At 36.2% G+C, this 72089-nt stretch overlaps 2 protein-coding genes across 2 annotated transcripts; one reads left to right on the forward strand and one right to left on the reverse strand.

The window, feature by feature from the left end:
- Positions 1 to 11842: 11842 nt before the first annotated feature.
- Positions 11843 to 27823, reverse strand: LOC111905441 (uncharacterized). The gene is made up of 22 exons (XM_052764915.1): positions 27798 to 27823; positions 27541 to 27677; positions 27362 to 27422; positions 27251 to 27261; positions 23084 to 23190; positions 19198 to 19316; positions 16650 to 16777; positions 16422 to 16537; positions 15887 to 15954; positions 15248 to 15299; positions 14151 to 14156; positions 13997 to 14044; positions 13373 to 13452; positions 13206 to 13245; positions 13026 to 13127; positions 12812 to 12930; positions 12573 to 12705; positions 12409 to 12500; positions 12252 to 12333; positions 12117 to 12181; positions 11993 to 12005; positions 11843 to 11908 (listed from the first exon to the last, which is right to left on the reverse strand). Exons 1-22 carry the CDS (start codon positions 27821 to 27823, stop codon positions 11843 to 11845), a joined length of 1671 nt encoding a protein of 556 aa, XP_052620875.1.
- A 12300-nt stretch (positions 27824 to 40123) lies between these two features.
- Positions 40124 to 41626, forward strand: LOC111905442 (uncharacterized). Its single transcript, XM_023901138.1, has one exon. The coding sequence runs from the start codon at positions 40124 to 40126 to the stop codon at positions 41624 to 41626; it is 1503 nt and encodes a 500-aa protein (XP_023756906.1).
- The last annotated feature ends 30463 nt before the right edge of the window (positions 41627 to 72089 follow it).

The raw sequence follows: 72089 nt of genomic DNA on the forward strand, positions 1-72089 counted from the left end.
ACATACATTAGATTTCTTTGGACGAGCCAGTTGATTAGACTATAGAACCCAAAAGGAAAGTTCATCTTCTATAATCGGACCCAAGACACAAACAAGAAACAAAACCAAGCAATCCTGGAAAAATAAACTCCAAATAGAATCGAGATCTCGATTTTGTTCTTTGGCCACGATGTGGGAATCAAAAGGCTACAATGTGGGAACGAAAATATGGGATTCTTTAGGGTTTGAGATTCCGAACTTTGGTAATTAAGAGGTATATTTCATAGGAATCAATTAAAACCGGATTTTGAGCAGTCTATTTATAGGGAGGTGATTTGAAACCTAGAGATAATTACCAAATATAATAATAATTATCTAAAAATTTCAAATAATTTTGGAATATTTCATATATCATTTATTTATTATTAATTAATTAACAAAACAAGTCCCTCAAATAAATATCTTGTCAGAGTTGCTTCATTTTGTTCTTGCGTGTAACCCAAAAAGACAGCGGCGATGGTGGTGGTGTTGGTAGACCTGGCAATTTGTGTATTCGCGTCATGAAAACATGTTAGCCATAAATTCGACATGATACAATTACACAATGAGAAATAATATTTATCGAAATTTTCAAGATGTTTTTGTGTAGTGTATTCATGTCGTGTATTCGTGTTGTGTCTCTTACAGATTCATGTATTCGTGTCAGGAATTGCCAGGTATAGGTGGTGGTGATAACAATGATGTTGGCGATGGTGATGGTGATGATGGCGATGATTGTCATAGTGGTGGGGTAGTAGTGGTGGCGGCGGCGGGGCGACGGTAGTGTCAGGGTGGTGGTGGTGATGGCGGCGGCGGTGGTGGTGGTGGTGGTGGTGATGGGGTGGTGTGGTGTGGTGGTGGTGGTGATGGTAGGTTAGTGATTACGATACTGGTGGTGGGGTTGGTGGGTGTGTGTTTGTGCCTTGTGGGGGTGGGGTAGGGGTGAAGTGGGGCTTGGGAGTGAATAGGAAAGGGTAGGTAAGGGTGTGGTGGGTTGGGCTGGGGTGTGTATGTTTATATTTTAGATTTTTTTGGGGATTACAAAAATATGGAAAAAAATTAATTACCGATTTTCTTAAAAAATTTAAGTTCTTTGTAATTTTGAAAAATGGAAAATTTTCATTTTCAGTGAATTTTGTTTTTTCAAAATTAATACAATTTAGTTATCATCATACAACGAATGAGAAGGAAAATGCGCGACAAGTTGCGCCGCTAAGCCTTTTTGTATGGTAAAACCAATTCTTTACAATATTACATTCATATATCTAGGGGATATAACATTGTTATACATTATCCGTTGTACTCTATTAAGAAGCTCCACCGCATCCGGCGTAAGAAAACCAAATGTATCAAATGCAAATGGTATGAACACGTGTTGATTTTCAATGTACGGTTTCTCATGTTTGGTGACCTTGCATGTAGCAGCTTTTAAGGCAGCCTGTCCCGCCGTGAAACCCCTGCCCCTCAAGCCTACGAGAGGGATATCCCTATAAGGTCCATACATGATTGTTTCCTTCTAACCCATCCAAAAATCAAAACATCAGCCGGTCTAAGGGTTGACCTTCCTACTGTCGGGTCTGTTAGGAAATTCATAGGACCCTCTATCATGGAAGAAGCCCCAACACGCTTAAATATGTCGACCAAAACATCCTTAACCATAGCGTTCCTGTATTTGAACCCCAGGAGTTCTTTCCAATAAACTGCATGCTCTCCACAAGAGTCCAAAAATGCCTTACGGCACACCAGACATATCTCGTCGGTTAGAAATATTGGAGTCATGAGTCGATATTTAAGGATGGTACGATACTCAAAAGGAGACATATGTTGTCCAAGCCCATCTATAGGGATAGCTAGAAGAAAATCTTAAGCATGTGGTGCACGTAAACATTGGAAAACTGCTTTCTGTCGAGCTGTCATGTGGAAATACACTTCCATGTATTGGACAATTTTACTAAAAATGACACTCGCCAGTGTATTTTGGGATTTAGGGGTTAGTAGTAAATTTGTTAAGGGCAATTTCCGGAAGCTTGTTACGAAGAGAAGCTAAGGCACAAGCATAATCAGAATTCATACCATAAATCCTTAGTAAAAAATTTGTTGAACTACACGAGTTTTCAAAATTCTCATTTTTCTTGGAAAATAAAAACGTCTCATTTTTCCGTAACTAAAAACCCACCTAAGCTCCATTACTCTTCTCTTTTCTCCTCATATTGTAAGTTTCTTTTGTATAAAGTTTATGCATGACTAAAAAAGTTGTGGCTAAAGTTATACCACCACAGTTTTGAGTGTCGTCTATGTGTTATTTTGCACTAGTGCACTAATTAATTATGTAACACCGAAATTTTTAAAACAAATTTTTCGTTTAAAATCGTTTATCTCATTAACACTTTTCATAAAAATCTCCCTTTTTGTTTAAATTACAACACATGACTCTTTTGTTCAATCAATTAATAGACCAGGATCCTCAAAACCAACGCTTCTTCTGGTGTGTACAATCGAGCCGGTGTCGTCTCGTGATCCTGAGAAACCTGAAACATATAACACAAAACATTGTAAGCACGAAGCTTAGTGAGTTACCCAAAATACCACTCTAACACATATTAGCCACTCAAGGCTATAACTCTGTTGACCCTATGGCCAGTGTGTCTCAGTGGGACCCTCCAGTCCCAACTCTCTGTGGACCCTCTGGCCCTAACTCTATGGACCCAAAGGTCCTAACTCTGATAACTCTGAATCATGCATATCACATATCACAATAAATCTCATAAAAATAAATAGCATACAAATACACTGGCACATAACCCTAAACCTAACTCTGTGGACCCTCTGGTCCTAGCTCTGTGGACCTTCCGGTCCTAACTCTGACATACACACAACATAAATCACATAGAAATAATGCAGTGCCACACATCGCATAGATAGCATATAATAACTCTATCACATAACTTTGTTACCACTCTAGATAAAGTATAATGAGAAGGCTCACCTCAGATGTCTCAGTAAATCTCTGACTCGGTAGAAATATGGTCTTGCCTCTGCCTAATCACATAAAGTAAATACTCTCATAAATATAACTCTCGAGACTAGACTCAACCCTCTCTTGGCACCCTCGGAAGGGTAAAAGACCATTTTACCCCTCTCTGAACTCAAAGGCTCCATTGTTGACCAAACCCTAAAAGTCAACAAAAGTCAACGGTCAAACTTTGACCCGACTCGTCGAGTGCACTAGGGCGACTCGGCGAGTCTACATGTGTCCACTATCCCTCTAGCCCCGCATGACACGTCGAGTCTTTCCCCTGCTCGACGAGTCCCACCTGGCATGAGTCACGGGGCCACCCCGACTCAACTCGCCGAGTCCCATTATGAACTTGGCGAGTTCCGCCTTGAACTCCAGTCCTCTAATTCCTTCTGACTCACTGAGTCATTCTCCCAACTCGGCAAGCACTCACTGAGTGAACTATGGGGAACCCCAACCCTACTCGCCGAGTCTGCTCTTGGTACTCGGCGAGTTCATGCCATGCTCGAGCTTAAATGAGCTCCTGAGGTCAGATCCGTTCCTCTAACTCATAGATCTGGCCTCCTTAAGCAATATAAACACGTAAAGTTTGGATCTTGATGCCCATGCAACGACCCAATGGCTCTATTTGGAGAAATGGCCTCAATATGCCACCCTCAGCTCATAATTCTCCATGACACCCATAAAAATCAAGAAGTTAAGGTCTCTGGACCTCTTTGGATCCAGATTCGAAGCCTCAACACAAGAAGGGACCAATTGCTTTACAAATCTTACTCAAAAAGGGGCTAGAAACCATAACTCTCAAAACTTACACCAAAACTGAAAGGGGATCGAATATATACCTCAAGATGAAGTCCCTAAGCTCTGAAATCCACAGATTAGCACTCTCTTCAGTTTCCTCTTGCCTTGGTCACCTTCTTCTTGCAAAATCACCCACACAAGGATAAAAAATGGCTTCCTTTCTCTCTCAAAACGCTCACACACTTTGGGGTCTCTCTCAATCAACTGGTAGCCGCAAATGAAGGCCATAAGGGCCTCTAAATAGGTCTCAAACCCTGAAAATTAGGGTTTCATTGAACAGCGTGGACTCGTCGAGTCCGTTCAATAACCGAATAAGAATTCGCGACCCTACTCGGCGAGTCTAAGCACCAACTCACCGAGTCCCTCGACAAACTCCAAAATAAATGAATAAATAATATACCTAGGAATCCGGATGTCACAAATTCGCCACTAGTGTCCTAAATTCGCCGCTAATGGAAAAAAGCAGTTATCTAAACATCGACGAAATATTTTGCAAGGGAGCAAATCCACTGTGAATTCATCGCAAAAGCCAGTTTTCTAATAGTGAAGACAAGGATTTTATTCGCTAGACCAGTTCACATGCATAGAAATGAAATTGCAAGTAGCATTTTTGGATTTTGCGTTCATAGTCATGGGTTATCCTCCGGTGCGGGGTTGTGTGGTCTCAATGCTTTAAGGAATGTCACTGCAGTTCCTCCTGTATCTTTGAAGTGTTTTCTCACATCCTTAGCTTCTTTGACCAGTTTCTAGGATGTATGATGGAAGTTCCTTGTGGGGACCAAGTTATATCTTTTTTATAAGTTTTAACAATCGTACTAATAAATTGTAGCTAAAATCCTTTGGAGTTTGTTTAAAATCTACATTTTAGCATATTTGATATTCGTTTATACTTAAATAAATAATGCATATTATTGATCCGGCCAGTCCTTATTTTAAGATTATTTGTCGTTCCAAAAATCAGTTAATTAATGTTCAAAATTTCATCTAGGAGTTCCAAATCGGAGTGTTTACCGTGCAAGGATTTTAGTTTATCAATTTGTGGATATAGATCCTATTTTGATTTATTTCCTCTGCAGACGACGCTGAAAGAGTTAGGGTGCTCGTGTGCCCAAGAATATACGCCATATATGTGACGATAGCGGAAAGGTATTATGAGGTAGGGATGAGCATATGACCCGTTGGACCGGACCGGACCGGAAAAAAACCGGGACCGGACCGGATATACAGATTAATGCGCCGGTTTTCGGGGTTTTTTTTTACCATTAATCGGGTTTCGGGTTTGAACCGGACCGTACCCGGAATACGGGATATAACCCGGACCGGACCGAAAAAAAATTTCTCCTTAAAATATATAGATAAGGATATTGAATTATTAGTTAATGTTATATATACCATTATGTATAAAACTTGATGTTTTTATTGTAACATTATTTATAAATCTTGATCAACATTTGTTCCTATCACTTTACAAGAAAAAATGTATCTAGCATGCTATTTTTTGTTCAAACATACAAATTTTTTTTATAAAAACATGCAAATTTTTTTATAAAAACATGCAATTTTTTATAAATAATGTTATTTTTTTGTTGTTTTTTATACAAAAAAGCTATTAAAATGCAATTTTTTGTTAACAATGTTGTTTTTTTTTGTTAAAACATGCATTTTTTTATATAAAGTATAGTTTTTATGCTAAATAGTGTAATTTTTATGTGTTCCAAATGTTAATAAGGTTTGTATTTTTTTTGTAGACACCTCATTTGCACGTGATCTAAGTAAAGTCTCGCATTGTACCAATTTCAAAGCCTAGTTCGATCCAAAACCTGAAACCCGGTTTAATACCCGAGACCGGACCGGACCGAACCCGAACCCGATACATCCAAAAACGGTCCGGTTTTCGGGTAAGAAAATTCACGATTTTCGGTCTTCGGGTTTTTGGTCTTCGGGCCGGTCTGGTCTGGGTTTGGCCCGTTGCTCATCCCTATTATGAGGCTTGTTACGGGTCAATGAAAGAGTTTTATATATATATATAATCAAGATCAAATAAGAAGGAAATTTTTGGTAGGAAGGTAAAAAAAAAAAAATTCTATATATTTTTTTCGCGAACAAACAAAATGAATCATTAGATGATTCATTTGTAAGATAATTCACAAAAAAAAAAATTCTCAAAAAAACATCTCGATGATTCATTTATATAATGATTTTGTTGTTATTCATTAAAATTGTCATAAAAATGAATTTGTTCTTAATTTACTTAAAAATGAATCATATAGATGTTTTTTTGAGAATTTTTTCTTGTGAATCATTTTACAAATGAATCATCTAGTGATTCATTTTTTTTATTCGTCAAAAAAATATGTAGAAAAAAAAAACTTCTTACCTTCCTACTAAAAAAAATTTCTTACCGAATATCTATCATATATATATATATATATATATATATATATATATATATATATATATATATATATATATATATATATATATATATATATATATATATATATATATATATATATATATATATATATATATATATATTACAAAACATTAAATGTTTAGACCCTTCTATATATCAAGTGGGTCCGACCATAAACAAACCTCTAAAAATTTCACTTTTTATTAAAACCCCTTCCTTGACGTAAACTTATACAGTCCACTTATACAGAAAATACTTTATTCATATATTTTTATTTTTTTTCTGAAAAAACCTTATTTTTTTTTTTTGAAAAGAACTCAAAAATACTTTTTAGAATTTTCCACTTTTTTACGTTTTCATTTGAGTTTGTTTCAATAGTGGAATGTATGAGAATTTGATATTTTTTTCTATTAATCGTTCAGGCTTCAATTAGTATAAACATAATTTTGAATTTCGAATGTTTCGTAGAATATGCCACAGATCACATGCTTCTCGTTATATATGCCTAGACGAATTATATATATATATATATATATATATATATATATATATATATATATATATATATATATATATATATATATATATATATATATATATATATATATATATACACTAACCGTTTGCCCGCGCAAAGCGGCGGCGGCGAATAGTTTCTTTCAAGTCATTAGTTCCATTCGGAGACATGTTATATATCTAATAACACTTGCATCATTATCGATCGGTTTCACAAAAAATAAAAAGTGCAATGCCAAAACCAAAAAATATTGTGGTGGTGGATTCCATGGAGGAAAAGGAGATCAAGATTTGAATTAGTCTCCAGTCAACTATATTTTATGCAAAAAATTAGGGAACTCCAATTTGAATGAGTTTTTAAATTTCAAACGATTTGTCGAAAAGAAGTGTTTCAGATTTCGAAGGCACCAGATATCAGAGAAGAGATATTTTAAGAGTATAAGTTGGGTCAAATTTGATGAATATGCTAATTCAATCCCTAAAAATAAGGAAACAATAATTTAAATGTGTTTTCAATACTTGTATCCCTACCATTATCATTTGTAAGATATATATTATAATATTATTATATTAATAGTTGGTTGTACTTTAAGCTTAAAGACTTGAACGTCTTAAAAAAATATTATTATTATATTGATTCTATTTATAGAAATAGTAAGATTTCTCTTATAAAGTAGTATATATATATATATATATATATATATATATATATATATATATATATATATATATATATATATATATATATATATATAGAAAAGTTCAATAGAGAACCATAATTATTGGTTCTTCAAGGAACCAAATCTTTTTTTCGATTTCTAAAGCTTATTCTTTATCGAAAAAAAAATCTAAAAATATCTAAATTCATATATTAACATTGTGAATGTGAAGAATATTTTTCGGATTTACCGTGTGAATCCGGATTCACATTGTGAATTTCACGTAAATATATATACATATGTATATATATATATATATATATATATATATATATATATATATATATATATATATATATATCGAATTTGATATCATTGGAAAAATGATAAAAAGTTATGAATTTCTATATTTTTAGTTGTTGTTTTTTTGATAAAAAATAAGTTCTAAAAGTTGAAAAAAAGATTGGTTTCTTGGTTAATTATGGTTCTCTATTAAACCTCACCCTATATATATATATATATATATATATATATATATATATATATATATATATATATATATATATATATATATGTATATATATACATATATATATATATATATATATGTATATATATATATATATATATATATATATACATATATATAGTAGTGTGAGAACGTAAACACTATGTTTATGTTATTATTCTGTAATGAATGTTGTATACATGTATTGTTGAAGGAATTCTAATATGAATATTAACGTTTAATTATTCATATATTCATTAGAATGTTATTATTCTATTACAAATTTATGTATGTGTATTTTTGTACTAAATTTTAATTTTAGTTTTAACTTGTGACTGCATTTATTCATTGATGAATAATGACATAAAGTTGTGGATACAAAATTCACTGCAGAATAATAACATAAATATAGTGTTTTTAGGTTCTCACACTATTTGTTGTTTTTATTTTGAACTATCCTATATATATATATATATATATATATATATATATATATATATATATATATATATATATATATATATATATATATATAACTATATATATAACTATGTTCAAATGAGAACATTTATGGATTTGAGAACATTTGAGAACATTTGAGAACAAAAATCAGCAATAGGAAAACTAATGCGTTACTTTTAATGAAGCAAGGATGTATATGTAACTTTCTTAAAGTTATTACATTCCCGTAACAAGCCACACATGGGAGATAAGAAGATAACATACTGAAGCAGCTATTCATCAAATTGAAGATGTAGATCTTCACCACTTCTCTGATCGCCGACCTCTCTACGATTTCCGATGCTACTTGGATTTCACGAAACTCCAGTACATATATTCATCTACCATCGGTCGAGTCTCTGATTCTGCGAACCTATTGCCCAAACACTCATCGTATTGAGTTCGTTAGAGATGGAGTCGGAGTTGTTTCTTTGTTTTTTTTTCATTCACTTGGAGAACGTCGATGAAGGAGCCAAGAGAGGCATTTTGCCCTGAATGACTAGTATCCTTCTTTATCCTTATCGTATGTAATTCCATTTCTAATTTTTTATACTTTTTATCAGATTGATGGTTTTGAAACACAATTTTATAATAAATTCATTAAGAAACATTTCATTTTATAATTTAGTTTGACCAATTTGGTATATCTATTTGAAATTGTATTTGTAGAGGAGTTTGTTGGAGGCCAATAACCAATTTCGCTGCTATTTCCATATGTAATGGTAACTTAGTTGTTTTCTATAGCTATGTAAGTTCATATTTTGGAAACTATTATCTTCTATTTGTTCATGTTGGTGGAATCTCTTAGGTTGCTTCTTGATTAATTTGTTTCATATGATAAATGAAAATAGTAAGCTCTAGGGGATGGATTGGAGTCTATTAGAGAGTTGATGATCACTGTAGGATTTCATGCACATAAGGTGTTTGTTATATTGTCTGAAAGAACCTAATAAGTGTAGAAGTGGGATTTTACGTGAAAATCCTTAACTTTGAACCCTCATTAAGCCAAGCATTAAGGTCCTTAGGTTAAATTGAATTTGACATCTCAATAGCCTAATAAGTAACCAAAAATCATGTTAAAAGTGATAAACTTAAGGCATAACCATAAAGTCCTTAATATAACACCAAAAGTGATTTAAAAGTTGTTATGATCAATTTTCCTAAATCTGTCCTCCAACTTCAAAAATCTGTGCAAGTCAACAACAACACCTAAAAATCATGATACTTAGTTTTCTGGAAATATTAGTGTGTCTAGTTTCTTCAAGCTTTGAATCACATTTCGAAATTCCAACTCCTTGAGGGGTAAAATTGGCAATCTTCTCAGGCTGGTTCATGTTGTCATAGATTTCGCTGTCATTTCCATATGTCATGCTAACTTAGTTGTTTCCTATAGCTATGTAAGTTCATATTTTGAAAACTATTATCTTCTATTTGTTCATGTTGGTGGAATCTCTTAGGTTGCTTCTTGATTAATTTGTTTCATATGATAAATGAAAATAGTAAGCTCTAGGGGTTGGATTGGAGTCTATTAGAGAGTTGATGATCACTATAGGATTTCATGCACATAAGTTGTTTGTCATATTGTCTGAAAGAACCTATTAAGTGTAAAAGTGGGATTTTATGTGAAAATCCTTAACCTTGAACCGTCATTAAGCCAAGCATTAAGGTCCTTAGGTTAAATTGAATTTCACATCTCAATAGCCTAATAAGTAACCAAAAATCATGTTAAAAGTGATAACATGAAGGCATAACCATAAAGTCCTTAATAGAACATCAAAAGTGATTTAAAAGTTGTTATGATCAATTTTCCTAAATTTGTCCTCCAACTTCAAAATTTTGTACAAGTCAACAACAACACCTAAAAATCATGAGACTTTGTTTCTGGAAATATTAGTGTGTCTAGTTTCTTCAAGCTTTGAATAACATTTCGAAATTTCAACTCCTTGAGGGGTAAAATTGGCAATCTTCTCAGGCTGGTCCATGATGTCATAGATTTCAGCATTGTCTTCAAAAAATCATAATAAATTCATAAAAACTCCAAATGCCAAAATTCTAAATTCTATAGTTAGATATGGATATATAGTTTCCCACATATAAAGGGTATGATGTAATTCATAGTATATTGGTACAGTTTATTCTAAGAGTGTTGAGTGGTCCAGAAAGTGATAGCTTAAAGTTACTAACTTGTAAATTTAATATAAAATCAACCAAAAATCATTAGAACGAGATCTTCATATTCCTTAAAAGATAAAATGGGGAACTTTACCAATGTTATTTTATCAAAGTTTAATAATAGGTTAAAAGGTAAGAAAACAGATCCCAAACAGAGCACTACAATCAAAGAGAAAATAAGGAAATATGTGCATAAGTTTTCTAAGAGTAATACAACAAAGCACAAGATAAATAATGTTATAATTGATGTTTAGGTTCTCAGAAAGGAAAGGATTCATCTATCTCAGGCTAGCTAATTTTCAGGTTCAAGGAGCTAAGTTACAGTCACTCGTATTATGTAAGTATTACTTGTTTTATGTTATTCACTACAAGAAAAACAGCCTTTTACGACGCTCATTGCGCATCGTAAAAGGCTCAGAGGACGCGCAAATGCGCGTCAAGGAAGGCCCTGTCATAAAGAGAGACGACGCACTTTTGCGCGTCGTCTATAGACGACGCACATTTACGATGCTCATTTATGACACGCAATTACGACGCACGTTTACGACACGCAATGCGTATCAAGGAAGGCCCTGTCATAAAGGAAGACGACACGCATTCGCGTGTCGTAACCTTACGACGCGCGTGTTAATGACAGGCAATGCATATCAAGAAAGCCCCCGTCAAGAAAGGCCATGTCATAAATGAAGACGACACACATTTTTGCGTATAATAATTTTAAATGTTTAAAAAAAATATTATTTATAGATTTACTTATTTTCAAATTAAATTTGTATTTAATGTTTCATAATAGAAAATAAAATATCATATACAAAAAATAGAATCCATTGCATAAATTTAATGTCATACAAATAATCGTTCCATGGAAAGATAAATCAAATCAATAGAAGTTGTAACAAAAATTTACAAACGAATTAGATACAAAAAATACAATCCATTGCCCCTTTGCTTATTCAAGATCAACCTGCAAGTAGCTAACAAATCTATAAAAATTCACCCTTGTTTCTAATCATTTTCTTAAATACTTTACTAATATAATTCATCCATAGTACCTGAACTATAGTTGTAGCCTTGTTTCTTCTTCTTCTGAACTCATCTCTTGCAACCATTGCTCTAAGCCTAGTCTGAATAGATACAACAGCTCCTTGTCAATTATGTGAAAAATACAACCGGAGAGTGGCCTACCTTCATAATAGCAATAACTAACGAAGCAGGAATGAAAGAGAAGGCAATACTCACAAATACAAACATTTCTTCTTTAGTTCTTCACATTCTTGCACTGCCTCATAAGCTTTACCAACCTGCATCAATGTAAAATAAAGGCATTAAATGTTAAATCTATTGTGAAAATATATAATATATAAGAAAGGAAATCAAATAATTACCTTACAGTGTGACCTTTCCAAATTAATTGAAATCAAATTAATTGATAAATCAAATTATACGATATAGTTTTCGAATGTGTATTAAATGGAATGTTCTTTAACAAATGAATAAATAAATACATACCGACAATCTTTTAGATGAAAGAAGGCATCAGAATTAGATGTTAGCAACACCAGGTATGTATCATCCTGTAACAATCACTAGTGAGTAGTGAAAAAATATCATAAGAAAAACTTAATTAAAGTTTCTCTCACTTACATCAAAATAATGAACATAAGCATGTAGAAAGGGCATGGCATTGTGTCTTGGTAAACATATGAGGGAGAATGACTCAGATGTCCTGCATCAAACATGTAACATTTCACACACACACAATTAATATGGAAAATAAAAAGTGATGGAATAATGAACTTGCCTAAAAGATTCAGATGCCATGACAAAATTAGCAAGAAGCAGCATGTCATCAGGATGGAGTTGTGCTTTCTGTGCACCTACAAGACTCACAACCTGCATTTGAAGAAAATAAAATACATAAAAGAAATCCATTTATGAGGTAAAAAGAAAAAAAAAGAAAAAAACCTTGTATTTACTCATGAGCATTGAATAGATGACGCCTGAATCAGAAACATCTTGCAAGATAGCAGCAACAGCTTGCCTTGTTTCACAAGGAAGGGGAAGATAGGTGTATGCATGAAGAAAAGAGGCAGGGTTCCTGAAAAAAAAAACAACAATGAAATGCATAATTTTTGGTTTTGTAATTTGATGGAATACTGACATTGTTATAATTTTGAAAATAAAATAAGATAAAACGAACCAACCTAAAAGAGTGGAAGAGGGAAGAGAAAACAACATCTGTTCCTCCAAGTAAAGGCATCATATCAAACTTTGGATTCTTCTCAAAATATCTACTTACAGACTCTGTGAGTATAAGCACCATCTGCATCCCATGTAAAATGATATATCTCAAAACTCAAATGTATAAAATCATATAATAATGATAATAAGAATGTAAAATAAAAAAAAGGTACCAACCTGGCCATAAAGAAGTTCCAGTTGACTACGTAATGACTCATAAGGCTCTTCTGTACAACTTATGCAAACTAAATAAATTGGTCCTTTTACAAGAAAAGCTACCTGTCTACCAAAAAAGAAAAAAAAAACCATATTTGGTTTTAGTATATTTTGTTAAAACTACAACATTTCTTATCTGACCTTGTGTTTTCCTGCCCTAATCAAATGAATTCGGTCGCCCCTGAAAAAAAAGAGATCAATGAACCAAACTATTAGAGTTAAGAGAAAATAAATATAGAAAAACAAGAGTAAATCCACCTGTATAAAAGATAATAATAATAAGCGATGGTGATATGTATATAATTTACCCATCTTCAACAAAGGAAATAATGGCTTGTAGAGTTGCTGAAAATCCTGCTAGCTTGTGTTCATTTCCATATCTTGTGAACTGAGCTCTTTCACATTTTAAATGCCTTCAGCTTTTGAGCTGAATCCTTATACCCTTCACCCGGAACCAATTCATCAAAAACTCAATCAACACAAGTCATTATATCATAAATCTACTGAATATTTGTTTCTTGTTATATACTGTTTTGAGTTTTGAGTGATTCCAGTGTTTACAAGACCAATGCCCTATGGTTTTTGAGTTTAATTTAATAAGATAATTGTGTTTCTTTAGTTAAATGTAGTTGAAGAGACAAGAATAACATAGCTCTCGCTCTGTAGTCTATATAAGAGCCATTTATTTTGACATCCCACCATCAAAAAAGAAAATAACCCAAGGACACAATACAAGAATTATAAGAAGCTTAACCTAAAACTTGGATTGCAAGTGTCGATTCATCACCATGGATGCATATAGATTGATAATAACCTCGTAAAGGGCTCAACTAATTAAGGTTATAATAAGCCTAAAAATCAAGGAGAAGATACCTTTAGTCCCTAGTCGTTAAGGTCTTTCAAAGTATAACGAGTTTTTCCACTGAACTCACCAAGTCAACATAATCCAAATCTGGAAATGTTTCTCGCCTTGAAAACACCTGGATATAAACAAAATGTATAGAATTTAACCGCATTATTACAGAGAACAGTGTCCCCACTCTTGTATTAAAGTTGCTTTCGGCTCATTAGTTGTCCATCACTTACACCATCCTTCCAAATAAAAAACAAAGTGAAGATTTAGTTTTTTTTTCTTTAATTGTACCACTTGAAATTATATTTATATATACCTATAGAATATGATCCCCAGTGGTTTTTTCCCTGTTGCCTTCTCAAAAGATAGTAAAAGCTCCCTGCATTTTCAAATATCTGAGTTACTACATTACCCAACTTCTTGACAAACATTCTCCCTATAAAACAATATCAAGACCAATTACAACATTAGTATATATAAAATAAACCAAAGGTAAACTCCCTCATGCACAAAGACAAAAAGTCAAAAGTCAACAAGATGCTAAAAGGTTTGAACCTGATATATGTTTTTGAACTCCATGTATGCCAAACTCATCTTTATCAATGATAATCAATATATTAAGAAGTGTTGTAATGCTATTGCTCACCAAGAACAACACAAGGAAAATTGAAGGATGTAATAACACCAACTACTCTAATAATAATTATTATAATTATAATAATGTTTTGAAGGTTTGTAAAGTTGTTGAGGCTCCAGCATATGATAAATTTCAGTACACTCATTTTGCACATAAAGTAAACAGTTTCAATAGATTGGTAGTTGTCAGTAATTAGTTAAAGTCAAGATATTGCTTGGTAGGCTAATTTTGCTTAAATTGTGCTTATTATAGATTGGTAATTGTTTATGGACAACTCTTCCTCATATCTGTCAACACAAATCTATTAAGGTTCCACTGGCTTTCGGAAGTTTGCTCCTGCATAAACTGCCTCTGAACCAAGCTCTTCTTCAATTCTCAAAAGCTGATAATATCATCCACCAATAATTTTCGTTAAAAACTGTCTTGAATAACATATTGTATAGACTCATTTTCTTGACTTATTGTTTTCTAACTTAATTTTTATAATAAAGTAAAAAAAATTATGAAAGAAGAAAGGGAGAAAAAGTCAACCTGGTTGTATTTTGCTAGACGCTCAGATCTGCAAGGAGCTCAAGTCTTGATTTGACCCTGGAAGGTTCCGTTGCATTGTTTGAATCAGTAACAAGAAATTTATAATTTTGAATTAATGAAAGAATAATAATGATATAATTTGTATAAAAATGTGATAATTACTGTAGCCAAACGGACAGAAAGATCAGCAATGAAGGTGTCCTCTGTTTCACCACTGCAAACATAATAAATTATTTCATATTTCAAGAAATATTATTATATATTTTTTATTTTTTTGGAAAAAGTAATTTATATATATTTTGAAAGGGATTTTTGTACCTTCGGTGACTGGCCATTACACCCCACCCAGCATGCTTGGACATCTTCACAGCTTCAATACACTCAGTTACGGATCCAACTTATGATATTGATCTGGCCATACGTATGATAATCATTAGGAAATGTAGCTTTCAGTTAGAGGAGGCAACACCAAATGATTTGATATTATTATTACCTTCACATGATCATGACTCTTCTGGTGATCATCATCAAACTTATGATATTGATCTGGTAATGACTGTCTTGGAGGGTTTTATCATACAATGGAGAAAATCATATTCTAGAGATGAAGAACAATCAATGATCTTGATTTCAAAAATTGCATAACTCATAGACTTTTATCTCCAAATTGTCTCCACAGATGCAAACATGTCATGATTTTCATAATCTACAAAATCCTAGAAAAAGGTTGTTACTACATAAGGAATAGGACAAAAGAAAAGATATAAGAGCAGTGGTCTGCACCTTGTTGTAAAAAGATACAAGTGCATAAGCTTCATATGACGATTATTGTCTGTTTTTACCCCTATCCATGTTTCCTTGAAGACCCCCTGCAGATTACAAGAAAATGTAACAAAAAGAAGTAACAAAAGGAAGTTACAAAATTAACGAAAAGAAATAATAAAAGCCTAGTTTTTCCATCAGCATGTTCCTCAAACTCATGAGCACGAAAAATATGAATGTATCAAGAACACCAGTTAGGCTTTCAATAATGCTCTTCCAATAATTAGTTGGATATATTTCTCATGGACCCTGTGAGGGTTGCATCTGGAGAAGGATTTGGAGAAACAATCCTTTCATCTTTGGGAGAAAGTGGTTGATTATACAGATAAAGAACTAATGAAAAACATATATGAAAGGGGAAATTAAGATGAATAGAATAGCCAACAAGTACCTTATCCATGCAGTTAGTGATTAGGGTTCGTAGTTATTGATCGACGCTACAATCAAGGGAGTTGTAGATGCCGAACCAGTTAGTGTGAGACTCGATGTGGAAGAAATTGGACTACGGATCTACTTGCTTCACCTTTGCGATTTCATAGATGTGTTTTAGGGTTACGGTTGATGCAACAACATGACCTGCACGCCCACTCCCGGAGTCAATTCCACCAACGTTTTTAAGAAATCGGGTCACTAAAGGGAAACGAACACTCAACTCAAAAGTTTGTCTTTGAAAACATCACAGTACCAGCGATCAGGTCTTCTGATTTGTATTTCTGGGTTCAATCGTTGACTTTGTACTGACCTACTACCACCGGTGGTCCAGGTATTCCTCCGGCAGCTGGGATGGTGAGATGGACTGTCGACACCATGGGCCGACGGCCCGACGCATTAGACTTTCCTTTAGGGATGCCATTTGAATCAAATCCAAACCTGAACAAAAAAATTGGAACAATAATATGAAAAAACCCTAAATCCTTAATTGCAAGAGTAAGAAATTAAAGGAGAATGATAAGAGAGTGATGTATGTACTTGTTCTAGAGTGTGAACGAATCAAAAAATCAATAGCATAACTGGTGGAAACAAGGAAGAGGAGAATTAGCGGTGCTTTTGATTTTTGGGATTTCATTTCCCTCCTTAGGTATACAGAGATGCTACATGGATGGAGTCGCATGTTTCATTAAAATATTATAAAACGACAGGCCTAGACGACACACTATTTATAAAAGGTGCCCTCTGTGTTTTTTTTAGACACAAATTTAAGGGCACGCCAAAATATGTGTCCTCTATCCTTCAGTTTTTGGAAACCTAACATTATTTTTATGGACACACAAGAATGCGTATCCTAAATCTGCGAGTGTCGTTGTTTGCGCGTCATTAAAGGCTATTTTTCTTGTAGTGATTGTTCATGGATGCCCTAATTCGGTAGAGTGAACAAGGAAATGAAGGATGTAGTTTGTTCTTTAGTGAGACAAGGAAACACGATTCATTTCCGCGTTCTCGATTCATTAGTTGTTCTCGTGTATTAAATCACATGTGATTATATGATCTAATCACAAATGACTTATATGCACAAGATTCATTTTTTTTGTTTTCGATTCAATAGTTGTTTTTTGTCCATATTAATCGTATAGTATGTGATTAAATACATAAAATAACATATGTTTAAATACATGATAACAAATATTGAATTGAGAACGTGAATTTGAATCTTATTCACACAAATCATATGTGATTAGATACGTATAATCACATGTGATTAAATACACGAGAACAACTATTACATTAAGAACACGAAAATGAATAATGTCCACATAAATCATATGCGATTAGATACATATAATAACATGTGATTATGTGTATCTAATCACATATGATTTATGTGGCTAAGATTCATTTCCACGTCCCCGATTCAATATTTTTTTTCCACTTTAATCATATGTGATTAAATACATTTAATCGGATGTGATTATATGTTTCTAATCACATATGATTGTATTTGGAAAAAAAGAATATTGTCTGATCATATGTGATTAGATACATACAATCACATATGATTATAGACACGATAACAAATATTAAACCAAGAACATGAAAACAAATCTTTATCCAAATTAATCATATGTGATTAAATATATCTAATCATGTGTGATTATATGAATCTAATCACATATGATTTAATTGGACACAATTCATTTTTTCTTTGTTGATTCAGTAGTTGTTCTCGTGTATTTTATCACATGTGATTATATGTATAATCGTATGTGATTAAGTAAATGAGCACAACTATTGAATCGAGAAGGCAAAAATGAATTTTGTCCACCTTAAATCATATGTGATTATATACATAGAATCACATGTGATTATATGTATCCAATCACATATGATTTATATGGACAAGATTCGTTATCATGTTCTCAATTCAATTATTGTTTTTTCTCAACTTTAATCATATGTGATTAAATATATCTAATCACATGTGACTATATGTATCTACTCACATATAATTTATATGGACAAAAACGAATATTGTCCATATAAATCATATCTGATTAGATACATATAATCACATGTGATTAGATACACGAGAACAAATATTGAATCATATGTGATTACATACATATAATCATGTATTAATAAATACATGAGAACAATTATTGAATAGAAAATACGAAAATGAATCTTGTCCATATAAATTATTTGTGATTAGATACATATAATCATATATGATTAAGTACACTAGCACAAAATATAGAATTGAGTACGCAAATTGAGTCCACATAAATAATATGTGATTATATACATATAATCATATGTGATTATATGTATCTAATCACATATGATTAATGCGGAAAAGTTTCAATTTCACATTTTGGATTCAATAATTGTTCTGTTTAATCATATGTGATTATATATATCTAATCACATATGATTTATGTGGACAATTTTCATTTTTGCGTTCTAGATTCGTAGTTGTTGTAATTAATCACATGTTATTATAATATGTATAATGTATCTAATCATAAATAATTTTATGGACACGATACGGTTTGTCTTTCTCAATTCAATATTTGTTTTCGTGTAGTTAATGGCATGTGTTTTATATACACAAGATTTGTTTTTTGTATTCTAGATTCAAAAGTTGTTTTTGTCTATATTAATCGTATGTGATTAAAAACATATAATCACATATGATTAAATACATGAGAAAAATATTTAATCTAATACATGAAAATGAAACTTGTCTTTATAAATCGTATGTGAGAAGATACGTATAATCAAATATGATTATATGTATTTAATCACATGTGATTTATGTGATTAAACACATATAAATTATATGCATTAAACACATATGGTGGTGGTGGTTGTAGGTAGTGGGAGGTGGGTGGTGGTGGAGATAGGTGGTGATGGGTGGTGGATAGTGGTGGCGGTTGGTGGGTGGTGGTGGTGTGTAATCATTCTTTGTCAACTTCACATGTGATTAAATACATATAATCACATGTGATTGAATACATATAATCACATGTGATTGAATACACGATGCCAATTATTAAATTGAAAACCCGAAAATAAATACGGCCCACATAAATAATATTTAGTTAAATACATATAATCATGTGTATTTATATGTATCTAATCACATATGATTTACGTGGACAATATTCATTTTTGTTTTCTTGGTTCACTAGTTTTTCACATGTATTTAGTCACAAGTGATTATATGGATTTAATAACATATAAATCATATATGATTCGATACATATAATCACATGTGATTCGATACATATAATCACATATGATTATATATACGAGAAAAACTAATGAATCAAAAACACAATAAGAAATCTTTGTCCACATTAATCATATGTGATTAAATATTATATAATCATGTATGATTAAATACATGAGAAAAAAATTATTGAATGAAGAATACGAAAATGAATCTTGTCTATATACATCATATGTGATTATATGTATTTAATCACATATGGTGGTAGTGGTTGTAGCAGTGGGTGGTGGTGGTGGTGGAGATGGGGATGTAAAGTGGTGGTGGTGGGGTGGGTGGTGGTGATAGGTGATGAGTGGTGGTGGTGGTGGTAGTGGTCGTAGGTGGTAAGTGATGGGGGTCGTGGGTGGTGATGGTTAGTGAAGGAAGGTAGGTGGTAGTGGTGGTGAATGGTGGTTAGGGTGGTGGGTGGTGGTTTGTGGGTGATGGTTGTGTGGTTGGTGGGTGGTCGGTGGTGGTGGTGATGGGTAGTGGTGGCATGTGGTGATGTTTGGTGGTGGTGGTGGATGGTTGTGGTTGGTGGATGGTGGTGGTTGGTGGTGACCGGTGGTGGTTTTTATAGGTGGGGGTGGGGGTGGTGGCGGCAGGTGGTGATGATGGGTGGTGGAGGCGGGGAGGTGGTGAAGGGTGATGGTGGTGGGTGGGTGGGTGCGAGTGATGGTGATAGTGATGGGTGGGTGTGGGTGGTGGAGGTGGGTGGTAGTGGCCGGTGGTGGTGGTTGGGTGGTGATAATGGTGGGTGGTGATGGTAGTGGCAGGTGGTTGTTGGTTAGTGGTTGTGGAGGTGGGTGGTAGGTGGTGGTGGTGGCGGGTGGTGGTTGGTGGTGATTGGTAGTGGTTGTGGTGGTGGGTGGTGGCGGGTGGTGGTAGGTGATGGGTAATGATGGGTGGTGGGTGGTGGTTGGTGGTGGCGGTGGTGGTGATGGATGGTATGTAGTGGTTGTTGGTGGTGGAGGTAGGTAGTAGTGATGGGTGGTGGTGGCGGGTGGTGATGGTGGTGGGTGGTGATACTGGTGGCAGGTGGTGGTTGGTGGTGATTAGTAATGGTGGTGGTTGTGGTGGGTGGGTGGTGGGTGGTGTTGGTGGCGGGTGGTGGGTGGTTGGTGGTGGGTGGTGGTGATGGGTGGTGGTGATGGGTGGTAAGTAGTGGTGGTGGGTGGTTTTGGTTAGGTGGTGAGTGGTATTAGTTAGTGATTTTTTTTAATTGTTTGTAACTATTTTTTGATTTATATGAATATTATTTTATAATTTTAATTAAAAAATTGTGTGGTCCAAATTTGTTCTCAAATGTTCTCGCGATAAGACATGTTCTCAATTGAATGCTCTCATATATATATATATATATATATATATATATATATATATATATATATATATATATATATATATATATATATATAGGCTTAGGTTATTTTGTTTTTACTAACTATTGTGTCAGAATGCACAGATCTGGACCAACGGATGTCATTAATCAATGGACATGATTTGAGGGTGTATGATATTAGAATAGGATAACATGTATCATATAATCACACAAATTTTAGCAAAAGGGTATTTTGGACAATTAACTACATTTATAAAAGGAAATTTTCAGATTTTTAAGGATAATTAATTCTCCTAATTTTAAAAATCTGAATTTTTTTAATTAATTCAATTTTAATTCTAATGTAATTTGTATACATAGCTGATTTTATTCTGTCAGAATATTTTTTTGTTAGAATGATGTTCTTTTAGAATTTTATTCTATTATAATATTATTGAAGAATAACAACATTATTGAATTTGAGGTTTAAAAATAACAACATTCTAATATATTCTTATACATCCGAACTTAATTATAAACTCATACATATTCTTACAGATTAAAAATCTTATACATTTTAATACAATTATACATATTCTAAAAGAATATCAACAAAAATGAATAAAATTCTTAAAAAATAACAACATTCTAAAATTGTGAGTATGATCAAATTTTATTCATTCTTCAAGTTATTCCTATTAGGTCTTCAATGCATTCTTCCAGTCATTTCTATCACAAATACAACAAAAACTAATGATGGTTAAAAACATGTTTCTTGCAATTAACTACCACTTTAAATATCCTGGTAGAATATATATAAATGACAAAATACATAGAATGCATTCTGGCTAAATACATAGATTTTATTCTGGCAGAATAATAGGCAATCCAAGAGAAATATTTATTACAAAAAAAAAAAAAAGATTAACAAGTAAACAAAGATTCTAAAAGAATCATTAAATATAAATTGTAGTTACCATTTAACTCTGATAGAATATATATGCAATTACCATTTGTAGCATCATATAATTACCCATTACTATTGTGTAACCAAAATATATTATAAAATATTTAACAAAAATTCTTAAAGAATCAGTAAACTTAAAGTGTAATTATCATTTTAAATTCTAACCGAGTGTATTCTAACATAATACACTACACAAAGCATAATGTATTCTTACAGAATTTACTATATTGTGTATTTGATTTTTTTTAAATTAGTATTCTGTTAGAATACATTATATAATAGTTTCTTTTTATTAGTATATGTAATGAAACCATGAAAACTTATCTAATTAAATTGCAACATAAATTAATAAAATAAATAAAATTACCTAGATGAGTATATTTATGTGTGAAAGTCCAAAAGCAATTCGAGTATTTATCACAAGTTGAGATGAAATACCAATGCTTTAATCATCCTCTTTCTCTATTTTAGCTATATAAACATTATCACCAACCTGGAAGGTGTTAGAAACACATCAAAAATATTCTAAGCATGAAAAGATCTTCAAGCATAAGGTATTCATGGCATCATTTAAAAACCTTTCGAATTTGCTATTTTATATTGCATTTCTCTATTACCACTAAAGATGCATCAAGTAATAAAAAAGGAATAAGGAATGTATTTCCTAAGAAAAAATATTAACCAACCATTAGTATCAATATTTTTATGTCATTACATCTTTTTTAAACCAAAAATATTGTGATAAAAAATGAAATCCACCCACATCATTTCGTCAAACACCTTTAGGGCACACACAAATCATCACGCTTTGTAGAATATTACTAATGAAATGAACAACTAAATGCACCAACATCAAATATATTTAAAAATAAAGATGCCTTGAACACCATTACCTAATTACATACCAAAATTTCACAAATGATTACCTCTGATTAGAAGTAGAGAGGATGAGTGTATGATGTTTTAAGAATATGTTTACCTAATCAAATAGAATAGTGGCGGAAAATGGTGATGAAGATGATGCTGGTGTAGGAAGATGAATAATAGAGATGTAACGAGCAGGAAGCTTGGTGGTGGCGGGTTAGGGTTCTATAAATAATGAGTAAGATGGGTTTGCAAGAAGATGATGGTGATACATGAAGTAGATCGAGTGTCGAGAGGATGATTATCAATGTTTACCTCATAATCAGCAGAAGTCGGCTTGAAGACGATGGTGGCCAACAGCAGAGATGGAGGAAGATAATTGAAGATGGAGATGGAAGATGAAGAAGTGGTTGTGGCGTCGGCTGAAGATGAAATGGTAGAATAGGGTTTTAATAGAAAAATGAAAATTGATCCCTTAAATAAAGGTATAACTTTGGATATTAATTAATAAATATGTGTAATATTACTAACATACCCTTATTAATTTAATTAATGATTTCTTTTTTCTTAAATTCTGATTGGTCAATTCATGCACACAATAGTTGTTAAAAACATTTGAACATAATTCTCTCTCTCTCTCTCTCTATATATATATATATATATATATATATATATATATATATATATATATATATATATATATATATATATATATATATATATATATATATATAGAGTTAGGTTCAAATGTTTTCACTATCTATTGTGTGCCTGTATGACTGATTCTGGACCAATCATTTTAGTTATTTTAAGAAAGTAATTAATGATTATTAAATGCTGAAGATGTAATTAATACCTATTATATCTTCAACATGTAATATGCATTAATTAATTTTTTAAAATAACTAAAATGATTGGTCCAAAATCAGTCATACATGCACACAATAGATAGTGAAAACAAAATAACCTAACCCTATATATATATATATATATATATATATATATATATATATATATATATATATATATATATATATATATATATATATATATCCGGTAAGAAATTTTTTTTGGTAGGAAGGTAAGAAGTTTTTTTTCTACATATTTTTTTGACGAACAAAAGAAATGAATCACTAGATGATTCATTTGTAAGATGATTCACAAGAAAAAATTTCTAAAAAAACATCTTTATGATTCATTTTTAAGTAAATTAAGAAAAAATTCACTTTTGTGACAATTTTAGTGAATAACAACAAAATCATTGTATAAATTAATCATCGAGATGTTTTTTTGAGAATTTTTTCTTGTGAATCATCTTACAAATGAATCATCTAATGATTCATTTTGTTTGTTTGCGAAAAAAATATGTAGAAAAAAAACATCTTATCTTCCTACCAAAAATTTTCTTCTTATTTGATCTTGACTATATATATATATATATATATATATATATATATATATATATATATATATATATATATATATATATATATATGTATATATATATGTATATATATATATATATATATATATATATGTATGTATATATATATATATATATATATATATATATATATATATCTTTACTAACTTATAAAAGAAATCCTACTATTTCTATAAATAGATCCAATAGAATAATATTATCTTTTTAAGACGTTCAACTCTCTAAGCGTAAAGTATAACTTATCATGAATAAAATAATATTAAATTTTAATCTGATTACCTTTGAAATCTTATCTCTTCCAAAAATTTGACCCAATCTCTTATCCAATTAAAATAAAACAAATAATCCATTATATATGCCCTTTTATTTGAAATTTTTTAAGCTTTATTTATTATTTATGCCATCTAATCGAAATTGACCAATCAGTTGTAAAATCAAATATTTTGTTTAACATTAAGAAAAAATATCTATGTATGACTTATGACTAATAGAAAATTAGTATTCCATTTGTTATTCATGTTCCATGAAATATGGTTGTATTAGTTTTATTATTTTTCGGTTTAAAACTTTAGATAGTAAAGTGAATAATATGATATATTCGTTTAGACTTATCTGTATCAAGCAAACCGGGTTGTTAAGATTAACTTTGATTCTCCCTTTTATTAACTTTATCAATACCAATAAAGGTATAAGCAAGTCACTTTGTATGGATGTGTCATGATTTCTAAAATGAAGGACTATAAATGTACACTACACAACAAAATATTTATTTTCCTTTGTATTACGAGGGTTACATTTATTTGTTGCCGTAAAACCGATCGATAACAATATGCATATGTTTTGTGTTACTTGAAATCTAACACGTTTCCGTATAGAACTTATTGCCGAACGAGAAACTATTTTTCGCCGCCGCTTTGTGCGGGTCTACGGCTAGTATATATATATATATATATATATATATATATATATATATATATATATATATATATATATATATATATATATATATATATATATATATATATATATATATATATATACCTTAAAAAGCATTTAGCTCTTTTAGGACAAGAAAGTCTTAAATTTAAGTAGTATAAAATTTGAAGCATGAACTACAATTACTTAATGCATAATATAATAAAAACGGGCATCTTAAATATTGCTAGCTGGAATCCAATAACATTCAAAATGCTCAGTCAAACAAATTTGGGGATAAGAGGGAAACCCTTTTTAAGTGGAGGTCAGTTAGAGTTTGATTACAAAAATTTGAATGTCTATTAAATTTTGTAAACACGTACTCTCTTACTATCTCTCTTTCTCTTTAAAACCCTAGCATGCCAAAACAAATTCCTGTAGAAAAAAACGATCAGGTCTCTTTAATGCTATACGTGTGTGTGTTTTTGTAATTGTTTCTACCTTCTAACCCCCCCCTCTCTCTCTCTCTCTCTCTCTCTCTCTCTCTTCTACAATTGGTGTTTGTTGTTTTTGTGTTTCCAGATAACGAAACAGCCATCAATCCAACTTATATTCCTGTGCAAAACAAAAAACACATATCAGGTATCTTTAATATTATGTGCGTCTGTGTGTGTGTTTTCTAATTGTTTCTACCTTCTAACTCTCTCTTTAATGGTGTGGTTGTGTGTTTTTCTTGTGTTTATAGGCACAGATGCAACAACAATCCAACTTATATTCATGCACACAAAAAACTATATCAGTTCATGGTTTGTGTCATCCCTTCATCCTTCCCCGTCTCTATTGTAATCGTTTATGTTTTTTAGCTCATAATATCATGTAATTTATGTGAAAACAATTGACCAACAGAAAAAGTAATAGTAATATGTTCTCTTTACCCAAATGTATAACCGGGATTTTTACAAAAACAATTTGTTTAAGGTTTCATTTAATAAATAATTATTAAATGTAGGGGTTTTTTTTGTATTTTTTTCTATGTTTTTACCTCTTCGTTTATACTGATATTCACATTAGTAAATCAATATTTCTTCATTTCTACAGTCGTAAACATCTGTTAGCTTAGTTAATCAAACACAAACAGGTACGTATTTCATTGTTTATATTTATTTCCGTGATTTATACCTTTTAGTTCAGTGTATTTCAATTATATCACTTATCAAAACAATAATTGTGTTCATTCAAAGATATTTGTATCAACAAAACTCATATATAATAAAAAAAATAACAACACTAATAATGCAATCCACACAAACAAGCATCATATACTATATTAGTATTCAATATTCCAAAGGAAAACATTTTAATTTGTGTACCTTTTTTGTGCGCATATACTTCCATACTTGTAGTATTTTACATCTTGTAGTCTACCAAATTTTCTGTGATTAAAAAGTATCAGAAAACAAATATATAAAAGTGTGGTCATAAACTAACATTACAATAATAATGCAAGTTCACATAATACAAAAACAAAAAAAGCACCACACTAATTTGGTAGATTTTGCATAATGTAATGATTTTATGGGAAAAAAAATCTGAAAATACTGTGTTGTATTAAAAGGAAATGGAAATAGGTTGCTATAATAAAAAAAGTAAATGGTAGTAAGTTCACATAACAAACAAATAAATAAAAAAGAACATGCAAGTGAGATTCAATATTTATCGTTCATCTATTGACTTACCACTAAGATTCATTAAATTTGATTTAATCACATCCAAAATCAAATAATGGTAGATACCATAATTTTATTCACACGGGTTAATGAACTTTACCCATGAAAACAACTACAAACAACTCCAAAACAGTTGCTCAAAATCTTTCAACTCCAATATTCAACAAAAAATAATAATTTATAATTATCAAAATGGAAATAACCTCTAACAAAACAACTTGCAAAGTAGACATCGACATTAATGCACTTTTACAGTTAAACTCTTTGTTAAATAATTAGACTCTTTGTTAAATACTAATTAAAATGTAGTATATAATAAACTCCAAGATGCAGAAAGTTACCACAAATTATGATTATTCTGGAACAGAAAACACATGAGAACTTTGTTAGTAAAACCTTTGTCAACCCTATAAAAATATACACACATAGGAAATGTTATAAAAAATAACGAATGGATTTAGGATAATCAAATTTGAAATCGGTCAAGATTTTGCTTACCTGTTTTACAGTCCATATACAACTCCCACAAACACAAAATTGTTAGTCTTCAACATCATAATTGCAAAGTCTGGATATATCAAATAAGAAACATAAAAAACATAAGACATATATTCAATTTGTACAGGTGGCATTCAATTATGAAATTATATGGTTAATTACCAGCAAATTTTCACCATCATATCTACCTAATATGAAACCAACTCCACCAAATCCTTTAATAACAATCACTGCTGAAAGTACATGTTTTGTCTGTTCAAAACAACACAAACGAATTCTTATTAGAATCATGTATATATCCAATAGTTTTGTGAATCTTCTAGCCCTTATACCACCATACTCCAAAAAAACTAGAAAATAAAAACAATGAAGTTAGGCCTTCAAATGGCCGTCAAACATCAAACAATGGTGTGATGTTGAAGGATCTCAACAAAAAAAATATTACCTGCCAGGAGGTGGCGACAGATGCATTTACAGGGTGGAAGGAAAACCCTAAAACGATGGCGGATTCACTGAAACCCTACACATAGCGGCGCAGAATTGACCTTAATCCTAGGAAAATATGGCTTTGACTTCATCAAAACCCTAAAAGACGCAGATGCCGACTGTTTAGTGTTAGAGTTGTGATGATAGAGGTGAATGATGGCGACTGTTGTTCGATGGTGGTGAGGAAGACATACAGTGGCTTTTTTGGTGGCTTTGAAGAGTATATTGTTGTAGATTGATTCCTTCAAGAGACGAGAATGGCGACGATTGTAGCGTTTTTCCACGAGGAACGTCGTTCGATTGTGTTAGAGACGATAAGATAAGATTTTTTAACGTATTAATTGAGTAAATGGAATACTCCATACATTTTGTCCAATTAATATTTTAATAAACCTTAATACCAAGGTAATTAATGTAGGACAACTACGTAATCTCACAGTTACACAAATAAATATTGTAATAATTTAGGCTTTAATTGTAATTACTATACATTAAATAATCTAATATCATGTAATTATTTAAAACACTTCATACATTATTAAGTAGAGGGATATCACTTCATACATTATATGTACGAATTTATCTTCCAAAATGGGTTTTCTCGCAGGTACAACTTATGTGTCATTATCCAGAAGGATATCACGTGTCCATACAAAAGTATTAGTGATCCCTGATGAACAATGTAATGGTAGTGAAGTCTGTATTGTAAATGTGGTGTATAAATAAGTATTGCATTATCAATAATACACAATCAATCATGTGTTCATTTGCATTTGTAAAGAACCCTAACGTTTCATTTTTAATTCTTACTGCTTTTGTTGTTAATTGTTCACATGTAGTTGTCACAACCCGAAAACCGAAGGCGGAAACATTTCCGGGGTTGACTCCACGTTGAGTATCAATCCAACGTACATAGTAAGTAAAGTAAACAACCATTACATTACATATAGAAAAGTTTTACATTTGTTTCAAAAGCAAAAGTTATACATGTGATACATAGTATATATGAACAACACAAAACGAGTTTTCTAAGAACTCCGTCTTTGCACAAAAGGATCTTCAGGTACCTATCTAACACGGACCTGAGAATACAAGCGGTTTGAAAATCAGCATAAAGCTGGTGAGTTCATAAGCGGTTAGTTTTTCTGAAAATGTACGAGTTCCATTGTTTTCCTGAAAAAGTGGTTATCCAAGAAAATCCCATATTTTCTTATGTAAAGTTAGTTTCTAAATTCGAAAAGTAAAGTAAATGATGTACAATAAAAACATGATTGTTCTTGTGAATTGTAGTTCAGTTATTTAACTTGTTACACTTTTCTAGTTTCGTACTACGGTTACTCAGGAAGAACCCCATGTTCTCCTGACTGTGTATGTGTGAACTATTACCAATTCTGATTATGCTCAGTGTCCTCCCCAGGAAAACCCCATGTTTTCCTGAATGTGTGTGTAGGTGTGCCTGTCATCCTTGAACGTACATTAGTTTTATTACGTACATAAAACTAATAAATACTCGAAAAGTGTTAATAATCCTAATTGTGAGTCCTTAACAATACTCAGACTAGATACGACTCGGACCAGGGCCAGCATCCTTTTTATGACTTTCGTCACCCATGAACCTTTCGGTTCAGCTATAGCTAGCAGCCAGGTGTGGGATTGTCAATCCCGTATAGATCTATACACTCAAGCCACGCTCTCCTACGTTCGGAGATTCTGGTTACAGGATTAGTCCTCCACTATCTCGTGCCAAGGAAGTGTTACGAGGATGTGTCTCCAATCTTTAAGATTACTCTTTACTTTTCGACTAGGAAAGTAGTATTTACGACTAGTTATGTTCTAACGAACCTGTCCTTTACACTCGAGCCTAGGTGTTTTATTAAGAACATTACACTCGAGCCTAGGTGTTATCTAATGATGACTGTCCTTTACACTCGATCCTAGGTGTATTATTAAGGACGTTACAAATGATATATATGTGTTATCTTATGGTGATTGTCCTTTACACTCGATCCTAGGTGTATTATTAAGGACATTACAATTGGTTTGTGTATTATGATGGTATTTATCTATCACACTCGAGCCTAGGTGTATTGTTAAGGACCTACATATGTTTTATGTTTTCTGATGGTGTCTGTCTTTTACACTCGAACCTTAGTGTTTTATTACAGGCATTACAATGGTTTATGTATTCTATCAGTTTAAATGTGAACAATCGAATATATGATATACAATACATCAATGTATAATAAGAATTGAAAATCGGGTTAAAACAAATAACTCTGCAAGTTAAAACAGTTTGTTAAAAGGTTTTCAATTCTTAAAAATGAACAATTATGAAACCATTTAACTGAAATCATGTGTTTAAGTACAAGATATTCTTGTACTTTTGCTTGTATTCCCCCCCCCCCCCCTGAAAACCTTGAAAAAGGGTAGGGGTATGAACTCACCGGACGCAGAAATGTGTCGATTTCGGATGCTAAGAGTCGAATCGAGGCCTGATAACACGCGAGGTTCCTATGTAACATGAAATGGCATACAAATATATCTAATTAGATTCACAAACTCTAATTAGATATGAAGTCACACCCCAACGAACGAAAACACCTAAAAACGGGTGTTTGGAGTGACCCGGGTGACATCTACGGACGGGAATTGAAGCGAGGGACTTGGGATTTGAGTTTACTCCCCAAGAGTAAACTTCCTAATGAGTTTTCAGCCTCTAAACACATAACCACATGAGTTCACGGCCGTGAACTCATGTCCGGGTGTTTTATGGTGCTTAATGGGTCATAAATGGCCAATGTCACTTGGGAATGCTTGGACTAATTTTTCCTAAGGCTTGGAATTAATTTAAAACATCAAATAACACACTTAAGGGAGTTTACGGCCTTGGCATGGAGCCTATGGCCGTAAACTCTCATACTCCCTTGAATAAGTGTTTTTAATGTCCCAAAGTTAATCACATGTGATTCCTAAAATCCTTACAAGCCTTGAAATGAATTTAGGGCACCAAATGACCTACAATTAGGAGTTTACGGCCTTGGAGCACATGCTATGGCCGTAAACTCTCAAATGAAGGGTTTTGTTATGTTTAAGGTCCCTAAACTATTTTTGGTTGGTTCTATGATTTATTCCAAGGCTTTTGGTGGTGTTGGATGGCTTTCTAACACCTTGACAATGAGTTTACACCCATGATTGAGGAGTCTACGGCCCAAGCACATGCCTTGTCCGTAAACTCATACAAACCCCTCAAAATTCATGTCTAAGGTGTTCTAGGTCCATTACCAATATTCTAAAAGTCATATCTAAGTCTTGTTTGTGTCTTGGAAGGGTTTAAGGGCTTAAAAACCCTTTAAATATGTGTTTACGGCCTAGGCACCTTCCAGGTCCATAAACTCATATACAAGGCTCTAAATCATGAATAAATCTCGAATTTGAAGGTCCAACATGATGCAAAATGAGTATAGGAAGGTACCTTGAAGATTTGAGACCTTAAACTCTAGATTTGGACCTTTAAATCTAGTTTGAGGAGAGAGGTTGGAGTGATAGTTGTAGAATGAAGCAAAAGCTTCAAAATGAAGACTTGGATCACTTTAAATAGTGTCCAAGTTCGGAACACGGTAGAATTCTACCCGATACCGGCGTTAGACGGGGCTTTTGGTCGCACCCAGCCAATTTGCCGTAACCCGATATGGTTGATTCTAGAAATGTTCCGATCATTAATATGAGACGTTAGAATGAGTTCTAAGGGTATTAAGACTCTCATTAATTCATAAAATAAAATCCACATTAATGACTTAATAGAATGTCGGAATCGGAAACGAAATCGGAAACGGCGATTGGATGATCAAAACTAGTCGCGAGAAGGGTTACATTTAGGGATATGAATTTCAGGTTATTACATTATCCCCCGTTAGAGGGAATTTCGTCCCGAAATTCAAAGATTCGAACACAGATCACGAAGTGAAAAGAGATATGAGGATGAATCTACTGCTTCGGGTCTTCAAGCTCCTAAGTGGAATCGGGTCTCCGCTTGACATTCCAGCGAACCCTCACTGTCAGGATGTGGCTTTGTTACGCATGGTTAACCTCTCAGTCTACGATCTCAATTGATTCATACACAAAGGTTCAGATTTTCATTGGTTTTGATCTCCTCAAAGGAATTACTAGGGTTTCGTCAGGCCGGCAAGCCTTACGAATAAAGATGCGGAATACCAGATGGTTGCTACTGAGTCCTGAAGATAGCTCGGAGAGGGCTATGGAATCGATTCCTAACAAAGATCTCGAAGGGTCTAAGGTTCCACAAGTTAAGTTTTCCACACTTCCCAAGGCATACTATGTCTTTCCAGGATAAGACCTCCAACAAGTGGGTACACTTTCACATGGCAGAGTAACTAAGGGTCCGATGGTTCTAAGGGAAACTTCTACGCGAGTCTACGATCATAGCCGACGGGACCCAAGAATCGACAGGTTTCCATGGGTGTTCCCGGTGTCGACTAATTCTTTGTTGCCTTAGCTTTTGGAAAGGTTTACGAGTATAACTGCTTTGCTTATCTACATGACCAAGAAAATGGTTCGACCGAAGGGGGCCACTACTACCTCGTAGTGATCGTTTCATGCCCTGATTGCTGACTTGCACACATCGTGCTTACTAATGTTTGGCTACGAGGAAATTCCCGGGATTAGGTCAATGCGAGACTGGACTACACGTTCGGAAAGAATTCTCAAGAATTCTTCAGAAACAGCATCGGGAAAGGATTGTAGACTTCTCGTTTCTTGATGATCACTCGGACGAGAGATACATGGGAAGACTTTTTAAGCTTTGATGTACGAAGATCATGAGGGTCGGGTCGGATGGAAGTTAGAACGAACGGCTTTCTCGAATCCAGGAATGACAGCATGAATGAGGCTCGGTCATTACATGCTAAGGGTGACATCAAAGTATTTCATAAAAAGTTTGCCAATAGGTAGAATGGAAAAAGAATAATCGCTCGGATTGAGAATACAATCTATGGATACGACACGAGCGTTCTCGTTCTCACGTAATAACCATCTCGAAGATATACATTTTCGGTTACTCGCAAACGACGGGGTTAGAAAATGTTCAAATGGATGGTTAACGAATTTCTTTCGATGCTAGAATCGAAAAGAATCACAGGCATATAAATTTAACGAGGGGAAATATACCTGTGGCAACGGTGGGATCGGTGGCTATCTCCTCTTGTCCTATCGCTAGAACTCTTCCGGTGTTGCCAGGTGTTACAGCCTTGGGACAGTTTCGTTTGAGATGCCCCACTTCTCCACAACCATAGCAGGCCCGACCAATGTCCGCTCCGGAAGTTTGACTTGTTGATTGAGTTGGTGTTTTACAGTTTTTCGCCATGTGACCCTTTATGCCACATTTATTGCAAATTACCTCGATACATGGACCGGAAGGAAAATGATGATAGTTGCACTTGTCACAACTAGGAAGGGTTCCAGTATACCTACTGGTAGGTTTTCGAGTTGAGGATCCAACAACAGAAACAATCGCAGCAGCATGAACTGCCACCGTTTGCTGTCTCCTCGAAGACTTGTGCGATGTCTGACTTTTCTCTTTCTTCCCAAGTTTTCTTTTCTCCCCACTCCTCACTATCGGCTCAGGAGTGGTAGCTGCCTCCTCAAGGTCTTCACTATGATCGATTAGGATTTGAGCTAGGCGTTTGGCGCTGTCGTATGTATCCAGCCTCGCAGCTATGACGTTCCTTTAGTAGGCTGGGTCAGCCCCCAGATGAATCTCTCTATCTTCTTACTCTCCGGGGTAACCATTCCCGGGCAGAGTAATGCCAAGTCGTCGAACCTGGAAGTGTAAGCGGTGATATCGGAACCTTTCATCTTCAGGTTCCAAAGTTCGTGTTCTAATTTCTGCATTTTGCCCCGATGGCGGTACTCAACCAGCAGAAGTTCCTTCATGGCTTCCCACCCCATGGCGTTGGCTACAGGTAAGGTTAGGGATTTGACTGTCCATTCCACCAAATCAAGGCTTTGTCGATAAAGGTGCAGGCGGCAAACTTCACCTTGTCTGAATCTGAACACGCGCAAATTTCAAAGATGGATTCGATCTTCTCGAACCATCGGGTGAGGGAAATGACACCTCCAGTGCCATCAAAGCACGTGGGTTTGGCGTTCATGAAATCCTTATAAGAACCCTCTTTCCGGCATTCCTGACTGTTTTCTTGGTTTTGGGTTTGGGTACCACCTCTCGAACCACCGGAACCGTCAGAGTTCCGTTGAGACATGGCAGCTGCTACCGCGGCTGTAACAGCTGCTTGGAATACTACTGGATCAATTTGGGGAAGAGGTGGTGGCGGAGGGTTGTTGGTCTTGGAGTTGGGTCTCTTTCTCAGAGGCATCTTGATCTAATAAGATCAAGGAAGAGAGGATGATAAATCCTCTGAATTGAATCAAGAGATATGACAGATCTATGCTGAATAAGCGATAAAGCAGGATAGAGTTATCAAGACAAGAAAATTATCGCTAAGAGAATGATCAAAGAACAATGTATGAACGAGGATTTCTACCAAGGATTGGCTTGAGAAATACTCCCATAGTATTTCATGATTCGCTACGACACTGGCTCGATGTTTGTGGTATTAGGGTAGGTTTTAGGCATGCCGCATACCACAGTCACTCCCAAGCACATGTTGGCCGTGTCTCGAATGAATATAGTTGGCCAGGCTATATTGATCCTAGACACGACTACATAACTGCCCAGGTTTAACCGCAGCGTACAACACCCATTTACTTATGTTATGTTCTACTTGTAGTTACGGATCTCGACGATTCGGTATACTTATATACTTTTGAAAATACTTATATTTTGAAGGATACTTTTAATTCAGAGCACTTAGGCCCCTTAATGTTTATAGTTTTATACCATGTAAGGTTTGGTATACTTCATTCACTATAAACAAGGGCTCTGATACCAATCTGTCACATCCCAAAAACCGAAGGCGGAAACATTTTCGGGGTTGACTCCACGTTGAGTATCAAATCCAATGTACATAGTAAGTAAAGTAAACAACCATTACATTACATATAGAAAAGTTTTACATTTGTTTCAAAAGAAAAAGTTATACATGTGATACATAGTATATATGAACAACACAAAACGAGTCTTCTAAGAACTCCGTCTTTGCACAAAAGGATCTTCAGGTACCTATCTAACACGGACCTGAGAATACAAGCGGTTTGAAAATCAGCATAAAGCTGGTGAGTTCATAAGCGGTTAGTTTTTCTGAAAATGTACGAGTTCCATTTAACTGAAATCATGTGTTTAAGTACAAGATATTCTTGTACTTTTGCTTGTATTCCCACCCTGAAAACATTGAAAAACCGTTGAAAAAGGGTAGGGGTATGAACTCACTGGATGCGGAAATATGTCGATTTCGGATGCTAAGCGTTGAATCGAGGCCTGATAACACGCGAGGTTCCTATGTAACATGAAATGGCATGCAAATATATCTAGTTAGATGCACAAACTCTAATTAGATATGAAGTCACACCCCAACGAACGAAAACACCTCAAAATGGGTGTTTGGAGTGACCCGGGTGACATCTACGGACGGGAATTGAAGCGAGGGACTTGGGATTTGAGTTTACTCCCCAAGAGTAAACTTCTGTAACATCCAAAATTTCAAAACAATTAAAACTTTTCAAAATCACCCATTTTATTAACGTTGTTACAAAAAGGTTTTCAATACATTATTAAACAGAGTAATTTCCCAGGTTCATATCATAAAACACCAACGCGAGGAACGGTACGATCATGCCTTTGCCTTGCCACAGACTCTTGAGAACCTGAAACATAAAACCACAACTGTAAGCCCGAAAGCTTAGTGAGATACCCCCAGAATACCAACCACATATACGCCTTTCCAGGCCCTGACCTTCCGGTCCATGTGTCTCAGGGGACTTCCGTCCCTGCTGGGTAAACCTTCCGGTCCTACCCATGCCGACCTTCCGGTCCATCACACAACATAATCGCCTTCCGGCCCATAACATATAATGCATATATAACATAACAAACAATCATATAGCAGTTCATAGACAACAATCGATCAACAGATCACATATCATCGCATTACTCTAACAAGATACCGGTCTAGCCGGTCACTATCATAACATTACCCTATGAATCAGTCAACGTACTAAATGCATACATACGCCTTTCCAGGCCATGACCTTCCGGTCCACATAGTAATGCCTTCCGGCCTGTAACATATAATGACAACTACCCGGATTTCCATCCGGTAAAAAGGGTCGGCCTTGGTGCCATAAACCCTAACGATATAGTGAGGATAACTCACCTCAAAACTGCCGACTGAACAGATAGCTCAAGCTGCTCCGATCACTGATACGATCTCCACCTCTGGACAGCCACCAATACACTGAACTCAAACAGTAATCAACAATTACCAAAATACCCCTGGAACCACTGGTCAACCCTTGGTCAAAGACAAGGTCAAAGTCAACCCCTGACTGACCCTACTCGCCGAGTCAACCCTATGACTCGCCGAGTCCCCATACTCAGAACTTCACTCAATCCGCGATCTAACTCGCCGAGTATCCCCCTTGACTCGACGAGTTCCTCCTGGAAGAATCGCGGGGCCACCCCGACTCAACTCGCCGAGTCTGAAGAACAACTCGACGAGTCCCAGTTATTCTTCAAGCTACTCGCCGAGTCTGTTCATCGGACTCGGCGAGTCCATGCCATGCAACCGCTCAAACTGCTTCCTAAGGTCAGAACTGCTCCGACCATTCATAGGTCTGGCCTTCCTAGACTGGTCCATCATGTAAGGTCCTCATTTTGGTGCTCATGATACACCCCAAGACTTATAATTTACATATTGACCTAAGGCATAAGGATTCCAATCCAAAACCTTCATCAATTCCCGAAATGCACAGGCATGGGACATTCTGGACCTCCAAAGGTCCCAATACAGGGTTACAATCGTTTGGGGGACTAGGGTAACATTCAATCTAGCCACAAAAGGGTTCCATAAACCCTAATTCTCTAAACACATCACCATAGCAGAGTATACTCGAATTCTTACCTGGATGATGTACTCTCTGAGCCCCCAATCCTCAGAACGTGACTCCCTTGCTGTTCCTTTAGCCAAGCCCTTCTCTTCCTTGCACAACCACTCCTTCAAAATCACCAATGGCCTTTAACCTTGCTCCAGATGCACACAATCGATTTAGGGTTCCTCTCAGAAGGCTAAAATGAACAATGGCGGCCAATAAGTCCCTTTTATATGTCCCAATCCTGAACGGTTAGGGTTTTCGCTAAACAGCGCCGACTCGCCGAGTCCATATCCGGACTCGTCGAGTCCAGTCGCGAACCCGCGACCAGATCTGCGATCCTACTCGGCGAGTCTGAGCTCCAACTCGTCGAGTCCCCTCTTAAAACACCCAAAATCATAATTATAGCAATATCTGGAATTCCGGGCTGTTACAACTTCCTAATGAGTTTTCAGCCTCTAAACACATAACGACATGAGTTCATGGCCGTGAACTCATGTCTGGGTGTTTTATGGTGCTAAATGGGTCATAAATGGCCAATATCACTTGGGAATGCTTGGAATAATTTTTCCTAAGGCTTGGAATTAATTTAAAACATCAAATAACACACTTAAGGGAGTTTACGGCCTTGGCATGGAGCCTATGGCCATAAACTCTCATACTCCCTTGAATAAGTGTTTTTAATGTCCCAAAGTTAATCACATGTGATTCCTAAAATCCTTACAAGCCTTGAAATGAATTTAGGGCACCAAATGACCTACAATTAGGAGTTTACAGCCTTGGAGCACATGTTATGGTCGTAAACTCTCAAATGAAGGGTTTTGTTATGTTTAAGGTCCCTAAACTATTTTTGGTTGGTTCTATGATTTATTCCAAGGCTTTTGGTGGTGTTGGATGGCTTTCTAACACCTTGAAAATGAGTTTACACCCATGATTGAGGAGTCTACGGCCCAAGCACATGCCTTGTCCGTAAACTCATACGAACCCCTCAAATGTCATGTCTAAGGTGTTCTAGGTCCATTACCAATATTCTAAAAGTCATATCTAAGTCTTGTTTGTGTCTTGGAAGGGTTTAAGGGCTTAAAAACCCTTTAAATATGTGTTTACGGCCTAGGCACCTTCCAGGGCCATAAACTCATATACAAGGCTCTAAATCATGAATAAATCTCGAATTTGAAGGTCCAATATGATGCAAAATGAGTATAGGAAGGTACCTTGAAGATTTGAGACCTTAAACTCTAGATTTGGACCTTTAAATCTAGTTTGAGGAGAGAGGTTGGAGTGATAGTTGTAGAATGAAGCAAAAGCTTCAAAATGAAGACTTGGATCACTTTAAATAGTGTCCAAGTTCGGGACACGGTAGAATTCTACCTGATACCGGCGTTAGACGGGGCTTTTGGTCGCACCCGGCCAATTTGCCGTAACCCGGTATGGTTGATTCTAGAAATGTTCCGATCATTAATATGAGACGTTAGAATGAGTTCTAAGGGTATTAAGACTCTCATTAAGTCATAAAATAAAATCCACATTATTGACTTAATAGAATGTCGGAATCGGAAACGGCGATTGGATGATCGGAACTAGTCGCGAGAAGGGTTACATTTAGGGATATGAATTTCGGGTTGTTACAGTAGTAAACTATTTGCTCAAAAGAAATAATCGTCTCTACAAACTAATTTTTGAATAAAATATCTGCACCCGACACTTGGCGTGGGTAAACGGCTAGTGTGTATGTGTGTGTGTGTGTGTGTGTGTATATATATATATATATATATATATATATATATATATATATATATATATATATATATTCAATGCATGTATTCCTATAAGAAGAGGCAGCATGCATTTGTTCTATGTTAATTTGTTTTACTAAAAAGAACGTGCTCACACTTGTATCAAGGTTGAGCTGTGTACGGCGGATCCAGAACACAAAAACTAAGACGGTTCCATTATACATACAAAGTATTTAACAATATAAATTTCTGAAATTTAGAGTATTGTAAAAGTGGGATTTTGTGGAGGGTTTATTAGTAATATATGGGATGGGATCCACTTCCGAGTGGAGGCCATGCACACACTTCTAAATGTTCAGAGTAATCAGAGTCATAGGATTAGGAAGTGATCCTTCAGTCCACTGAGCAGTGAAGGAAGCGATATGTGGCTTACATGCTTTAAGGAAAGTAATTGGCAGTTTCTTCCCTATCTTCCATCACATCCTTAACTTCTTTGACCCGTTGATTGTATGTATGATGAAAATTTCATGGGTGTGATCAAGCGATAGATCATCAAAAACATGGAAGTTTCATTCTTATTTAAAGACATTCATAGATTTGGAAGAAACATGCCTGCATTCTAATTCATTCTCAAGCCAAACCTTCTGCATTTCCTTAATTACACCCCCTTCATTTCCCTTGGAGGAACATAATCATGAATCCCAACGTCCTAAATGATTATGATCAATTCGACCTGCTTAAGAGATCTTGCAACAATATTGACCCAGAATACCTCTCTCGGTTGTGGAAGTTAGTATACAACTCAAATCAGCAAAACCTGTACAGCAAACCTATGCCGTGGATTGGGATCTATGTCGCCTTAGCATCTCTGTTTTGCATCCTTGCAATGGTGGCTGATTTATTCCATGGTCTGAAGAACAGAAAGCTCTGGTTTCCGTGTAAATATTTCACTGTGAATGCTGCTTCTCTCACTGTGATAGCTGTTGCAATGAAGCTGCCCATGGATCTAAGTAATCTAATGCCAGGTACTGTAGACCAGTCTGCAAAGATTGGAAGCACGTGCTTTATGTGCACCATGCTGGCTAATCTATTGCCTTCTCTAGCAACCATGAACAGCAAGGAACTTGTCTCAAACATCATAGCTTTAGCTGTTCTTGTAATCACCTTGGCTGTGAATGTTTGCATTCAAATATACACCGGAATTTTCTTCTACAGTTCATATGATGCTCAGTACCATGATCCTGAGTACTTTTATCCTGAAATAGGGTTCTTTGAGAGAGCTATTGTTTTCGCCATCTGTGTGGTTCCGATGCTCATGTTGCTGATAATATATGCATGTTCATCTTTAGCAATTCTAAAGTCCAAAGAGATTCTAGAATCTAAATACCAAGCAGCTCATCAAAAAGCTCTAAAGGATCACGAGCTGCAACAACCAGGAAGAGTATTAACTGTTGAGAAGCTAAAGTAGCATGTCAGCAACTATTGGATCATGGCAGGAACTGGAAGCCCCCAATTCATGTCAGCTTGCTCTGCTACCACCTCTGCTACAGGGGTAATATGCGCTTTAAACACTGGCTTCTTTACTTTGCTTGTGATTATTAATATCCGATATCTAGGGAAGCTTGAGTCGGATTATAAGTGGTCAGTGTTAGTGATTTTCATAATACAGTTTGTCGGAGGCATATTGGGTACAATTGCCCCACTTGCCAGATGTTTCGCAGCCTTAAGCTTCAAGTTGTCACTAAAATGGATTTGGAAGCACGTCAAGGTCTCTAAAGTAGAGAGCTTTTGGACACAGAAGTTGTATGATTGGAAAAAGAGTAGCATACCATTCCCATCCAGTAGCCGCAAATGCAAGATCGTCATCCAGCTTTTGAAAATCCTAAGTCTCAGCATTTGTATTGGATTTCAGAAGACAGTCGTGGTGGCATGCAAGATGATAGCAGTGATTCCAATTTTCTTTGTGATATGTTTCTTGTATTGTCTCCGTTGTTGGAAGTGGTTAAAGGGCATGTTTAGTACCTCAAGTGTTGTACTAGGACAAAATCCTGCCCAGCAAGGAAAAAACAAGGATCTAAGAGGGTATGTTTTGCAACTTGAAGACGACATAGAGTTTGCTGATAGAACATTGAAAGGAATGTTAAAATCGGTAAACCGTTTGATCCAAAAGGCTGAAAAACAACAACCCAACAATCTTATGAAGCTTCTTGCGGAATCTAGAGGCTTTGAAGGGGTTGAAAAGTTTGAAAGTCATCGTGTCCCTCCTTTAGTTTCAGAAGAATATATCAATTGTTGGAGTTTGCCATTGGTTACTCTAACATCCATCATCATGTCTCTTCCTAACATCCAAAAGAACAAAGTCGATTGCTTGGTGAGTGGTGTGAGTGAAGGTCTTGTATATGTCAAACTTGTGGAAGAAACCCTCAACACTACTGATGATCATGTAAGAATTCAAAAGGCAGCTAAAACTTTGTGGGTAGAAGTTGAAGTATACCACAAATGGTTAGGAAACAAGCTTCCAATATCTAAGCCCAGAATGAATACACCAGAACATATTCTTCAATGGCTAAGGAATACAGCTAAGAACATGGTCATCAAGGTGGAAAGTATGGATATCAGAGGCCAAAACGATAATTCCAAATACAGTTCTATTTGTGCCAATTCAATGTATCGTATCACCGAAACAATCCTGCTCTCATACCACGAGAACATTGACGAGATTAGCCAAGAGGAACTATTTGCCATGTTATCATCAATGATTGCCGATATATTAGCTGCTTGTCTCACCAACTTGCCCCAAGTCATTACAATGAAATGCCACACAAGTGCCATAGAGAAAAGGGAGGCGAGTGTCCGAGCTGCTGCCCAACTTCTTGGTGAGACTACACAGATAATCAACAGCCTTCAAGATCGTGAACTTCCAAGTTTGAATCCAAAGGACTTGGCTTTTATTGATAAATGGCATTCTTACTTAAAGCACCCTTTTCCTTGACAAGCATTTATGTTCTGCAAGTAACCAACTGGTAAGTTCATAAAGATTTGTCATAAAATGTAGTCCTTAAATAAGACGTAGATTTTGTCGATGTTTATTTGCTTTCCTATGCTTGTTAGTGTATGAGCCTCCTTCCAAACAAGTTTTAAAATTTCCTATGCTTAAGAAGTAGATTTCCTATGTTTATTTGTCATTGGAACCCTTGCTCAAACAAATTTTAAAGCTGGTGTTATAAAATGTTGATAACTTATTGCACATAAAATTAAATTCATATACGTTTTTCTAATGGTCTTTTTTAACTCAACGTATAATATTAAGTAGATGTATTTGTTCGTTGACGATGGTTTGATGAAAACTTACACTACTAGGAACATGGGTTTTAGAGACGGACGAATCCGTCGCTATTCTGTCGCTAAATGTTGTTTGCGATGGATAAGCAACAGATTCCCTCCATAGGTAATTAAAACCTGGCTAATGACTCAGCGAGGGTTTTAGCGACGGATCGGTTTTTCCTTGCGACAAATGTAGCGACAGAATATCCGTCGCTAAATGTCACTCACTACATTTACTCAGGACATTGGCGACAAAATTTGTTAAAGTCATTCCGTCGCTGTTCTGTCGCAAATTTTCGTGATCAGTTTTTTTTTTCGGTAGCTAATCCCTTGCAAAATTCATATACTAATGTTTTTTTTTCAGTTGCTAATCCGTCGCAAACTTCAAACATAATTTTTTTTCTGTAGCTAATCCCTCGCAAAATTCATACATTAATTTTTTTTTTCTGTCACTGATCCATTGCAAACTTTAGACATGAACTTTTTTTCATAGCTAATCCCTCACAAAATTCATGCATTAGTTTTTTTTTTGTCACTGATCCGTCGCAAACATGTAATATCATTCTTTTTGTTATGATTCTAAAAGAAAAAAATACTACGATCATCAAATTATTACACAAAAAACATCAAATATTGACATAACCAAACATTACAATGCCAAAACTATCAAAGTTTACCAAAGTATCATTCAAAAAACATCCAAAACCAAAACTATCCACATAACATCAAACTCCCAACGGTTGAGAACATTTAACAACAAGAAATCCAAAGTATGCAAAAGCGGTGTTGCAAAAGGGGTACAAACAGGAAAAAAGTTTAACCTTCAAAATAAGCATCGGTAAATGTGTCACAACTAGCAAATTTAGGGTTGAGATCGTGATTCATGTACAAAAATTTCCTCTATGTAACCTTGCAATATCAAATTAGTGAAATTCAAACTACAACGTTATTTGAATACATACATGCATACATTAAGAATCGAATTGAAATAGTCGCATGCAAGCCTAAAACTTGATCCAATAACTAAGCCCAAACAATTTGGGCCTTCACCCAAGAATTCTCGGCCCAACACCCTATTGGACCAAAAACTCTTCCTTGGGCCTTAATTGGCCGAAAACTTTTCTTTGGGACTTGTTGGGCCGCTAACCCTTTTATTGGACCCAATTAACCACAAAAAGCCCATACATACTCCAAAACAAAAACCCTTCTATCTTCGGACTTTAATGGATCGAAAACCTCTTAATGGACCAAGCCAAAATCGAAAACCCATTTAAGAGCCCATGAAGGCCGAAAAGTCTATAGGGTTTCGGTTAGAGCATGAGTAAAAAAAAGGAAAAAGGAAAAAGAAATTGCAATTTGTGGTGACACCTCATCTTTACCCCACAAGTCTCAATGCTATTATCTAGCATACATCCATACCATGATCTATTAACCAACAAATATCTAAGCTACTTCCAATCAAGCTACAAAAAGCCAATCAATCCCTCCTTTAAAGGGAGAGATCAGTCGATCCCACACTCACACACACACACACAAAAATCATTTGCATCCCATTCTACTCTCCAAACTCCCTTTTTCTCTCAAGATTTCGTAAGCCACTTCAAGGGAGGATACATCTTTAAGAGGTCCTAGGAATTTTGGGTAAGATCCTTGTAAAACTCTCGTACTTATATACATGTTAGTGTTAAGATCATTCCATTTACAAACTCATTTCCGTGTGTATGATCCTCAGAGCACTTGAGATTTCAAGAATCTCTTCAAGCTACACAAGGCTAGGCTCAACAACTTCTTTCTTCTTCTCCCTACAACTCATAAAAAATACCAAGGTGAGCTTCATACCCCCATCTTTTCGTGTTTTTCATACTTTTCGGGGGGTGAATACAAGTTAAATCTCGTTTATCCTTTGAATAATTGAATGCGTCATAGGTATGGGTTGAAAATGGAACAAATTCTTGAATAAAAAGGTTCTTAACATGTGTTAAAATCATAAAGTAAATGTTGATAACATATTTGTGTTATAAAAGTTTTTCGGTCATGATTGTACACTAAAAAATGGTGAAAATATGGGTGTTGTGCCCAAACATGTTTAAGTCTTGGACACATGCATTTTTAACTCTTATATTTTACACAAATGTTGAATATAATAAATCGCAAGGTTATTATATGTGTTTTGTAAAAATCATGACATATTAGAGTCGAAACAAAATAGAATATTTTGTGTTACAAAACTTACAAACCAGTTGTGATGTGTTAAGCAAACCACAAAGCTTGATATTTAGCTAAAAATAGGTTTATTAGTAAAATAGTTGTAACTATGTGTCACTATTTTGATGGCCTAAAACCTAAGATATTATGCTATTTTCACATCATATGGTACAATTAAACATGTTCACTAAGGATTATTTGTAAAAAGTATTATAAATAATTTAATCAAAATGGTATACAAAACAGAATTTATGACAGAAAATTTGTGTGTCATAACCTGCCTATCATAAAGTTTTTTGTTGGTGATTTGTTATCATCAATGTTATTTAAGTGTAATGAGATTACTTTGTTGACTAAAAATGATCTTGATAAATATTAAACAAGCAAGGAAGGTGTGGAGTACACACTTGTTTAAGTTTGATTAAGTATTAAAATATACTGTCATTTAGGGGAGAAGCCCTTGAATGAACGAGGGTCCAGCACCCCTGGGAGCAGGGTACAAGGGGCGGCAGCCCCTGGCTGTTAATCCTTATAAAAAAAACCCGGATTTATAACAGTTTTGACTGTTGAGAAAAACTATTATATGATAGTTTTGACAGTTTTTCAGACAAGGAAGGTTTATAACCAATTTTAGTCGGTTACTCACAAAATTACACCATCTCATTCTCTCTTTCTTTCTCTTTGATTTTATCTGAGTCTTATCCAATTGAGGATTTGAGAGTACCACCCAAATACTTCGATTTGAAAGTGATTATCACGATTCTCAGATTTCCAAGTGCCACTAAACCATATTTCTAACACTTTTAAAGCATGCGTAGTAAGTTGTATGTCATAAAAGCTATAAAACATGTGTCATAAACTTCAGTCATAAATTTACACTATAAATGTCATTTTCATTATTCAATAACGGGAGTCAAAGTTCGCGTAAATCCGTTAAAGCTCTAGTGAGACACTGTCTTCACCGTACCTACCTAGCACACACCATAAGTCATGTGTTATAACGAGAGTCTCCTGAAGGGAGAGCGAGACTGTTGTGTATAGATCTATACAGGATTGACAACCCCACACCTCAGCTGTTCGCTACAATTAGACCGTCAAATCTAGGGTGACAAAAGTCTACCAATTCCGACAACTGAAGAACGTCGTTCGGGCATAACAATCATATCAAGCATGGTTATAAGAACTCACTTAGGGATTAACAAAACTATCTTGGTTTACGGGAAGCTTACACTTCACCGGTTTTATTAAAATATAAAACTGCATATCATTTTTCAGTATACCGTCACTTAGACTTCTGGTCTTAGGGTTTTAGACTACAGTTTACTTATAAGAAAATATTGGATTTTCTAGGAACATACGCTTTACATTTACAAACAAAGAAAACAAAGGACATGCATGCATATATTCATAGTTTTGGAACGAGACCTACAAACTATTTTCATAGAAAATATCGGATTTCCTGTAAGTACTACGAGAACTATTCTAAAAAAGTACAAAACCATTTTATACAAAAATGTTTATGAACTCACCAACTTTTTAGTTGACGCTTTTCCAAATGACTTGTATTCTCAGGGAACCATTAACAGGTAATCAACTCTTCAATGAGATCAAGTGGTGCAACCTTATGAAAATTTACTTTTTGTCACTTTTGTGTAACTGATGAACAAGTACAATATGTAAACTATGTAAGTATTTATTCTCAATGTATGTCGCTTGGAATGCTAAGTTTCATTTATATTTGACTATTATGATACTATACAATGACGTCATCCACCCCCGGACGTTTCTGCCGTCCTGGTTCAGGGGTGTGACAGATCGGTATCAGAGCATTGTTTATACTGAACTAGTATATCAAACCATACAAGATATACACCTATAAATACAATAGAACGAAAACACTCTAACTAAAAATATACTTTTTATTACTAAATATAAGTATTTTATAAAAGTATACATACATGCATACATACTAGGAACAGTGTCATAATAAGTACATTATAAAAGTCGCAGGATGAGTTGAACACTACGGGTAGGCCTCAGGATATGTAATTAGACCTTGAATAAATATAGTCTGATCAAGTATATTTATCCGAGGTGTAATTAGCACATGCTGGGAAATAGTCGTAATAAACGACGAGTCTACACTTACCAACGCTAAGTTACTTGGAATCAAGGACAACATTTAAAATACTATAGGAGTATTTTAGGATAACATAGGACCATACACTTAAATCCTCTTCGTATTTCTCACACCTTTATTCTCATACAGACAACATGGCTAAATTTCACCACGAAGACCCCCAATACCCTGCCGTAGTAGCCAACGGATGAATTGAAGAGGAGCCAGAAAAGGTTCATGAGGAGAAACCAGAAGTGGGTTCTGAAGAATACCAAGAGATGGATTGTGAGGGGGAGGTTTCTGATGAAGATTCAGACAAGGATGAGGGTGTTGGAAAGATCCTTAGCGGGCCTTACCCTAACAGGAGCGGGTAAGAGACCCTTTTCATCTCTTTCCTCCTATGTACGTAAACATCCAATAGAAGTTCTCTTGGGATGGACATACCTATTAAGAAAATATTGATCATGCAAGGGTAAGCTTCGTTGCTAACATTCACCATGTCCAGAATGCATCTCCACAAGGGGCAATCCAACAACATGCATGGTTTAGAGGAGAACAGGATCACCATTCGGGAGCAATGTCGAGTCAGCAATTAGGATACGAGGACCTTACAAACCATCTACACTCCTTAGAAGAGGAAGTGGTTATCATGAGACAACAGATCGTTGCAGCTGAGGCTAGAGCAACCTTAGCAGAACAGAGAGTGGAAGAGGCCACTCGTGAAATGAGTGAAATGGTTGGGCACCTTGTTCGCCATTTTGGCATATGATAGACTAGTGTAGCAGAGTGAGTTAGTGACCATACTACTCCCACTATGTGTAACGCCCGTAGATCCGGGCTAGTCAATTTAGAGGCAATAAGGGTCAAAAACGACTTTTCGACAAAAGATTATTTAGAATAAATAATCTTAACCAAGTTGTATAATATGTCACAAGGTTTCAGCACATATAAAGAACGCCAAAATCCTAGTTATAACGAAGAAGTTATGGCCCGTCGAAGTTTTTCGGCAAAACCGGTACGGCACCGAGAGGCGTAAAAAGTGAATTTACGATAGAAGACTTTTTAGCCTTAGTAGTCTAAACCAAAGTCATAGAGTATGTTAAAATGAGAAAATCCATAAAAAGAACGCCCAAATCTGACTTCGTATGAGGAAGTTATGATTTTTCAAAGTTTCGACTTAGTAGTGTACAGCCTGAAACTCAAATTTTCGTTCGAGCGGTTTTTGACATACGCGACATAAATGAGAGTTAAAGATCTCATTTATAGGAGCCCAATGGTAAAAAGATAGACGAAAACGGAGTCCGTATGAAGGAGTTACGAATTCTTCGCGGTCAATTAACAGTCTAAACGCCTCCTACTGTTAAATTTAATATCGGTCGAGAATTAGCCAACGGAGTCTAGACGAAAGTTGTAGATCTTGATTTTACCTACGTGTGGATATAAAGAACATCGAAAATGGAGCTCGTATGCGAGAGTTATGAGTTTTCTAAGTTTGAAGGCTGATACGCGATAGGGGGTGACGTGGCACCACCAGAATTGGACACGTGGCACCACCAGAAGGTTGCCACATGCACCAACTCGATGAGTAGGTCCTCCTACTCAGCGAGTAGGTCAGTCAGCACCCCTATGAATAGAGGTGTCGGGCATTCACTTCTCTCCACACCTCTCCAACATTCTTTCTCTCTCTATACTTTCTCTCTTTAGCCCCCCTTAAGCCCCTAAAGCCTAGGGTAACACCCCTAGCACCCGAAGGAATCCCCGAGGCTCCCAGAGTCCTGAGAAAAGAGCCTTTCGGCTCAAGAACGCTGCTCCAGCGAAGCCCAGTTTTCAAGAAAACCCGCTGTAAGTGAGCTATGCCTACCCTATCTTTAGTATAGCTTATGTTTTAATATAGTAACGTTATTAGGAACTTATAATAAGTATTTGGGCTATTATTATGAGTTATATTGAGTGTTATTTAACGCTTATATAATAATAATAATAGCTAGACTATTAATTTGTCTCGGTTAACGTCAGACTAAACCCTAGTCATATTAATACTAGGTTTTGTCGAGGAAATCGTTTTAAGAGTAACGAGGTGCTGTCTGAGTGACGAGTCACCACCTTCCCAAGTGAGTGCATAGTTACTTTCATCTTACACATAGATATGAAGTATTTTATATAAACTACGTGCTATGTGTGCATATTATCTGAATACTTGTTGTCTATGTTGGATGAACGTTTTATACATGTTTTAAATGATTTAAACTGTATACATATTTTATATATACGAATATGTTAGGTATGACATGGGTAGATGAATGATGAGAGATAAAAGATGATGTGAGTAAACATAGGCAGCTATAGACTTAGTGCCTAATAAATAACCTCGGCAGCTATGGACTTAGTGCCTACTGGACAAACACTGGTAGCTATGGATTTAGTACCTGTTAGGAATTGGTAGCTATGGACTTAGTACGTATTAGTTAAACACTGGTAGCTATGGACTTAGTATCTATTAGGAATTGGTAGCTATGGACTTAGTACCTATTAGTTAAACACTGGTAGCAATGGACTTAGTACCAGTTAGGAATTGGTAGCTATGGACTTAGTGATGGGTTTTTGGTCATAAGACATCCTATGTGCTCATACAAACCCTAATGCTTGGATCTAGGTTTCTCTATTGTACATGCTTTGAATCCAAGACTGTAAACCCTAATTCTAGCATATGGAAATCGATATTAACATATAATTAGGTTTATGATATTACCTTGATTGTTATGTAGCAATAACAATCCCAATTCCTCCTTGAATTGAATTTAGAAGGCTTAGAGTCACAAGTGTCACTCCTCTAATGGCTTACAAACACCAAGAGCAAATAGAGAATGTATAAGGAGAGAGGAGAGGTATAAGAATTCGTCTCTAGGACCTCTTGGGAACAACTACACGAAATCCTAAGGCCTTAGGGGTCTCTATATAGGGTTGGGATTAGGGTTTCAGTCCTTATCCTTATCTAGTTACTTGCTCATCAAACAACCATAAGATAAGCCTTGAAAACCCATATATCTTGGATCTTGGACGATTTTAAGGATATCCTTATCCTTGAATTCGTCCATCCTTTAACAAGGATAACCATTACCCTATTTTGCAACTATCACATAATTACAATTCAGCCCCTCTAGTTTAATTAATTACACTTGATCACAAAATTAATTCTTAATTAATTATTAACCAATATTAATTAAACAAATATGATTTCTCCTTTAATATATTATTCTTATAACATATTAATAAATCATAATAACCTCTCTCTTTTTACTTATTTCTCCAATCAAGTTGCTTTGGTGAAGGCAACCCAAAAGGACCATGCACCATCGGGTCAAGTACATACCAAAATAGTTATGGACTTAGACACTAATCCAACAGTCTCCCACTTGGATAAGTCTAACAACTATTATGCGTATGACTTCAGATCCTGATCTGCAATCGTAGCTTTCCAAAGCCACTGTCAACTCTGATCCTATCAGATACGCTTGTCCTTAGATAAGGGATTATATATTCCTCCATTCTAGATATCATATAAGATATGATTTCAAATCATTCTCTTTGTACTATATCTCGATTCCGATTTATGACGACTGACTAATTGAACAAATCAAATTAGCCCTAGCCCGGCCGAGCATTTACATTTGTCATCACAAAATCATCGAGGGGCCCAAAGATATCGCTTTTATCCTACTTTGGATAAAAGGAACGGATAAACTTTGATACAATGCTTGCTTGCACTCACTAACCAAATCACACACAACTATATATTTTATAACACCAAGTTACTAGTGCATTTACATATTATCAATGTGCAACCGATTCGCAAGATACAACTCACACATCTCGGTTTCAAGAATATAAGATGTTATCATCTCACTAATCACTCGTGATACAATTTCATGGAGTGATCCAAGTGAGCATGGGTTTAATCCAATGTTCAAATCATATTCATAAGCACTCATGAACGTTGCAACAAACATTTGCTTATGTCTAATGCTTTTTAGATAATCCACACACCAATTCACGACAGTCTTCATTCATATCTACTTCCAACATATGAATGACTATGACCCATTTGAATAATTCGATTATTCTTAATAAACTCAGTTATTCTGGAAGTCAAAACATGTAAAGTGAAACACAAGAATAATACTAATCCCATATGGCCTCAAACCTTTGAGTATAAATAAAAAACCTCTTATTTATCACCATATCGATTACTCATTATTTGTCGTTTCGGGTAATCAACTTCTTACTTGAATTATTACACTTGTCCCATGCTCCTAGCATGCACACAATGTATACTTATGGTTCTTACTTTGTGAAATAGATCACACTGAACACATTTCCAATCATTCTCATTTCAGAACTCCAAATCCATTTTTCATAAGTTTAAGAATATCAAATTCTTGCTACTTATAGAATATGCTAGATTCTAACATTTTATGCAATGATCCTTTCGTAATATCACTGCACCAAAGTCACAAAGACTATCGCCGATGATATTACAAAGTCTTCTATCGGAAATTGTTACAAGACAATTCCTTAGATATGATGTCTCTCACTCAAAGTACATTCCTTTGAACATCCTTTTGCATAAAAGTTTCTAATCTAGACATAGTTATTTCACTATTCAATTCCCCATATGGACACGTTTCCATATTTTCCATATGACAACTCATTCTTAATAGAATCTTATCTATTCGTAATGATGTCGACATGGTCCATCCAATACGGAAACATTTCCATATTTTCCAATACTATACTTCTAACTACTCACAAGCGACCAATCCTCGTCGAACTTTGGATTGTCCTTTGATAGTTGTTTAATTATTTTAGTCAAAACCGATTCTAGTCCTTTCTCCCCCTAAATGCGCTAGACATTTGGAAAAATTTAGAATGGTCAAACATTAAAGCATTTGCAATCGATCCTATACCCGAAGCGTATGAGACACGACGCATAATGTTTTATTTGCTATGTTCTCAAAATTCGAATTGTGAAGAGGAATGTCGTAATCATAATCGAAATTTTAAGAACACACTATGTACCCTTGACTAAATTTATTAACATTTCTCAGCCTAAACTTTTAGATTTTAAATGAAGCATAATATTCTCTCCCTTTATTATAGCAAAACAACTTTACAACCCTTACGACTTTGCAAGGTATAACTCTTGTTTTCTATAATTAATATTGCCAACTTGCAATACGTGCCTTAATAATCATACAATCATAACATTTATGCTCCCACTATCATCATGATTATTATAAAACATAACAGTTATGCTCCCACTAGCTTCGACATGTATTCATAAACATCTTAACTTTCAGAAAAACAATGCTTATTGAACTTCTTAAGTTCATGTTTCTCATACTTAATGCTTTGATAATCTTTTATCAAGGCTTCTTGAACTTATACACCTTTGCCTTCGATAGTTCATATGTGTGTCTAAACACTTAAGACTAATTGCCAAACCTCACAATTCAAATTATGGAAAGGGATATCGTAACCATAATCGAATTCGAGAATGCAATTTTACAATCACTATCTTCTTAAAATCTCTCTTAGTGAAAGCATTTCCTCACAATCATTTTCATGAAGGAGGAAATCTTATGACACTTAGATTTAAACGGTGTATGTGTTCCTATCCATGTGAATTTGTTAAAACTAAAGTTTACGACAAATTCAAACTCATATGGACCGAACTTTCTTAATCTTGATTTCTTGCCTTATGGTAGCATAGCTGCCCACCATGTCTTCCAAGTAGTTAAGCAGCTCACCCTTTCCTATCAATGTACCTTTCATTGATTAAGGTGCTTTGCCTTTTATGCGTTCAAAATGAGAACTCATAGAACTCACATGCATAATTAACTCGATTGGATTGGCACAGAAACAAAATAATGTCAACACGATAGGTTGTAAACCCCCACTCGTGTGCTAGTGATGATCGATAAGGTTTATTTGATTTGTTCTTGAAACCTTTCAAGACCATTAAGACTTCCACTGACTCCTTGACATATAAGATTCTTTTGTCGATAACCATTTCTTGACAAACAAATATTCAAGAGTTAGTGTAGCTTTTATCAAAATACTTCATAAATTGGTCCTAATTGGTCTTTGTCTTATCCAATACATTACAACTTTCCACATTTGATGAATGTTATAAACCTTACTTTTTCACTCGATGTCACAATCTTAACTTTAAGACTTGTTGTTGGAACAAAGTATGATTGACTTATTGATTTAACCATTTCTTCAATTCTTGATTCCTCTTCTTAGACATACAATTGTACTAAGACTCATTTAGAGGATCAATTGAGATATGGTTCTTAATCTGTAAGACCTATCATAAAGCATAAAAGGTACTCTCCCATCTTCTTAGAATGGAGAAACTTTTATCTTTCTCCCTACTTGATTCTTCTTATTCGTTCTGCTATTGATCTAAACCCTTTAATCAATTCAGAATTACACTTAATCTTGTAAGTATAATCATATTTACTAAACCTTTAGTAAATCATGATGAATATCTTTGTTACTCTTATGGTGGACTTGATCAATACGCAACTTTGTGTATTCGATATCCAAGTCCTTCACTTGACACTTTGTCAATGAATTAGTCCAAATATGAAATTTCTCATTCATCGTGCAACCAAGTTGCATGATTCCAAGTTTCTTTCCAATTGAAACTTGGGCGATGAGAAAGTCTCCCTATTTGGTAAACTCTCGACTTTCCATAAATAACATAAATAAGAATCATATCCATTTGTTATAGAAATATGCAAACACCAATTTTCATGACGATTTCATTGCAAGGAAATAAACAAATAAATAAATAAGTCAAACGAAAATTTATTTTATTTATAAAAGCAGCGGAAAACATTTGTCCTTACAATGCAAAATCCATTGAAAACTATGTATTTCAAAAGAAAATTTTCCAACAACTCTATCATAACTATCTAAGCTCAAAATCTAATCTTCAAGTCCATGCGATCAAGATCCATTCCTTGTGATTAGATTCATCTTGCTCTTTCACCAAGATTCCTTTCTTTTCACCGATCCTGTAAAACATTCAAATGCAATCTTATTACATTATGTATTAAGAATTAATGAATAGGAACTTAATGGAGTTAGATAGTGGATTTTACCTGAAGCGCAGCCATACTCTTTGACTCTCCCATCTTCTGGACTCTTCAGGCTCTTTGGGCAGACTTGTATCCAACGCCCTTTCTTTCGGCAGTAAACGCAGGTTGGTTCTCCTAGAACATCCTCAGAAGCATGGTCGGTTGACTTTTCCAACAAATACGCTCCATTGCTTCGCCAAATCATTTCTGATTCAGCAGCAATGAGCATGTAAGTTAGGTCAATGAGGTTGTCGTCATGATCCATCGTATAATACTTTCTTTTGAACTCATTATATGATTTAGGAAGTGACTGCAAAACCCAATTTACAGCCAACTCATCTGGGAATGACACACCCAACATTATCAACCTATCAATGTGTGATTTCATTCCTAGAACGTGGGCACACACGAGTTTACCATCTTCATGTTTCATTTCCAATAGGGCCTTAGTGATATTGAACCTTTCAATTCTTCGATCTTGTGGGTTAGGGAGAACAATAGGAGGAGGAGGAGGAAGTGAAGCATGATTTCTCGTTCCTCGATTGAATCGTGGAATACCATCTTCATGTGGAATGCTTGTTTCACGGGATATGGGAAGACCATAGTTGTCGAACTTTGACATCTACAAAACGGGAGAAAAACAAATTCAAGTTAGTTGATTGATTGAGTCCTTAGTAAATCACCCAAATGAGATACTAAGGCTAGGACCCAACACAATATTCTACAACTCGGGAGAGGGATGCCGTAACCCTGATTGCAAAATATTTGAAGGTAAGTGAATGACGATTCACTAATTTCCACCACGAAAAACGAAAAGGAATTTAAGTTTTAAATCTATGAAAACTCCTTGATTCTTTGAGATTCATTGAACTTTCAATGGCATGTTTAAATCTCGATATGCCCCTCTTGTTTGTGACTGGGATGCCGAGGATCACAAAGCGGGTGTGAATAACCATGCAAACTTACATGGTGCCCTCACATGTTACAGTCACCTATTCGATGTGCCGGTAAACCACACACGCTCCACCGAACTGTGAAAAAAATTGAGTCGCCCTTTGCTACCTTTGCTTAGACCCATTTAGTGTGCCGGTAAACCACACACGCTCCACTAACGTCTTCGCAAGGGCACAAAGTGTAATTTCATGGAATTGCATCAATTCACTTTTTCCTAAGTAACTAAGATTGGGAATTTAGTTACTTTTGTACTTTATTATACTTATAATGAAAGGTTTCATCCTATCCTACCCGTTCGGATAACGACCCTCCACTAGTCAAGAGTGCGGTGGGTAAGAGTGGATACCCATTCAATCGCCATTTTATAGGCAATTTCCTTAAACACCCCTTATAGACAAGCTTCGTGAATGAGGCCTACTAACGGTAAGACTGACTTTTACTCATACATATATATAATGTTAGACTTTTAAAGTTATATATATAGTATAAGGTGTATTTTACACTTTTAAAATATTAGGTGGTTTAATTTAACAACTATACTTTTAATTCAATTAAATTGTAAACCTAAACTTTTATGGATTTATTAAATCTCTTTTAATTATACACCTTAATTAATTAATAAAACCATAAGGGTGTGATTTGAACTTTTTCAAAACTATACTAGAGTTTTAGAATTTAACATTCCTAATTAAACTTGTAATCAACTTTTAAATTCCAAAACTTGAGGGCAAGTTTTCAAACATTTCAACACATTACGGTTTAGAATTTAAATATACATCAAAATTAAACCATTTAATCAAAATTTAAATTCCAAAACTTGAGGGCAAGTTTTGAAACCTTTTTTTCCAAACATTAGGGTTTTAACTATTTAAATTTCAAAACAACAAAACTTTTGGGTTCAAATTTAAACTATAAAACCTAAGGGGAAAATATGAAACTTTTCAAAGCACAAGGATCAAATAACAAATAATCTAAATTAACATTTAATTACATAATTATCCATATTTGATTTATTTAATGATTTCTTGCAAAACAATTTACCAATTAAGTCAAAATAATTAATTAATTATCACATAAGGAAACAAGTATCTTATTAAATGATTAATTATCACATAATTAATTAATCGTCCATCCTTTAACAAGGATAACCATTGCCCTATTTTGCAACTATCACATAATTACAATTCAGCCCCTCTAGTTTAATTAATTACACATGATCACAAAATTAATTCTTAATTAATTATTGACCAATATTAATTAAACAAATATGATTTCTCCTTTAATATATTATTCTTATAACATATTAATAAATCATAATAACCTCTCTCTCTTTACTTATTTCTCCAATCAAGTTGCTTTGGTGACGGCAACCCAAAAGGACCATGCACCATCGGGTCAAGTACATACCAAAATAGTTATGGACTTAGACACTAATCCAACACTTAGTACCTATTAGATAAACACTTGTAGCTATGGAATTTATACCCGATGAATAAACTATAGCAGCTATGGAATTAGTGCTTTACAAACGAGCATTGGCAGCTATGGATTTAGTGCCAGTCCTATAACCTTGGACGTAAGGGACTTTGGAATAAACGAATGTAGGATAGATGACTCTTAGGATAAATCCTTAAGAGTAAAGAAGATAATGGGGATGGGTAATTGGGTTGATTGTTTGATTGTTTAAACATAATAATTATATTATTGTGGGTTGAAAACCCTATGTACTCACCAGGTTTCCTAACCTGACCCACTCAGTTTACTTATATCACAGGTGTTGATATGAAGACACATTACACTGAGAGTTAAAGAGATGTAGATCACTAGTGTCAATAAATGTAAGTTCCGTTTATGCTTATGTTTCTGTATTGGCGATGACATCCCAAACGTTTTAAAATGAATAAAATACGTTTCTTCGAAATTGTTTTGTGTAACGCCTGTGTTTCCGGGCTTGCCACTTTTAGCAATGTAATAGTCTAGGTTAACCTTTGTAACCCGTTTTGAAATAATAAGATTGTATTATTTGAGTATTATGTGTTTTGTGCTTAATTGCTTAATTATGTGGTTTGACTAATTAAGAATAAAAATAAGCGTCAAAATTTAAGTGTAAAATAAACTTAATATCTTTGATTTATGTTGTAGTAGTTGAAACGAGGTTTCCGAATATATAGAACGCCCAAATCTGACTTCGTATGAGGAGGTTATGATTTATCGAAGTTCCGGCTTAGCGGTATACAGCCTGTTTTACTCGATTTGAGATCGAGCGGTTGTTAGCCGAAGCAATCTAAATGAGAATCGAAGATCTCATTGTTGGTATCGAAGCGATAAAAAGTTAGGCGAGAACGGACGTCAAACGAAGAAGTTATGAATTTATAACGAAAGTTTCTGTCCCGGCCTATTAAAAATAATTAATAAAAATAACGTCAAAATTAGCCGACGGAGTCTAAACAAAAGTCGTAGAGCGTGGTCTCACCTTTCCGTGGATATAAAGAACGTCGAAAACGGAGTTCGTATGAAGAAGTTATGAATTTCCGAAGTTTATTAATCATTTTGTATTTAAATTTAAATCAAAAATCGGAAGCCTTATCCGAAGACGAGTCACCGGTCTGATCCGAGGTACGCCCCGCGTACTCCGGAAGTGTCGACACTTCGGATGACGCATGCGCTTACGACTTCGGAGCAGTACGCGCTGCGTACTGCAGTACGCCCCGCGTACTCCGAGGCTCCAGCCTCTATAAAAGGGATCCGAAGGCAGCCGAGAGTTTTGTTCATTTCTTCTCTTCTCTCTCCCGTTTGCATCGTTTTGCGTGCCAGAAATACCCCGAAGCCCCGGTATCATACTCTAGCCCCGAGGCAAGTCCCGAGATCCCGAAGATCCCGAGAAGTGCGGTTCCTGAGTCGTAGCTCTGCCCGCGAGAAGTTCGATTTTCGAGGAGATCTTCCAGATCTGCTGAGGATTACTACTTCTATAAGTCGTAGTGATGTCTGATCATCTTCTGATCAAGTGAGTGTGTAGTTATTTTCTTTCTAATACAATAATACGAAGTATTTTATATAAAAATACGTGTTATGTGTATATATTTGGTTGTGTTATGTGTGAATGTGTATTCACTCTCTTCTATCTTATAGATCTGATTATTTCTCTATAAGATATGTGTTATGTGTGTGTGTGCCTCATCTGTTATGTGATATATGTGTTGATTAAAGCATGCTATACAGGTTTTTAAACTATGTATACAAATGTATATTTTTATCTACTAATATGTTGGGTAGAACATGGATAGATAGTTGGTGTGTAATAAACAGATGAGAGGTCTCGTTGTTGTTTGATTGAGTCATCTAGCGGAGTTTAGATGACGACCACTGGCTATTCTAGACAGTCTTGTGGAAGCATTAGCAGGTTCGCCACCTGTAGGTGTTAATGAACTTGGGTGTTCATTCGCTGTACTCCATCCCCCTCATGGTTGCCTTATTTGACTTATATTGCTGAGGTACCCCCGAAGCATGTGTTGTCGCCCCGATGAAATATTCTTAGACTAGGTCCCTTATGTTAGTTGTTTTAGGGACATTAAAGTGAGAATAACGGGAATGGGTAATTGGGTGATTTTTGGTTGGTGAAAATTAAATATGATATTTATTGTGGGTTGAAAACCCTATATGCTCACCAGGCTCCCAAGCCTGACCCACTCAGTTTTAAATTGTATTACAGGTAGTGGCGGAAGGGCATGAGATGGATGAACCATCAAGTTGTTTTGTTTACAAGTCTGCATATGTTTATATTTGTTATATGACTTGTAATGTATTCATTTATGCTTATTGGTCTGTATCGGAACATGACACCCCGAGTTTTGATTATAATGAAAATACATTTCTTTTATGAAATGCTTTGGTAAACATTGTTTTATCATGCTTTGTTTTTGGGAACAAATTCCGCAACTCTTTCAAATCAAAAGGATTTACTCTGAAAATATTTAAAAGCATAAATGAAAATCGGTCTTTTCTGGCCGAGATTTTAGGGATGTCACAGTTGGTATCAGAGCATTAGTTTAAGCGAACTAGGAATTTGTAGGATTTCTAGACTTAAACGTAGAATGCTAAGTGGAATTTTGAGATGTGTGTCTGTTATGTTTTAGACACGAGCACTAGTTTATTTTAGGAAAGTTGCCTAAAATGCTTTATGTGCTAAATGTTATATGTTGCCATATATGATATTATTTGTTCGGATCTATGGTCTGTTAGCGACCGGATCTAGAAACCTTATGTGTGTAGGATTCTAAGCGTACGTCTACGATATTAGAACTAGCATGTAAACGTTTCGGAGTGATAGGGATGATTTGAATATCTATCATGATTGAGGATCTAATTTCACCTTATTCGGTGTGTAGATCAAAAATGGTGAGAACAAGAAGTGGAGTTGGAAATGCTGACGAGAACAGGAATCAACCACCAGTGATTGAACAAGTACCTGTCGTAGCAGCAGCACCTGAGCCAATAACCATGGCTGGTGTGCAATTGATGATTCAGACGATGTTGGATCGTCAGATGGATGAAATTATACGGTTGCTTTAACAAAATCGTGAAGAACTGTCGATTCGTGTGGAAGAGCCTGAATTAAATGAAGGGCACTCGGAAGGTGGAAACTTCAGTGGATCTATTGGTCAAGCCAACCCACCGATAGTTAGGCAAGATAACCATGATGGAAGGAATGATGGAATGGGATGCAAGTACAAGGACTTTTTGACTTGCAAACCATCGACCTTCAATGGAAAGGAGGATCCGATTGGGGTTATGGATTGGATCTCTGAAATGGAGCTAGCCTTCATGACTTGTGGGTGCAGAGGTAAATTGCAGACTATCTATGCCGTCCGTCAATTCCGAGGTGGAGCCGTTCGTTGGTTGAACACTCTAGGGAAGACCTTAAGCCCTAATGAGCCACTGCAATTGTCATGGGCAGAGTTCTTGGTGCAGTTCAAGCGCAAGTTCTGCTCGGCTCAAAATCTGTTAGAGTTGGAGAACAAGTTTCTGACATTGACAAAAGGCAGCATGTCAGTTGATGAATACACCAATAACTTCACCGATAAGATGGAGTTTGCCTTGTGTATCGTTCCAGATGAGCTGACAAAGGTGGATCGGTATGCGAAGGGACTTCGATGGGAGTACAAGGTGCCAGTACGTCAGGCACTTACCCTAGAGGCAACTATCTGGGCTGCCAAGTCTGTGGAGAACATGATCAAGGGGAGAACCACCGACAAGGCTGATGTTGGTGAGAAAAGAAAGTTTGAGGGAACATCTGGTTCCGGTAAGAAAGGAAAATTTTCGAAATCTGATTCGAAAAAGTTTGGAGGAAAAGGAGGTGAAGCAATGTGGTGTGATAAGTGTAAGAAAAAACACTTTGGGAAATGTAGCGAGGATGTGACCTGCTACAAGTGTGGAAAGGTTGGACATTTTGCCAATGAATGTCCGAACAACAAAAGGATGTGTTTTGGTTGTAATGAAGAGGGGCACATTTTGAAAGATTGTCCGAAGAAGAAGGAGGCAGCAAAGCCCAACATTCCACCAAAGCCGAAGGCGAGAGCCTTCCAGATGACACTTGAGGCTGCGAAAGATGAAGCTGATGTCGCTTCAGCTACCTTTCTCGTAAATGAATTACCTGCTCATATATTGTTTGATTCTGGAGCCAACTACTCCTTTATTTTGCATGAGTTTGGTAGAAAGCTAGCTTTGCCTGTTGATAGACTAGATAATGCTTTATTAGTTGAAGTAGCTAGTGGCAAGTTTGTACCTGTTAGCCATTGTATGAAAAACGTCTTGATCGACCTTAATGGGAATAAGTTTCACGAGGCGTTATTGCCTATCGAACTTAATGGTTTCGACATCGTCTTGGGAATGGATTGGCTTAGCGGCAAGAAAAAGATAGTTAAAGTAAACCCGCCTGGAAAGGATTCGTTTATGGTGTATGGGGACAAACGGCGAGTGAATTCTGGGATCATTTCCCTAATGAAAGCCAGAAAATGTTTGACTAAGGGATGTACATCATATTTAGCATTTGTGATTGATGCTAAGAAGGAAAAGAAGGTGATGCAGAGCATTCCAGTGGTGTGTGATTATCCGGAAGTATTCCCCGAGGATCTTCCAGGATTGCCACCTGATAGACAAGTGGAGTTCAGAATAGACTTGTTACCAGGAACCACGCCAACAGCAAAAGCACCTTATCGATTTGCACCGACGGAGATGAAGGAGCTGATGATGCAACTTCAGGAGTTATTGGACAAAGGTTTCATTAGACCTAGTTCATCACCCTGGGGAGCTCCGGTGTTATTTGTAAAGAAGAAAGATGGAAGTATGAGAATGTGCATCGATTACAGAGAGCTGAACAAGGCAACAATAAAGAATAGATATCCGTTGCCGAGGATTGATGACATGTTTGATCAATTGCAAGGTTCGAGCTATTTCTCGAAGATCGATCTTAGGTCAGGATATCATCAGCTGAAAGTAAGAGAGCAAGATATCGAGAAGACTGCATTCAGAACTAGATATGGACACTACGAGTTCTTGGTTATGTCGTTTGGACTAACCAATGCTCCGGCAGCGTTCATGGATTTGATGAATAGGGTTTGTAACCCGTTCCTTGATAAATCTGTGATAGTGTTCATAGACGACATTCTGATTTACTCGAGAAGCCAGGAGGAGCATGGCAGACACTTGCGAGAAGTGTTAGAAGTCTTGAAGAAGGAGAAGCTTTATGCGGAGTTCTCCAAATGTGATTTTTGGATTCGTGAGGTCCAATTCTTGGGTCACGTGGTCAACCAAGAAGGGATAATGGTTGATCCAGCGAAGATCGAAGCTGTGACGAAGTGGGAACAACCGAAAAGTCCCACGGAGATTCGAAGCTTTTTAGGATTAGCCGGATATTACCGCAGGTTTATCCAAGGCTTTTCTTCGATTGCTACTCCCTTAACAGCTTTGACCCACAAAGGAGCTACTTATGCTTGGAGTGATAAGCATAAAGAAGCATTTGAGAAGTTAAAGAAGAAGCTATGCGAGGCACCGATACTTTCTCTACCCGATGGAGTTGAAGACTTCGTTGTTTATAGCGATGCGTCTGGTGTTGGATTGGGTTGTGTTTTTACCCAAAGAGAAAAGGTGATAGCATATGCGTCTCGACAGTTGAAGGAGCATGAAAAGAATTACCCGACTCATGATTTGGAGTTGGCAGCGGTAGTTTTCGCTCTGAAAATATGGAGGCATTACCTCTATGGCACGAAGTGCAAACTTTTCACTGATCATAAGAGTCTCCAATATCTCTTTAATCAGAAAGAATTGAATATGAGGCAACGACGCTGGCTAGAATTACTTAAAGACTACGACTGCGAGATACTTTACCACCCCGGTAAAGCTAATGTTGTTGCTGATGCTCTCAGTCGGAAGGTCAATCTTGAAAGGAAGAGGCCAAGACGTTGAGAATTGAAGTTGTCTCGACCATTGTTGAAAGTATAAAGAAAGCTCAAGAGGAAGCTTCTGAGAAAAATGACCGAAAGGAGGAACGTTTGGGTAAAACGTTGGTGTTTGGTACTAACGGTCATGGACTGAAGGTATTCCAAGATCGTATTTGGGTACCTAAGTCAGGAGGAATTAGGGATCTTTTGATGGAAGAAGCTCACAAAACCATGTACTCAATTCATCCGGGTAGCACTAAAATGTATAGGGACCTGAAACCCTACTACTGGTGGTCGACGATGAAGCTTGATGTTGCAAAGTATGTGGCCGAGTGTGTGACTTGTGCGAGAGTCAAGACACAACATCAGAAACCTTACGGGAGTTTAGAACCATTGCCTGTGCCTATGGGTAAGTGGGAAGACATTGCTATGGATTTTGTCACTAAACTGCCCAGAACAAAGAATGGTCACGACATGATTTGGGTGGTCGTTGATCGATTCACTAAGAGTGCACATTTCATAGCGGCCAGGGAGAAATGGTCTATGGAAAAGCTTGTGAATTCTTACGTGAAGGAAATTGTGAGGCTTCACGGTGTTCCGTTAACGATTGTATCGGATCGTGATAGCCGTTTCACCTCAAAGTTTTGGAAATGTCTACAAGAGGAAATGGGTACCAAGTTATGTTTAAACACAGCTTACCATCCGCAGACAGATGGTCAGAGTGAAAGAACAATACAAACACTTGAAGATATGCTGAGAGCATGTACCTTGGAATTCCTAGGTAATTGGGATGAACATTTATCGTTGGTAGAATTTTCCTATAATAATAGTTTTCACTCGAGCATTAAGATGGCACCTTATCAAGCTTTGTATGGACAGAAGTGTCGTACGCCGTCTTGTTGGCTTGAGGCTGGGGAAAAGCAGTTTATGGGACCGGAGATGGTTCATCAAACTGCTGAAAAGTTGAAAATAATTAGGGAAAGAATGTTAGCAGCTCAAGATCGTCAAAAGAGCTATGCTGACAAGAAGCGAAGACCGATGACTTTTGAGGTTGGGGATTCGGTTTTGCTTAAAGTCTCGCCATGGAAGGGACTTATAAGATTTGGTAAAAGGGGAAAGTTGAGTCCAAGGTTTATTAGACCGTTTAAAGTACTTCAGAGGATTGGGAACCAAGCTTACAAACTCGAATTACCCGAAGAACTGAATGGAATTCACAACACCTTTCATGTGTGTTATTTGAGGAAGTTCATGGGAGAAGTTCCCGATATAATTCCAATTTCTGAATTGAGAATTGATGAGAACAAAAGGTTGATTGAAGAACCAGAGGCAATTGTTGACCGAAAGACTAAGAAGTTGCGACGCAAAATGGTTGGGTTAGTGCTTGTCCGATGGAAACACACAAATGGGCCGAATCTCACCTGGGAGACGGAGAGTGACATGTTGAGTCGCTATCTGCATTTATTTGTCGATGTGTGATTCTAGGGACGGAATCATTCTAAGGTGGAGAGAATTGTAACGCCTGTGTTTCCGGGCTTGCCACTTTTAGCAATGTAATAGTCTAGGTTAACCTTTGTAACCCGTTTTGAAATAATAAGATTGTATTATTTGAGTATTATGTGTTTTGTGCTTAATTGCTTAATTATGTGGTTTGATTAATTAAGAATAAAAACAAGCGTCAAAATTTAAGTGTAAAATAAACTTAATATCTTTGATTTATGTTGTAGTAGTTGAAACAAGGTTTCCGAATATATATAGAACGCCCAAATCTGACTTCGTATGAGGAGGTTATGATTTATCGAAGTTCCGGCTTAGCGGTATACAGCCTGTTTTACTCGATTTGAGATCGAGCGGTTGTTAGCCGAAGCAATCTAAATGAGAATCGAAGATCTCATTGTGGGTATCGAAGCGATAAAAAGTTAGGCGAGAACGGACGTCAAACGAAGAAGTTATGAATTTATAACGAAAGTTTCTGTCCCGGCCTATTAAAAATAATTAATAAAAATAAAGTCAAAATTAGCCGACGGAGTCTAAACAAAAGTCATAGAGCGTGGTCTCACCTTTCCGTGGATATGAAGAACGTCGAAAACGAAGTTCGTATGAAGAAGTTATGAATTTCTCAAGTTTATTAATCATTTTGTATTTAAATTTAAATCAAAAATCGGAAGCCTTATCCGAAGACGAGTCACCGGTCTGATCCGAGGTACGCCCCGCGTACTCCGGAAGTGTCGACACTTCGGATGACGCATGCGCTTACGACTTCGGAGCAGTACGCGATGCGTACTGCAGTACGCCCCGCGTACTCCGAGGCTCCAGCCTCTATAAAAGGGATCCGAAGGCAGCCGAGAGTTTTGTTCATTTCTTCTCTTCTCTCTCCCGTTTGCATCGTTTTGCGTGCCAGAAATACCCCGAAGCCCCGGTATCATACTCTAGCCCCGAGGCAAGTCCCGAGATCCCGAAGATCCCGAGAAGTGCGGTTCCTGAGTCGTAGCTCTGCCCGCGAGAAGTTCGATTTTCGAGGAGATCTTCCAGATCTGCTGAGGATTACTACTTCTATAAGTCGTAGTGCTGTCTGATCATCTTCTGATCAAGTGAGTGTGTAGTTATTTTCTTTCTAATACAATAATATGAAGTATTTTATATAAAAATACGTGTTATGTGTATATATTTGGTTGTGTTATGTGTGAATGTGTATTCACTCTCTTCTATCTTATAGATCTGATTATTTCTCTATGAGATATGTGTTATGTGTGTGTGTGCCTCATCTGTTATGTGATATATGTGTTGATTAAAGCATGCTATACAGGTTTTTAAACTATGTATACAAATGTATATTTTTATCTACTAATATGTTGGGTAGAACATGGGTAGATAGTTGGTGTGTAATAAACAGATGAGAGGTCTCGTTGTTGTTTGATTGAGTCATCTAGCGGAGTTTAGATGACGACCACTGGCTATTCTAGACAGTCTTGTGGAAGCATTAGCAGGTTCGCCACCTGTAGGTGTTAATGAACTTGGGTGTTCATTCGCTGTACTCCATCCCCCTCATGGTTGCCTTATTTGACTTATATTGCTGAGGTACCCCCGAAGCATGTGTTGTCGCCCCGATGAAATATTCTTAGACTAGGTCCCTTATGTTAGTTGTTTTAGGGACATTAAAGTGAGAATAACGGGAATGGGTAATTGGGTTATTTTTGGTTGGTGAAAATTAAATATGATATTTATTGTGGGTTGAAAACCCTATATGCTCACCAGGCTCCCAAGCCTGACCCACTCAGTTTTAAATTGTATTACAGGTAGTGGCGGAAGGGCATGAGATGGATGAACCATCAAGTTGTTTTGTTTACAAGTCTGCATATGTTTATATTTGTTATATGACTTGTAATGTATTCATTTATGCTTATTGGTCTGTATCGGAACATGACACCCCGAGTTTTGATTATAATGAAAATACATTTCTTTTATGAAATGCTTTGGTAAACATTGTTTTATCATGCTTTGTTTTTGGGAACAAATTCCGCAACTCTTTCAAATCAAAAGGATTTACTCTGAAAATATTTAAAAGCATAAATGAAAATCGGTCTTTTCTGGCCGAGATTTTAGGGATGTCACAGTTGGTATCAGAGCATTAGTTTAAGCGAACTAGGAATTTGTAGGATTTCTAGACTTAAACGTAGAATGCTAAGTGGAATTTTGAGATGTGTGTCTGTTATGTTTTAGACACGAGCACTAGTTTATTTTAGGAAAGTTGCCTAAAATGCTTTATGTGCTAAATGTTATATGTTGCCATATATGATATTATTTGTTCGGATCTATGGTCTGTTAGCGACCGGATCTAGAAACCTTATGTGTGTAGGATTCTAAGCGTACGTCTACGATATTAGAACTATCATGTAAACGTTTCGGAGTGATAGGGATGATTTGAATATCTATCATGATTGAGGATCTAATTTCACCTTATTCGGTGTGTAGATCAAAAATGGTGAGAACAAGAAGTGGAGTTGGAAATGCTGACGAGAACAGGAATCAACCACCAGTGATTGAACAAGTACCTGTCGTAGCAGCAGCACCTGAGCCAATAACCGTGGCTGGTGTGCAATTGATGATTCAGACGATGTTGGATCGTCAGATGGATGAAATTATACGGTTTCTTTAACAAAATCGTGAAGAACTGTCGATTCGTGTGGAAGAGCCTGAATTAAATGAAGGGCACTCGGAAGGTGGAAACTTCAGTGGATCTATTGGTCAAGCCAACCCACCGATAGTTAGGCAAGATAACCATGATGGAAGGAATGATGGAATGGGATGCAAGTACAAGGACTTTTTGACTTGCAAACCATCGACCTTCAATGGAAAGGAGGATCCGATTGGGGTTATGGATTGGATCTCTGAAATGGGGCTAGCCTTCATGACTTGTGGCTGCAGAGGTAAATTGCAGACTATCTATGCCGTCTGTCAATTCCGAGGTGGAGCCGTTCGTTGGTGGAACACTCTAGGGAAGACCTTAAGCCCTAATGAGCCACTGCAATTGTCATGGGCAGAGTTCTTGGTGCAGTTCAAGCGCAAGTTCTGCTCGGCTCAAAATCTGTTAGAGTTGGAGAACAAGTTTCTGACATTGACAAAAGGCAGCATGTCAGTTGATGAATACACCAATAACTTCACCGATAAGATGGAGTTTGCCTTGTGTATCGTTCCAGATGAGCTGACAAAGGTGGATCGGTATGCGAAGGGACTTCGATGGGAGTACAAGGTGCCAGTACGTCAGGCACTTACCCTAGAGGCAACTATCTGGGCTGCCAAGTCTGTGGAGAACATGATCAAGGGGAGAACCACCGACAAGGCTGATGTTGGTGAGAAAAGAAAGTTTGAGGGAACATCTGGTTCCGGTAAGAAAGGAAAATTTTCGAAATCTGATTCGAAAAAGTTTGGAGGAAAAGGAGGTGAAGCAATGTGGTGTGATAAGTGTAAGAAAAAACACTTTGGGAAATGTAGCGAGGATGTGACCTGCTACAAGTGTGGAAAGGTTGGACATTTTGCCAATGAATGTCCGAACAACAAAAGGATGTGTTTTGGTTGTAATGAAGAGGGGCACATTTTGAAAGATTGTCCGAAGAAGAAGGAGGCAGCAAAGCCCAACATTCCACCAAAGCCGAAGGCGAGAGCCTTCCAGATGACACTTGAGGCTGCGAAAGATGAAGCTGATGTCGCTTCAGCTACCTTTCTCGTAAATGAATTACCTGCTCATATATTGTTTGATTCTGGAGCCAACTACTCCTTTATTTTGCATGAGTTTGGTAGAAAGCTAGCTTTGCCTGTTGATAGACTAGATAATGCTTTATTAGTTGAAGTAGCTAGTGGCAAGTTTGTACCTGTTAGCCATTGTATGAAAAACGTCTTGATCGACCTTAATGGGAATAAGTTTCACGAGGCGTTATTGCCTATCGAACTTAATGGTTTCGACATCGTCTTGGGAATGGATTGGCTTAGCGGCAAGAAAAAGATAGTTAAAGTAAACCCGCCTGGAAAGGATTCGTTTATGGTGTATGGGGACAAACGGCGAGTGAATTCTGGGATCATTTCCCTAATGAAAGCCAGAAAATGTTTGACTAAGGGATGTACATCATATTTAGCATTTGTGATTGATGCTAAGAAGGAAAAGAAGGTGATGCAGAGCATTCCAGTGGTGTGTGATTATCCGGAAGTATTCCCCGAGGATCTTCCAGGATTGCCACCTGATAGACAAGTGGAGTTCAGAATAGACTTGTTACCAGGAACCACGCCAACAGCAAAAGCACCTTATCGATTTGCACCGACGGAGATGAAGGAGCTGATGATGCAACTTCAGGAGTTATTGGACAAAGGTTTCATTAGACCTAGTTCATCACCCTGGGGAGCTCCGGTGTTATTTGTAAAGAAGAAAGATGGAAGTATGAGAATGTGCATCGATTACAGAGAGCTAAACAAGGCAACAATAAAGAATAGATATCCGTTGCCTAGGATTGATGACATGTTTGATCAATTGCAAGGTTCGAGCTATTTCTCGAAGATCGATCTTAGGTCAGGATATCATCAGCTGAAAGTAAGAGAGCAAGATATCGAGAAGACTGCATTCAGAACTAGATATGGACACTACGAGTTCTTGGTTATGTCGTTTGGACTAACCAATGCTCCGGCAGCGTTCATGGATTTGATGAATAGGGTTTGTAACCCGTTCCTTGATAAATCTGTGATAGTGTTCATAGACGACATTCTGATTTACTCGAGAAGCCAGGAGGAGCATGGCAGACACTTGCGAGAAGTGTTAGAAGTCTTGAAGAAGGAGAAGCTTTATGCGGAGTTCTCCAAATGTGATTTTTGGATTCGTGAGGTCCAATTCTTGGGTCACGTGGTCAACCAAGAAGGGATAATGGTTGATCCAGCGAAGATCGAAGCTGTGACGAAGTGAGAACAACCGAAAAGTCCCACGGAGATTCGAAGCTTTTTAGGATTAGCCGGATATTACCGCAGGTTTATCCAAGGCTTTTCTTCGATTGCTACTCCCTTAACAGCTTTGACCCACAAAGGAGCTACTTATGCTTGGAGTGATAAGCATAAAGAAGCATTTGAGAAGTTAAAGAAGAAGCTATGCGAGGCACCGATACTTTCTCTACCCGATGGAGTTGAAGACTTCGTTGTTTATAGCGATGCGTCTGGTGTTGGATTGGGTTGTGTTTTTACCCAAAGAGAAAAGGTGATAGCATATGCGTCTCGACAGTTGAAGGAGCATGAAAAGAATTACCCGACTCATGATTTGGAGTTGGCAGCGGTAGTTTTCGCTCTGAAAATATGGAGGCATTACCTCTATGGCACGAAGTGCAAACTTTTCACTGATCATAAGAGTCTCCAATATCTCTTTAATCAGAAAGAATTGAATATGAGGCAACGACGCTGGCTAGAATTACTTAAAGACTACGACTGCGAGATACTTTACCACCCCGGTAAAGCTAATGTTGTTGCTGATGCTCTCAGTCGGAAGGTCAATCTTGAAAGGAAGAGGCCAAGACGTTGAGAATTGAAGTTGTCTCGACCATTGTTGAAAGTATAAAGAAAGCTCAAGAGGAAGCTTCTGAGAAAAATGACCGAAAGGAGGAACGTTTGGGTAAAACGTTGGTGTTTGGTACTAACGGTCATGGACTGAAGGTATTCCAAGATCGTATTTGGGTACCTAAGTCAGGAGGAATTAGGGATCTTTTGATGGAAGAAGCTCACAAAACCATGTACTCAATTCATCCGGGTAGCACTAAAATGTATAGGGACCTGAAACCCTACTACTGGTGGTCGACGATGAAGCTTGATGTTGCAAAGTATGTGGCCGAGTGTGTGACTTGTGCGAGAGTCAAGACACAACATCAGAAACCTTACGGGAGTTTAGAACCATTGCCTGTGCCTATGGGTAAGTGGGAAGACATTGCTATGGATTTTGTCACTAAACTGCCCAGAACAAAGAATGGTCACGACATGATTTGGGTGGTCGTTGATCGATTCACTAAGAGTGCACATTTCATAGCGGCCAGGGAGAAATGGTCTATGGAAAAGCTTGTGAATTCTTACGTGAAGGAAATTGTGAGGCTTCACGGTGTTCCGTTAACGATTGTATCGGATCGTGATAGCCGTTTCACCTCAAAGTTTTGGAAATGTCTACAAGAGGAAATGGGTACCAAGTTATGTTTAAACACAGCTTACCATCCGCAGACAGATGGTCAGAGTGAAAGAACAATACAAACACTTGAAGATATGCTGAGAGCATGTACCTTGGAATTCCTAGGTAATTGGGATGAACATTTATCGTTGGTAGAATTTTCCTATAATAATAGTTTTCACTCGAGCATTAAGATGGCACCTTATCAAGCTTTGTATGGACAGAAGTGTCGTACGCCGTCTTGTTGGCTTGAGGCTGGGGAAAAGCAGTTTATGGGACCGGAGATGGTTCATCAAACTGCTGAAAAGTTGAAAATAATTAGGGAAAGAATGTTAGCAGCTCAAGATCGTCAAAAGAGCTATGCTGACAAGAAGCGAAGACCGATGACTTTTGAGGTTGGGGATTCGGTTTTGCTTAAAGTCTCGCCATGGAAGGGACTTATAAGATTTGGTAAAAGGGGAAAGTTGAGTCCAAGGTTTATTAGACCGTTTAAAGTACTTCAGAGGATTGGGAACCAAGCTTACAAACTCGAATTACCCGAAGAACTGAATGGAATTCACAACACCTTTCATGTGTGTTATTTGAGGAAGTTCATGGGAGAAGTTCCCGATATAATTCCAATTTCTGAATTGAGAATTGATGAGAACAAAAGGTTGATTGAAGAACCAGAGGCAATTGTTGACCGAAAGACTAAGAAGTTGCGACGCAAAATGGTTGGGTTAGTGCTTGTCCGATGGAAACACACAAATGGGCCGAATCTCACCTGGGAGACGGAGAGTGACATGTTGAGTCGCTATCTGCATTTGTTTGTCGATGTGTGATTCTAGGGACGAAATCATTCTAAGGTGGAGAGAATTGTAACGCCTGTGTTTCCGGGCTTGCCACTTTTAGCAATGTAATAGTCTAGGTTAACCTTTGTAACCCGTTTTGAAATAATAAGATTGTATTATTTGAGTATTATGTGTTTTGTGCTTAATTGCTTAATTATGTGGTTTGATTAATTAAGAATAAAAACAAGCGTCAAAATTTAAGTGTAAAATAAACTTAATATCTTTGATTTATGTTGTAGTAGTTGAAACAAGGTTTCCGAATATATATAGAACGCCCAAATCTGACTTCGTATGAGGAGGTTATGATTTATCGAAGTTCCGGCTTAGCGGTATACAGCCTGTTTTACTCGATTTGAGATCGAGCGGTTGTTAGCCGAAGCAATCTAAATGAGAATCGAAGATCTCATTGTGGGTATCGAAGCGATAAAAAGTTAGGCGAGAACGGACGTCAAACGAAGAAGTTATGAATTTATAACGAAAGTTTCTGTCCCGGCCTATTAAAAATAATTAATAAAAATAAAGTCAAAATTAGCCGACGGAGTCTAAACAAAAGTCGTAGAGCGTGGTCTCACCTTTCCGTGGATATGAAGAACGTTGAAAACGGAGTTCGTATGAAGAAGTTATGAATTTCTCAAGTTTATTAATCATTTTGTATTTAAATTTAAATCAAAAATCGGAAGCCTTATCCGAAGACGAGTCACCGGTCTGATCCGAGGTACGCCCCGCGTACTCCGGAAGTGTCGACACTTCGGATGACGCATGCGCTTACGACTTCGGAGCAGTACGCGCTGCGTACTGCAGTACGCCCCGCGTACTCCGAGGCTCCAGCCTCTATAAAAGGGATCCGAAGGCAGCCGAGAGTTTTGTTCATTTCTTCTCTTCTCTCTCCCGTTTGCATCGTTTTGCGTGCCAGAAATACCGCGAAGCCCCGGTATCATACTCTAGCCCCGAGGCAAGTCCCGAGATCCCGAAGACCCCGAGAAGTGCGGTTCCCGAGTCGAAGCTCTGCCCGCGAGAAGTTCGATTTTCGAGGAGATCTTCCAGATCTGCTGAGGATTACTACTTCTATAAGTCGTAGTGCTGTCTGATCATCTTCTGATCAAGTGAGTGTGTAGTTATTTTCTTTCTAATACAATAATACGAAGTATTTTATATAAAAATACGTGCTATGTGTATATATTTGGTTGTGTTATGTGTGAATGTGTATTCACTCTCTTCTATCTTATAGATCTGATTATTTCTCTATGAGATATGTGTTATGTGTGTGTGTGCCTCATCTGTTATGTGATATATGTGTTGATTAAAGCATGCTATACAGGTTTTTAAACTATGTATACAAATGTATATTTTTATCTACTAATATGTTGGGTAGAACATGGGTAGATAGTTGGTGTGTAATAAACAGATGAGAGGCCTCGTTGTTGTTTGATTGAGTCATCTAGCGGAGTTTAGATGACGACCACTGGCTATTCTAGACATTCTTGTGGAAGCATTAGCAAGTTCGCCACCTGTAGGTGTTAATGAACTTGGGTGTTCATTCGTTGTACTCCATCCCCCTCATGGTTGCCTTATTTGACTTATATTGCTGAGGTACCCCCGAAGCATGTGTTGTCGCCCCGATGAAATATTCTTAGACTAGGTCCCTTATGTTAGTTGTTTTAGGGACATTAAAGTGAGAATAACGGGAATGGGTAATTGGGTTATTTTTGGTTGGTGAAAATTAAATATGATATTTATTGTGGGTTGAAAACCCTATATGCTCAC

This window comes from Lactuca sativa, chromosome 6, assembly GCF_002870075.4.
Source record: "Lactuca sativa cultivar Salinas chromosome 6, Lsat_Salinas_v11, whole genome shotgun sequence".
NCBI lineage: Eukaryota > Viridiplantae > Streptophyta > Magnoliopsida > Asterales > Asteraceae > Lactuca > Lactuca sativa.

Coding starts and splice junctions, on each gene's coding strand:
- LOC111905442 (XM_023901138.1), top strand. CDS start 40,124: ATGGCAGGAACTGGAAGCCCCCAATTCATGTCAGCTTGCTCTGCTACC.
- LOC111905441 (XM_052764915.1), bottom strand. CDS start 27,823: ATGCATCTGTCGCCACCTCCTGGCAG. Junction 13,128..13,205: donor TTAGGGCAGGAAAACACAAG/GTCAGATAAGAA, acceptor TTTGGTAGACAG/GTAGCTTTTCTTGTAAAAGG. Junction 12,182..12,251: donor CTTATGTTCATTATTTTGAT/GTAAGTGAGAGA, acceptor TGATTGTTACAG/GATGATACATACCTGGTGTT.